Consider the following 67,592-nt stretch of genomic DNA (forward strand, 5'->3'; position numbering starts at 1 on the left):
CATACGTTTGACATGTGTGTCTGGATGGAGGTCTGAGTCTGGGCACTTTAAGGAAATTGTGTTGTTTGGACTTCTGAGTAACCAGTGAGGTAATACAGAAGCTGTTTTGTACTGCCTTGGTAAATCTAAATATTGGAATATCCACCAGCTTTTGGAGTTTGTCCGCCAGGTTCTGTGTGCAGTTCACCCTGATTCAGTGACCTCAGCTGTCTTCCATGGGCACCATTGTCACAGGGACCAATGGCTATAATGCTAGCCAAGACCTGGGTTTGTGTCCTTCTTCGACCACAGGCATTCTGGGTGGCTTTGGGCAAATCACTCAGGGCCATGTTTTTAAAGGGTTGCCCAGTGTGATTTTCAGATGCACTCAGGGCCCCTAACTCCCATTGATTTCAAAGGGTGTTTGGCACTGAGGCACTTCTGAAAAATCCCACTAGGTACCTAGAGCCCTTTAAAAATCTCCCCCTCTGTGCCTCAGATACCCAGCTGTAAAATGGGGGTAACAGCACTTTCTCACCTCTCACAGGTGTTGTGTGGACCAATAAAGTGAAGATTGTGAGGTGGGTAGACACTGTGGTAATATGGCCAGAGAAATACCTAATTCAGGAAATTTTAGGTTGGAATGGTCAAAGATTTTTGAGGGAGTTAGTAGCCCAGTTTCCCTTGAATTCCACTGGGAGAGGAGCAACTAATTCCTTTGGGCTCCTCTGAAAATATTTTAAAAGGTGCTTTTCTCTCCCCCCACCCCCATCCAAACCCTGCAGCATCTCAGCACCACACAGACATGAATGGATTTAGCCTGGGATTTTCAAAGGAACCAAAGGGAGTCAGGAACCCATGTCCTGTTGAATTTCAGTGAAGTTTGGCTACCTAGACCCTGTAGGTCTCTTTGGCAATCCCAACCTCAGCCTCAAAATGGCACGTTTCTTGAGGTTTTTATGAGGTGAAAGGATCTAGCAATGGTTATTCTGAGTCAGGGGAAATGGGGCAGATTTTCAAATATTTCTGACACTAAGGAGGCCACAAATGACCAGGTTGCGGCAGATAAATAAGTGTGTGAGTTGTATGCATGTGTGCGTGTGTGTGTGAGAGAGTTGTGTTTGAGACTTTGAGAGTGTGCATTTGTGTTTGATCTGCATGCGAGTGAGTTTGGTATGTGTGTGAATGAGTGTGTCATTTTGTGAGTGTGTGAATGAGAACATTTGAGACGTGTGTGAGTCATTGTGTCGGTGTTTGATGTATGTAGGAGGAACTTTGGTATATTTGTGATTCTGGGTGTGAGTGGCTTTGTGTGCATCAATTGTGAGTTCACATATATATGAATTTGATGTGTGTGAGTGCGAGAGGGAAAGAGAGAGATATTATGAGTTTGTGTGTGTGACAGAGAGATTTGTGTGTGTGTCTGTGAAACACATAAGTAGTTGTGTGTCCAAACAACATTCCAATGCCCAGGTTGAGATGAGGATGTGCCTTTATATTTGTTAGTAAAACTGTGGTGGAAAACTCCTGCACCATTTTCCATTAATTCCTGCAGCTGTCAAATTGAAACGAAATGGCCGCCAGGTGGCAGCACATGATCACAAGCTCGGTTGCTTTCAGTCCTGGGTTTGCCCCATTTTTATCACATTTTCTTCACAGATCAACCCAGCAGGCCATGAGGCAGCTCGGTTATTTCGCTCTCCGTTTCAGGTGATGAGGAACCTTCCTCTTTCAAAGCAGTTTATAGTTCCTTGTGACTTGAAAACACAGGCTAAGAGTTTGAAATCAGCCTAAGGGAATTAGATGCCCGATTCCCATTAAAATTATTGCAGAGTGAACATCCACACTGACAGGTTTCAGAGTAACAGCCGTGTTAGTCTGTATTCGCAAAAAGAAAAGGAGTACTTGCTCTGCGATACAAACGCATTTGCTCCAACCCCTCAGACAGAGACAAACACCTACAAGATCTCTGTCAAGCTTTCTTACAACTACAATACCCACCTGCAGAAGTAAAGAAACAGATTGATAGAGCCAGAAGAGTTCCCAGAAGTTACCTACTACAGGACAGGCCTAACAAAGAAAATAACAGAACGCCACTAGCGGTCACCTTCAGCCCCCAACTAAAACCCCTCCAACGCATTATTAAGGATCTATAACCTATCCTAAAGGATGACCCAACACTCTCACAAGTCTTGGGAGACAGGCCAGTCCTTCCCTACAGACAGCCCCGCAACCTGAAGCAAATACTCACCAACAACCACATACCACACAACAGAACCACTAACCCAGGAACTTATCCTTGCAACAAAGCCCGTTGCCAATTGTGCCCACATATCTATTCAGGGGACACCATCACAGGGCCTAATAACATCAGCCACACTATCAGAGGCTCGTTCACCTGCACATCCACCAATGTGATATATGCCATCATGTGCCAGCAATGCCCCTCTGCCATGTACATTGGTCAAACTGGACAGTCTCTACGTCAAAGAATAAATGGACACAAATCAGATGTCAAGAATTATAACATTCATAAACCAGTCGGAGAACACTTCAATCTCTCTGGTCACGCAATCACAGACATGAAGGTCGCTATCTTAAAACAAAAAAAACTTCAAATCCAGACTCCAGCGAGAAACTGCTGAATTGGAATTCATTTGCAAATTGGATACTATTAATTTAGGCTTAAATAGAGACTGGGAGTGGCTAAGTCATTATGCAAGGTAGCCTGTTTCCTCTTGTTTTTTTCTACCCCCCCCCCCCCCAGATGTTCTGGTTTAACTTGGATTTAAACTTGGAGAGTGGTCAGTTTAGATGAGCTATTACCAGCAGGAGAGTGAGTTTGTGTGTGTATAGGTGGGGGGGGGATGTGAGAAAACCTGGATTTGTGCAGGAAATAGCCCGACTTGATTATGTAAAGAGTTGTCACTTTGGATGGGCTATCACCAGCAGGAGAGTGAATTTGTGTGGGGGGGTGGAGGGTGAGAAAACCTGGATTTGTGCTGGAAATGGCCCACCTGATGATCACTTTAGATAAGCTATTACCAGCAGGACAGTGGGGTGGGAGGAGGTATTGTTTCATATTCTCTGTGTATATATAAAGTCTGCTGCAGTTTCCACGGTATGCATCTGATGAAGTGAGCTGTAGCTCACGAAAGCTCATGCTCAAATAAATTGGTTAGTCTCTAAGGTGCCACAAGTACTCCTTTTCTTTTTGCGAACATCCACACTGTGATTTCTGAAACAGCCTAAGGGATTTAGATGTCCAAGCTCTCTCTTGAATTTTAATGGAAGTTGATCATCTAAATCCTCTAGGCCCTTTTGAGAATGCCAGCCTCAGTATAAATCTGGGAGGTCTCTTTCCAGGATTGACTCAGTTCTTCTGCCCATGTCGTGATGTTTGCCCCTATGCAGAGGGACCAGTGCAAGCCCTAGGTCCCAATTAAGTCCATACATCGAAGGCTCAAGTGCGGATAAGTATCAACCCAGGATGGAATTTCAGCTGGGATTTCCAAAGGAGCCTAGGAGAGTTAGATGCCAAGCATACATTGATTTTGAACAGAATTGGTGTCCCTAACTCCCAAGGAATCCATCCCAGCCTCCCCCCCACCATGAGATATTAATAGATTCCTTGATTCATAGTTCCTAAGGTGTGAAGAGCCAGTGATCATCTAATCTGACTTCCTGCATTAACAAAGGCCAGAGAATGATACCTGGGATTCATGCACCGTCCCAGCCCATATATTGTGGCTGACATAGAGAAGAGACATCCAGTCTTGATTTAAAGATTTCAGAAGATGGAGAATCCACCATCTCTCTGGGTAAGTTGATTCAATGTTTAATTACCCTCACTGTTAAAAATGTGCACTTTATTTCTAGTCTTCTAATTTGTCTCACTCTGGCTTCCGGCCATGGAATCTTAGCCCTTGTCTACACTATGAGTTTAGGTCGAATTTAGCAGCATTAGATCAATTTAACCCTGCACCCGTCCACGCAACGAAACCATTTTTGTCTACTTAATGGGTTCTTAAAATCTATTTCTGTACTTCTCCCCGAGGAGGGGATTAGTGCGGAAATTGACATCGCCAGGTTGAATTTGGGTTAGTGTGGATGCAATTCGACAGTCTTGGCCTCCGGGAGCTATCCCACAGTGCTCCATTGTGACCGCTCTGGACAGCACTCTGAACTCAGACGCACTGGCCAGGTAGACAGGAAAAGCCCTGCAAACTTTTGAATTTCATTTCCTGTTTGGCCAGCATGGCAAGCTGATCAGCACAGGTGACCATGCAGATCTCATCAGAAGAGGTGACCATGGAGTACCAGAATTTCAAAAGAGCTCCAGCATGGACCGAGTGGGAGGTACTGGATCTGATTGCTGTATGGGGAGATGAATCCATACTGTCAGAACTCCGTTCCAAAAGACGAAATGACAAAATATTTGACAAAATCTGCAAAGGCATGAAGGACAGAGGCTATCACAGGGACCCGCAGCAGTACTGTGTGAAACTTAAGAAGCTCAGGCAAGCCTACCAAAAAACCAAAGAGGAAAGCGCCTGCTCTGGGTCAGAGCCCCAGACATGCTGCTTCTATGATGAGCTGCATACAATTCTAGGGGGTGCCCCTACAACTACCCCACACCTGTACGTGGACTCCTGCAAGGGAGTCTCACACAGCAAGGATGAGGATTTTGGGGACAAGGAAGATGATGATGATGAGGAGGAGGTTGAAGATAGCGCACACCAGACAAGCGGAGAAATCGTTCTCCCATACAGCCAGGATCTGTTTATCGCCATGGAGACAGTACCCTCCCAACCCAGGCTCCCGGACCTTGAAGGTGGAGAAGGCACATCTGGTGAGTGTACCTTTGTAAATATAATACACAGTTTAAAAGCAAGCATGTTTAATGATTAGTTTGCCCTGAAGATTTGGGATGCATTCGAGGCCAGTACAGCTACTGGAAAAGTCTGTTAACATGTCTGGGGATGGAGCAGAAATCCTCCGGGGACATCTCAATGAAGCTGTCCTGGAGGTACTCCCAAAGCCTTTGCAAAAGGTTTCTGGGAAGGGCAGCCTTATTGCATCCTCCATGGTAGGACACTTTACCACGCCAGGCCGATAGCACGTAGTCTGGAATCATTGCATAAGAAAGAATGGCAGTGTGTGTCCCGGTGTTTGCTGGCATTCAAGCAACATCCATTCTTTATCTCTCTGTGTTATCGTCAGGAGAGTGATATAATGCATGGTCACCTGGTTGAAATAGGGGAATTTTATTAAGGGGACATTCAGAGGTGTCCGTTTCTGCTAGGCTGTTTGCCTGTGGCTGAATAGAAATAATCCCCACTGTTAGCCACACAGTCGGAGGAGGGGTGAAGCGATCATCCCAGAGAATTGGGTGTGTGGGGTGGGTTAGTTGGGTTTGTGCTGCATGTTAACCCGAAAACATCAGCCCCTCCTTTTAAATGGCCAATGTGTCTTTTTCAATTTTACTCTCCCTTTTTTTCCTCCCCCAGCTGCAAATGTTTCAATGCTGCCACTAGCATCTCTGTCCCAGAGGCTAGTGCAGATAAGAAGGCAAAAAAAAAAATGCACTCACGATGAAATGTTCTCTGAGCTCATGCAGTCCACCCAAACTGAAAGAGCACAGCAGAATGCGTGGAGGCAGACAATGGCAGGGTCCAGGAAAGCACAAAATGAATGCCAGGACAGGTGGCTGGAGCAACAGGAGAGGTAGTGGGATCAAGAGGAAAGGTGGTGGCACCATGATGAAAGAAGGCAGGATACAATGCTGAGGCTACTAGACGATCACACTGATATGCTCCAGCATATGATTGAGGTGCAGGAAAGGCACAGCCCACCACTGCATCCCCTGTATAACCAACCACCCTCCTCCGCAAGTTCCATAGCCTCCTCACCCAGACACCCAAGAATGCGGGGGGCGGGGCTCCGGGCACCCCCAGAGGACTGCCCAAGCAACAGAAAGCTGGCATTCAATAAGTTTTGAAGTGCAGTCTGGCCTTATCCTTCCCTCCTCCCGCACCCCACCCGGTGCTTCCCTCCTCCCCCATCCCTCCCAGGCTACCTTGGCAGTTATCCCCCTATTTGTGTGACGAATTAATAAAGAATGCATGAATTTGAAACAACAATGACTTTATTGCCTCTGCAAGTGGTGATTGAAGGGGGGAAGGGAGGGCGGTTAGCTTACAGGGAAGTAGAGTGAACCAAGGGGGCGGGATTTCATCAAGGGGAAACACACAGAACTGTCACACCATAGCCTGGTCAGCCATTAAACTGGTTTTCAAAGCTTCTCTGACGCTCAGTGCACCCTGCTGTGCTCTTCTAACAGCCCTGGTGTCTGGCTTTGCATAATATATGGCCGGGCAATTTGCCTCAACTTCCCACTCTGCCATAAATGTCTCCCCCTTACTCTCACAGATATCGTGGAGCAGACAGCAAGCAATAATAACAATGGGAATATTGGTTTTGCTGAGGTCTAACCGAGTCAGTAAACTGCGCCAGGGCGCCTTTAAATGTCCAAATGCACATTCCACCACCATTCTGCACTTGCTCAGCCTATAGTTGAATAGCTCCTGACTACTGTCCAGGGTGCCTGTGTACGGCTTCATGAGCAATGGCATTAAGGGGTAGGCTGGGTCCCCAAGGATAAGTATAGGCATTTCAACATCCCCCAACGGTTATTTTCTGGTCTGGAAAGTAAGTCCCTTGCTGCAGCTGTTCATACAGACCAGAGTTCCTGAAGATGCGAGCATCATGTACCTTTTCTGGCCATCCCACATTGATGTTGGTGAAATATTCCTTGTGATCCACCCGTGCTTGCAGCACCATTGAAAAGTACCCCTTTCTGTTTATGTACTCGCTGCCTTGGCGCTCCGGTCCCAAGATAGGGATATGCGTTCCGTCTATCACCCCACCACACTTAGGGATTCCCATTGCAGCAATGCCATCCACTATGACCTGCACATTTCCCAGAGTCACTACCCTTGATAGCAGCAGCTCAGTGATTGCGTGGGCTACTTGGATCACAGTAGATTTGCCCACTCCAAATTGATTCCCGACTCATCGATAGCTGTCTGGGGTTGCAAGTTTCCAGAGGGCTATTGCTACTCACTTGTGAACTGTGCTCTCATCTTGGTATTCTTGCGCTTCAGGGCAGGGGAAAGCAAGTCACAAAGTTCCATGAAAGTGCCCTTATGTATGCGAAAGTTTCGCAGCCACTGGAAATCATTCCAGATCTGCAACACTATGCGGTCTAACCAGTCTGTGCTTGTTTCACAGGCCCAGAATCGGCGTTCTGTGGCATGAGCCTGCTCCATTGCCACCAGGATGGCCAAATTGCCGGGGCCCATGCTTTGATAGAAGTCTGTGTCCATGCCCTCATCACTCTCGTCACCGCGCTGCCATCACCTCCTCACCTCCTTTTGCAGGTTCTGGTTCTGCATATACTGCATGATAATGCACGAGGTGTTTACAATGCTCATAACTGCTGCAGTGATCTGAGCAGGCTCCATGCTTGCCGTGGCATGGCATTTGCAGGAGAGCAGAGTTGCACGGGAAGCGGTGATTGGATGACCAGTTTTGCAGACCTACTGCACCGTCTGCTGCGAGGACACAACAGCTGAGCGGGCCGCATGCTTGTCATGGTGTGGCGAGACAAGAGAAGCGGAGCAGAGTTGCAGTGGAAGCGGCTCTGCGACACCACCAGGATAGCAGGAGAGCAGAGTACCAGTGGAAGCGGTGGATGACGAGGGTCATATAGAGGATCTGCGAGGTGGATTCACAGCATCAGGAGAGCAGAGTTGCAGTGGAAGCAGTGTATGACAACAATGGTTTGCAGACCTACTCCACCGTCTGCTGAAAGCAGTATGGCGCCCTCACGGAAAAAAGGCGTGAAATGATTGTCTGCCGCTGCTTTCACAGAGGGAGGAGCGACTGTCGACATGTACCCAAAACCACCCGTGACAATGTTTTTGCCCCATCAGGCACTGGGAGCGTAACCCAGTATTTCAATGGGCAGCGGAGACTGCGGGAACTGTGGGATCGCTACCCACAGTGCAATGCTCCGAAAGTCGACGCGAGCCTCGGTACTGTGGACGCACTCCGCCGACTTAATGCGCTTAGTGCATTGCTGTGGGAACACACACAATCGACTGAATAAAATCGCTTTCTAAAAAATCGACTTCTATAAATTTGACCTAATTTCATAGTGTAGACATACCCTTATTCTGCCTTTGTCTCCTTCCATCTCCACATTGTGGTGCTGCCTTTTCCCAGACATCGGGTAGAGGTTTTCATTTCCAGGAAGCCAGCTGTGACACTTCTCACCCGACTTCATAGCCCTCCCCCCCCCCCCCCGACACACACTGCCACACACACCTTTCCCGCCTTTGGTCTCTTCCTAACTTCACCTGCAGGGGTAAGTTTCTTACAGTAGTGGAGAAGTGTCAGATTTTTGTTCAGGGCTCCTTATTAATTTAAACACTGCGTGTCTCTACTGAAAGTGCGGAAGTACATGGCCGTGTCCCCCAACTCCAAAGCTGTGATCCTCAAACTCCCCCAGAATGTTGCTAAGAAAGGAAAATAAGGGGGCTCTTTGTACCAATACAAATAATAACTGTTAGCAACGGTTTCATAAGGGCAGTCCAGGGAAACGGACTCATGCTCCACCCCTGACACTGAAGGCTGGGTCTGAGTTACAGCATCTTCTACGCTGGAGCCTGGCACAAGGAAAGGGGGGGGAAGAGGTTAGTCAGAGGATGCTGTCACTGAGGGGAGTTCTTGGTTCTGGGATTTTTAAAGGGTCTGAAGGGATTTCATGGAATCATGGAAATGTCAGGCTGACCTGAAGAGGTCGTGTAGTGCTTCCCCCCATGCTGAGGACATGAGACCATCCCCGACAGGTATTTGTCTAACCTGATCTTCAAACCCTCCAACGATGGGGATTCCACAGCCTCCCTACTTAATCTGTCTGGAGCTCCACTGTCCTTATAGTTAGAAAGGTTTTCCTAACATCTAATCTAACTCTCTCTTCCTGCAAACGAAGCAACTTGCTTCTTGTCCTGCCATCTGTGGACATGGGAAACAACAGATCACCCTTCTCTGTTTTCAGACACCCAGAGTCCATTGAAATTCAATTTCAGTGGGATTTGGGCACCTAAATCCCTGCCTGAGAACATCCCTTATTGCAGAGGAGGAGGAGGAGGAGGAAGGTCTGTTTAATCTCTCGGCACGAGTAATGAAGGGGGAAGCAGGTGGAGAATCTTTCAGAAATGGGATTTGGAATTTTATTCACTGAAAAGACAAATCAGCACAATGGCTGAGCCCGGGATCGTGACCATCCCCCCAGCGTCTCGGCTCTTCTGCAGGGCGCCGCCGCTTTTCTCTCCAGCCAGCCTGGGAGAGAGTCACCCAGGCGGCAGCTCTTCTCCTCCACCTGCAGCCCTGGGCCGAGGGAGGCGAGAGAGCCGGTGTCTGAATGGTGAAGGTCAGACATCAGGCAGTGATGTCACAGCTGGAGGTGGGGCCAAGCATGAGCCTCCCCTCCCCTCAATACCTGCCCTGCCGCTGAGCCCACAGGTGCTGGAACTAAGGGCACTGGGGGGCTAAGGGGGGGCTGCTGCACCCCCTGGCTTGAAGTGGTTTCCATCAGATCCAGGGTTTACAGTTTGGTTCAATGGTTCTCAGCACCCCACTGTACACATTGTTCCAGCGCCCCTGGCTGAGCCCCCACATGCCTCACCACGTCTGAGGGGCTGGCAGGAGAACTCGGCCACGGGACAGCAGAGGCTGGAATAAACTGGTGCGCTCTGTCTATGGAGAGCCACGCTGACTGTGCTGCGGTGCCTTCTGGAGGAGAACAGCCCGAACCGCAGCCGGACCCAGGGCCAGCCGGAAACTGACCCATCATCTCTGTCCCAAGGGAGCTGCACTTCCCAAAAGCTGGGGACGTTTTTCCCTTTGCTGCCGGTGGATTTTTCCATGGCTGCAAATGGTGGATGATGCCAGGTGGTCCAGAGAAGGGACTTTTCCCTGTAAAATTCCATTTCCTAAAGAAAAATTCCCCTCCAGGGTTTACCTGTTGTTTTTAATGTTTGTGGTCATATGTTTTAAGGAGTGTTAAGCAGGAAAGAACAGCACTAGAGACTCCTGGCCCTAAATCTGGTTACATCAGTGTAAACCCACAGCAGTGCCGATAAAGTCACTGTATTTGATAAGCAGTGTGGTCTGGTGGATAACCAGCTGGAATGGGGTTCAGGGCTGCTCGGTTCTATCCCCGGCTGTGTAACCTTGGGAAACCACCTCCTCTACTTTCAGCCTTTTTCTCTCTTTCCCAAAGAGCCTGTGAGCTCTTTCCGGGTAGGGACTTTCTCTGTGTTTATGTACAGCAGCTGGGGATCTGGCCCACTGACTCCAGATGAGCTATGATGCATTCACACCAGCTGGGGACCTCTGCACCTGCATCTCCTCCACCAAGCTGCTTTGCAGAGAATGATGGTTTTTACGTGGAGCCCATCTTGGGTCGTTGTGCCTCCGCCCCACACAAGTAGGGGCCTGAGTCCCCCATCTGGGACTCTGAGCTGTGCCGAGAGCTTCTTTTCAAGTCCTCCAGGTGCTCACCCATGACCTCCCATCAGTGACTGTCTCCCTAGCATTGACAGTCACTGGGGGACTAGCCCACTCCAGGGGAGCTCCTGGTATCACAAGAAGGTTTGGTAAGTGCTGGTGTAAGTCCAGGTAACTGTGGAGATGTCTCCTTCCTGAGCAACCCTTGACTCCGGTGACGGGTCTCTGAACCAACAGGTCTCACAGCAGGAGACTGCAGGGAAATAAAATGATAGCATTAGAACAATGTATATCAGAGTGTGTTACAGTGACCATTTAATCTAATGTCTGTTTGTCTGCAAGAAGCTGGGGGGGGGGGGGGGGAAGAACTAGATAAGTTCATGGAAGATAGGTCCATCAATGGCTATTAGCCAGGATGGGCGGGGAAAATGTCCGTAGTTGCTGTTTGCCAGAAATTGAATAGGGGCGACTGGGGATGGGTCACTTGATGATTCCCTGTTCTGTTCATTCCCTCTGGGGCCCCTGGCGCTGGCCACTCTCAGAAGACAGGATACTTGGTGAGATGGACCATTGTTCTGACCCAGTATGGCCATTCTTATGTTCTTATGCCTCTCTCCCTGTCTATCTATGTATTTATTTACCTTTCTTTATTCTTTTGCCTCTCTCTAATTTCTTAATTCTCCTATCTATCCACGTCTATCTGTCCTTGCCTCTGCATCATCTATCTATACATTAATCAATTGTAAAATGTAATTTCTCTCTCTCTCTCTCTCTTTCTGCTCTTCTGAAGTCTTGAAAAAAGGGGATAAGAAATGCTAATGAATACTAGTACTGAAATACAGCAGAGCCATGTCCAGTTGGCAGCCGTCTCTCTTTTTATGTGTGCAGTACCTCTTAAACGGAACTATACACTGGATCAAATGCTGCTTCAGCCATTTCTGGTTCAACGTCCCAGAAGCGAAGTAGCTGGGTTGGAAGAGGACAGAGTATTCTGAGCAGAAACTTACAGCAGAAGTGAAGAAAGACCCAAGGACATTTTCAGCCTCATGGCTCTGAGATGAGTGGTGTTAATTTACTGGTACCTGAGACATTCAAAGCACTGAGATACACTGGCTCCCTGTATCATCTCTGCCTGAGTTTTTGCACCTCAGGCTCATCACCTGACACATAAACCAGGTTGAGGTTCCATATCTGCCTCTGCTTGCTAGGCACCAAGCTGAACTGCCTTCTTGCAGCTCTGAAACCCCAGCCATAGGGACTATTCCAGTGGCCGCATCCAAAAGTGTGGGAGTAAATTTGATGTGTGTAAGTTTGACTGTATGAGTGAATTTTGTGTGGGTGAGTGGTGTGTGGTTGTGTCCAGAATATACTGGATTATATGTCTAATTTACAGGTCAAATGTCCAGGATGACATGAGGATGTGTGCTGATATTTGACATCTATCTAGTAGAACAGTGGTGGAAAACTTCAGGACAATTTTGTACCATATTTCGGTAGATGTGAACACTGGATGAAATGGCCATTAGGTGGCAGCACTTCATTATGAACCTGCTATTTCCTTCCAGACAAGGACAGGTCACACTTTTATTAATTTTTCTGTACAAATAAACACACTGGGTCCTCAAACAGTTCTATTATTTCATTTTTGTTTTGGAGTTATGGGGACCCTTCTACTTTCAATCCAGTTTATATTTCCCTGGGATTTGCAATTGGACACTGCAACTGTGAAGCCTGCCCAAGAGTAGGCAGGCTAAGGGGTTTGGGCAGTAAGGATGGGATTTCCAAAGCAGACTAAGAGAGTTAGGTGCCCAAATCCCTTTTAATTTCAATGGAATTTGATCATCCTTTGAAAATTCTAGTATCGATATAACTCTGGGAGTTATTTTCTCAGTTATGCCTAAACTCTTCCTACGATACTGTGGTGTTTGCCCTTATTCAGAGGGGCCAGCACAGATAAAATCCATGCACTGGGGGCTGAAGTAAGACTTAAGTTGTGCATAGGCCTTTTTGCTGGTCAAATGAACAATTTCAGCTGTGATTTTCAAATGATCCATGGGGAGTTAGGCACTTAAATACCTCTTGAGTTTCAATGGAATTTGGGTGCCTAACATCGTGAGGAGCCTGTGACAATTCCAGCCTTCATAACTAGGGATTTATTCAGCAGACTCATAGATTTGTAAGGCCAGAAAGGACCATTATGATCATATAGTCTGCTCTGCTGCATAACACAGGCCAGAGAATTTAAGCAAGTGCTCCCTGAACCAATCCCATAATATGTGGCTCAGCTATAGTATATTTTAGAAAGAGAAATCTAATCTGTGTTTGAACCATCCAAGTGATGAAGAATTGATCACCTCATTAGACAAATTGAAAAATTTCTCCTATGTGATAAATGGGGGAGGTAGCACCCTTGTGTAACTCCCCAGCCATTCAGTTAGCTATAGAATCCCCCTTAGCAGCTGTACCCGAATTGCCCTACCTGTAAAGGGTTAAGAGGTGATCTTAATATGAGCTGGCACCTGACCAGGGGCACCAGTAGGGAAGCTGAACCCTTTCAAATGGGGGGAAACTGCTGGGTGTAGGGGTCTTTTGTTCTCTCGGACAGAAGCAGCTCGGGCAGCAACATGCTGTAAGGTCTGAGCCCAGTATAAAAATCATCAGCATCATACCTAGAAACTCCTCATTTGGAACCCCAGATATGTAAGTAGACCAGGAATGTCTAGTTAGATGCGACTAGATTTAATTCTTCTTTTTGGGCTTGTGGATTCCTCTGTGCTATCCCCAGGTGCTTTTGTTTTGTTTTTATTTTCTTGTAACCTTTAAGCTGGACCCCAAGAAAGTCGGTTTTGGCGTTCAGTCCCTAACAGCCTGAGTTGTCAGAGGTGTTTTCTTTCTTTCTTTTTTTTTTTTTTTTTGGTAAAATTTACCTTTCTTAAGACCACGATTAGATTTCTGTGTCTCAGGAGGTAAAGAGGCTGTGCATATGTTAATCAGCTGATACAACAGCTGAGCTTCCCTTTTCTATTGTTTTCTTTCTCGGCTGTCCCTAGGGAGGGGTGGAAATGCTGAGGGGCCTCAGAAAAATCTTCCCAAGTGAGGTTTTTCTGGATTGGTAAAAGGCAATTTTCACTTGGGTGGTGGCAGCATTACCAGCCTGGAGTGACAAGTATTAATTTTTGGAGTCCTTGTGGGCCCGCACCTTCTGCACTGGAAGTGCCAGAGTGGGGAATCAGGCTTGACATCCTGAGCTTGTCCTGCTTCAGTTTCCAGCCACCGGATCTCTTTCTGACTTTCTCTGCTAGATTAAAGAACACACACGGGGGCAGGTCATAGAAATCATCGAATATCAGGGTCGGAAGGGACCTCAGGAGGTCATCTAGTCCAACCCCCTGCTCGAAGCAGGACCAAGCCCCAAATTTTGCCCCAGATCCCTAAAGGCCCCCTCAAGGATTGAACTCACAACCCTGGGTTTAGCAGGCTAATGCTCAACCTCTCTGCTACCAGAAACCTTCCCCCCGTAAAGGTCCTTCTGGCTCTTGGGTGTCATTCTGCCCTGTCTCCTTCCAGCTCTCCCCTTTGTGGTGAATTTCTGAACACAGTTGTGGGGCTGATTCCCAGAAATCAGTTAGAGGTTTTCATCTCCAGGAACCCAGCTGTAGCAGTTCCCCCTCCCCCAACCTTCTCCTACATACACACAAACACCCCTTTCCGGTCTGTGGTTTCCTTCTAACTTTCCCATGTAGGCATCAGTTTCTCAGGGAAGGAGAAAGCTGTAGGATTTTTGTGCAGGGCTTCCTGTTAATCATATCGCCGGGTGTCTCTGTTGAAAGCACAGAAGGACACTGCTGAGTCCCTCGGCTCCAAACCCATGATCCTCAAACTGTTGGAGCTTACGGATTTCTGGAAGTCCTCAGAGCATCTCTCCCAAGCCTCTTTCTTCTTTGACCCTGTGGAATATTCGAAAAGTAGGAAAACAAGCTTTTCCACCCGACGTTGTTTGTACCAATACACAGAATAGTAGCTAGCATCAGTTTCCTAAATGCAGTCCAAGGTCACGGACCCACCCTCCACGCCTGACGCCGCCGGCTGGTTCTGCGTTAGAGCATCTTCCATGCTGGAGCCTGTTACACAGAGCGGGTGAGGGAGAGGTTAGTCGGAAAATGTTGCCCCTGAATTTATTTATAGAGAGCATCCCTCATTGATTATCCTGATAACCACCTTCTTCTTCTTTGTTACCTTGGATCAGGCATGATCCCTCATTGTTCTTTACACAGCACCTACCTCTAGGGATGTTGCAGCTGATTATTGACAAATATCTATTATTAATTATTATTTTATTTATTCCAACCCCATCATCAGTTTTATTCAGAGTCCCAGTGATTTCCATTTGAACTTTTTACCCATAGAAAGAATGGCCCAAGGACTGTGCAGCATTGTTCGTGGCTGATAGGTCCATCAATGGCTATTAGCCAGGATGGGCAGGGATGGTGTCCCTCGCCTCTGTGTGCCAAAAGCTGGGAATAGGTGACAGGGGATGGATCACTAGATGATTACCGGTTCTGTTCATTCTTCCTGGGCACCTGGCACTGGCCACTGTCAGAAGACAGGCTACTGAGCTAGATGGATATTTGATCTGAACCAGTATGGCTGTTCTTATGGCTCTCAACCTTTCCAGACTACCTGTACCCTTTTACAAAAAGAAAAGAAGGACTTGTGGCACCTTAGAGACCAACACATTTATTTGAGCATAAGCTTTCGTGAGCTACAGCTCACTTCATCAGATGCATTCAGTGGAAAATACAGTGGGGAGATTTATATACATACAGAACATTAAACAATGGTATTTCCATGGTATGCATCCGATGAAGTGAGCTGTAGCTCACGAAAGCTCATGCTCAAATAAATTGGTTAGTCTCTAAGGTGCCACAAGTACTCCTTTTCTTTTTGCAAATACAGACTAACACGGCTGTTACTCTGAAACCTGTAATTAAACAATGGGTGTTACCATGCACACTGTAAGGAGAGTGATCACTTAAGGTGAGCTATTACCAGCAGGAGAGTGGGGAGGGGAAAAGCCTTTTGTAGTGATAATCAAGGTGGGCCATTTCCAGCAGTTGACAAGAATGTCTGAGGAACAATGGGGGGTGGGGGAGAATAAACATGGGGAAATAGTTTTACTTTGTGTAATGACCCATCCACTCCCAGTCTTTATTCAAGCCTAAATTAATTGTATCCAGTTTGCAAACTAATTCCAATTCAGCAGTCTCTCGTTGGAGTCTGTTTTTGAAGTTTTTTTTGTTCAAGAATTGCAACTTTTAGGTCTGTAACCGAGTGACCAAAGAGATTGAAGTGTTCTCCGACTGGTTTTTGAACGTTATAATTCTTGATGTCTGATTTGTGTCCATTTATTCTTTTATGTAGAGACTGTCCAGTTTGACCAATGTACATGGCAGAGGGGCATTGCTGGCACATGATGGCATCTATCACATTGGTAGATGTGTTTCAGAGTAACAGTCGTGTTAGTCTGTATTCGCAAAAAGAAAAGGAATACTTGTGGCACCTTAGAGACTAACCAATTTATTTGAGCATGAGCTTTCGTGAGCTACAGCTCACTTCATCGGATGCATACCGTGGAAACTGCAGCAGACTTTATATATACACAGAGAATATGAAACAATACCTCCTCCCACCCCACTGTCCTGCTGGTAATAGCTTATCTAAAGTGATCATCAGGTGGGCCATTTCCAGCACAAATCCAGGTTTTCTCACCCTCCACCCCCCCCACACAAATTCACTCTCCTGCTGGTGCTAGCCCATCCAAAGTGACAACTCTTTACATAATCAAGTTGGGCTATTTCCTGCACAAATCCAGGTTTTCTCACATCCCCCCCCACCCCCATACACACACAAACTCACTCTCCTGCTGGTAATAGCTCATCCAAACTGACCACTCTCCAAGTTTAAATCCAAGTTAAACCAGAACATCTGGGGGTGGGGGGGGGGTAGAAAAAAACAAGAGGAAACAGGCTACCTTGCATAATGACTTAGCCACTCCCAGTCTCTATTTAAGCCTAAATTAATAGTATCCAATTTGCAAATGAATTCCAATTCAGCAGTTTCTCGCTGGAGTCTGAATTTGAAGTTTTTTTGTTTTAAGATAGCGACCTTCATGTCTGTGATTGCGTGACCAGAGAGATTGAAGTGTTCTCCGACTGGTTTATGAATGTGATAATTCTTGACATCTGATTTGTGTCCATTTATTCTTTGACGTAGAGACTGTCCAGTTTGACCAATGTACATGGCAGAGGGGCATTGCTGGCACATGATGGCATATATCACATTGGTGGATGTGCAGGTGAACGAGCCTCTGATAGTGTGGCTGATGTGATTAGGCCCTGTGATGGTGTCCCGTGAATAGATATGTGGACACTGTTGGCAACGGGCTTTGTTGCAAGGATAGGTTCCTGGGTTAGTGGTTCTGTTGTGTGGTGTGTGGTTGCTGGTGAGTATTTGCTTCAGGTTGGGGGGCTGTCTGGAAGCAAGGACTGGCCTGTCTCCCAAGATCTGTGAGAGGGATGGGTCGTCCTTCAGGATAGGTACCCTTTCAGGAATCTGATTGGTCTTGCATACCACAAGTTACAACTCACCTATTTGCTTAGAAAATCAGAAATCAAAATACAAAAATTTCACAGCCACCTTATTACTGAAAAAAATCTTACTTTTTATTTTTACCACTAATGATAACATAAATCATTTGGAATATAAATAGCATATTTACATTTTGGTGTGTAGTATGTACAGCAGTAGAAACAAGTCATTGTCCCTATGAAATAGTTTGTGCAGACTTTGCTAGTGCTTTTATGTAGCCTGTTATAAAACTAGGCAAATATCTAGAGGAGTTGATGTACCCCCCTGGAAGACCTGTGGGACATAACTGCCCCTGATCCAGAACCAGAACAAATAATCCAATCTTTCCTTTATACATCTTGGGCCTTTAATCTTTCCCTCATATAATAGGGGGTAAAAATATAAGAGCAGCCATACTGGATCAGACCAAACGTCCAACTAGTTCCTTTTTGGACCCTGTTATAGTCTTGGCCTTCACAACACCCTCTGGCAAGGAGTTCCACAGGCTGACTGTGTGCTGTGTGAAGAAATACTTCCTTTTGTTTGTTTTAAACCTGCTGTGTATTCATTTAACTGGGTGACCCCTGGTTCTTGTGTTATGAGAAGGAATAAATAACACTTCCTTAATTACTTTCTCCACACCAGTCATGATTTTATAAACCTCTATCACATCCCCCCTGAGTCGACTCTTTTTCGAGCTGAAAAGTCCCAGTTTTATTCATCTCTCCTCATATGGAAACCACTATTTTAATACAGGCCGTTTGGAGAGATTAGGAAGGAGTAATCTGACAGCACCACGCTGGAGCCAGAATGTGTGTTTTTAACAGCAAAACTCCCGAGGGGCTCCGCTTCCAACCTCAATGTGCACATCCTTATCTGCATCAGGGAAGGGAGGGTTTTTGTACGGCTCTCCTGTGTGGCTCTGTCACTGTGCTCTCTGTAGGGCGCAGTAATACACCGCGCTGTCCGCCAGCTCCAGGGCTGCGATGTTCAGAATTGTGGCGCTGTCATTAGCCTGGGAAGAAAACCTCTGCTGGGCGAAACCTGCGGTATCACTGAACGTGCTCCCTTTTGCTCCTCTCTGGAGAATGTACTGCGGGGCTTGGTTCGGATACTGACGGTACCAAGAGAGGTAGACATACGTATCGCTGGTGGTGTAAGAACAGGTGAGTGTCACAGAACCTCCAACTGATCCAGACACTTCGAGTTGATTGGATTTGACCGAGTCGCCCAGCGCAGAGCCTGAAGAAAGAGAAACACTTTAAAGGACAACATTTCAGCTGTAGTTGAGCCTTGGAAAGGATTCCACCTGCATTTGGTGATTCAGGGAACTTCAAAGGCGTTTAAGGGATTTAGGCGCCTAACTCCATAGGAATCAATGCTGTGAGCAGGAGAAGGGTTGGGGGTTTAACGTTAGGATTAAGGCGAGGGTATGAACAAGGGTTCAGGGTTATGGTGAGGGTGAACTGTCAGGTTGTAGCATTCGCATTTTGGTTAGGGCGTAGGGTAAGGGTTACAGTTAGGGTTCGGGTTCGGTATAGGGTTAGGTTGATGATTATTGAATGTCTCGTTCCCTTAGACTTCTTTGAAATCCCAGTTACCTAGGAGATTGAATATCCAAATGCTGAGAAGAAAAGGCGCCTCCATAGTATCTTCTCTAGCGACCCAGTTTCAAACGCACAGCTACTGCCGCTGCCTGAGAGGAATATAGACGACCCGCCAGTGAGCGCAGCAAGAACAGTGGAAGATTCATTAGAAACCAACGTAGAGGAAGAGGGAGGAGTTTGGGAAATTCATCGGAGATCCAGAAAACGCAGAGGGTTCAGGTCGGCCAGCAGCTGACATATCAGTGTGCTTCGGGGTGGGTGTGGAGGTGGGGGGTTGTGGGGAAGGGTCTGCTCTGGGACTCAGAGATCTGCTGCGCCCTCCACAGACTCTGTGTGTGACCATGCCTCAGTTTCCCTAGTTGTAAAAAAAAAGGGGGGGGGGGTCCCCAGATCCTATAGGGACTGCTGAGATTTCTTGACGTACTCATGTATCATTAGTATTGGGCATGAATATGTTTATCCGCAGTCAATTTCGGGGGCTATCATAAGAAAAATGTAACGGGATGAGGAGCCCAACTCCGTTACCCTCCTTTGAAATGCCCAGTCAGAACTCCTGAAAGAATTATTTTAAATTATTTTCGTCTTTCCACTGCTGCCTTTTCCCTCAGCCTCAGTTTAAGTGGAGACCTATAGAGCACAGAAGGGTTTCAAAAGACAACCCGTGTTTATATTTTCCTCCAGCAAATGGCGACGCTTTGTCATGTTAAGAGTTCATGGTTCTCAGCATATAGTCTCGGGAATAGTGTCTTGCAACTAAATAGTTTCCAAGCAAATCTACCCCAAAAGGCAACTGTCTCTACAGTAGGAGCATTGATTTGACTCTGGAAGAGTTGGTAACTGCAGCTTTACACCACCACTCAAAAATGGGTATTTCCAACAATTCCCCCCTCATTTTGACTCGCCTATTTTACCCCCATTTCACCATAAATGAGCAATTTAACAGTATATTGTCCAAGTGTAAAGGAAATTTTTCATTCCAATTTTATCTCAATTTGTATTTTCAACAATAGTTCACTTTGCCTACATTTGTACTCACCTTGAACACTTATTTTACCACAAATGATTACCCCCCACACAAACAACACAGATATGGGTCATCCCTGACGCCAGGAAAAGAGGTGTTAATAGTTTCCTAATTAAAGATCAGGGCCATTATCTTATCCAAGGGCGAAGTTTAAATTAGCTCTTTAAATAAACATTTAGCTTTTAAGGGGAGTTGTATATTTAAGCAGAGCAAATACTCTCTTTCAAGGCGCTGCTGCCCGTTTTAATGCCTGTACGATCCCCTGCAGCAGGGCTGGGAGGGTTTTTGTACAGCTCTGTTATGAGGCTCTGTCACTGTGCCAGACGTAGGGCGCAGAGATACAGCGCCGTGTCTGCCGGCTCCAGGGCTGCGATGTTCAGAACTGTGGCGCTGTCATTAGCCTGAGAAGAAAACCTCTGCTGGGCGAAACCTGCGGTATCGCTGGCAGAGCTGACTTCCTTCGTTCCTCTCAGGAGAATGTACTGCGGGGCTCGGTTCGGATACTGACGGTACCAGTAGAGATAGACACCAGCAGTGTAGCTGGTTTCATAAGAACAGGTGAGGGTCACGGAGCCGCCTTCTGACCTGGACACCTCGGGTTCATTGGACTGGACCGAGTCACCCAGCACCGCACCTGCAACAAGACACTCACGTTCAAGGACATCCAGGTGCACTGGCAGGTCTAGACTGAGAATTTTTAAAGAGCCCAAGGGGTTTATCAGCCTAATTTCAAACAAATTAAGGTTAGCGCAAAAATTAAGGTTAAGGATAGCCGGGGCGTTCGGATCTGGGTCAGGGTTGGGATCAGGGTTCAGATTCTGGGTAGAACGGGAGTTGGGAGCCGAATTCCATGACGCGTCTTCCAAAAACCCAGAGCCCGGGTACCTAGCTGGCTAAAGACCGAAAGGCTGAGAATGAAACGCGTCTCCATGGTGCCTCAGACAGCGGCAGCCGGACAAGCTGAGAAGTCGCGGCGACAAGAATCTAAAAGGCAACTTCTCGGAACAAGGGCTGGGAGCGGTTACTGCGGGACCAGCCAAGCAGAAGAGGGCGGAGTTCGGGAAATGAGTAACAGACACAGGAAACGTGCTGGGTTCAGATTAGTCGGCAATTGAAGCGCAGGTGAGAACTGGTGGGACAAATTCCTTCCACTGCACTTCCTGGAAGATCGGTTTCTGACTTTCTGTCTTTTTTTTCTTATTCATTTTTATTGTCCTTCTTGTTGCTACTTGGTGAGAACTGAATTAAAGACATTGTGGGAAGACTTAAAAGCTCTGTGTTGTGTGTGCTGGTTTTGTGGGTGTCTTTCTTTCTGTCTCTATGTTTGTGTGTTTGCACGTGTGTGTGTCTGCGTGCTTCTGTGTGTGGAGCCTTTGTGTATCTATCCCACTGGCCCCATGCTGGTTTACTCCAGATAGGGGAATCCAGCCCCACTGGGAGTACAGCTGATTGATACCTGTGGTGGACCTGGCCCAGTTGACTCCATCTGGCCCACAGTGATTCACCTCAGTTGAGGAGCAGACCCACTGTGGGTAAACTGAGGTTACTCTGGGGCGATACAATGGTGAATGCGGCAAAGAGTCCTGTGGCAGCTTATAGACTAACAGACATATTGGACCATAAGCTTTCGTGGGTGAATACCCGCTTCCTCAGGTGCACACAGATCTAGACTAACACGGCTACCCCTCTGATCAATGGTCAATGAGGCTCAGAAGGCTTCATAGCTGTCAGGTCCTGTGATTCATACCAGCCCCTCCATCTGGTTTAACCTTCTGTCTGGGCCTAGGGATTCTACTCTGCAGTTGTGTTTCTCATGGTGAGAAAGCCAAGGGGGTGGGTTTTTGTACAGGGCTTCCTATTAAACGCCTCACGGTGCCTTCCCACAGAGCACAGAAATACATCGCCGAGTCCGTCGGCTCTAGCTCTTTAATGGTTAAACTGAAGAATTTTGAGGATTTCCTAAATTGTGCAGAAAACCGTCTCCCGGCTCCGTTCTTTTCAGTGTTACTCTGATCTATTCGGAAGAGGAAATCCATCCTCCCTGATCGTTGCTGTCTGTACCAAAATAAGTAGTAATTCTGGTATCCAGTGGAGAAAGTACATTCCAGGGTGACAGTCTGACCCCCCAACTTTTCCAGCTGCCTTTGTGTTTGCGTGACACTGCCTTGTCCCTGGCTGAAACCTGCAGGGAAGGAAAGAGATGCAGGAAAAGTTCACTTTGATTAAGCATGTAAACCTGTCGCACATCTACAGCCGTTCTAGTGTGAGGAGAACAAGAGTCCCTTTAGGATTCACGGCCTCCCAGAAATGGAAAGATTGTTTTTAGGTATTTTGTACAAAGAGAATGAGGCAGGCACAGAATGCGGGATGGGTTTGCCCGCCTTCTAGTAAGGCAGCAGTGAAGTTGGGAATAGAACCCAGGAGTCCTGAGTCCTAATCGTCCATGCTCTACCCACTACAGCATGATCCCCAGTCAGCGCTCGACATAGGACCTAGGAGTCCTGATTCTCAGTCTAACTGCTCTCAACCTCTAGACTCTCCTCCTCTCCCAGAAGTGAGAATAGAAATCAAGAGGCCAGACCCCCTCCTTTAAGCTGCTAGACCCCTGCTCCCCTCCGTGAGCTGTGAGCAGAACCCAGGAATTCTGGCTTCTAATTCCACCCCCTGCTCAAACCCACTGGGTAACGGAAGATCTAACACTCGTTTCCCCTTTTACCGGACACTTACTCCAAGAGAGGAACGCTGTTGCCGTCCAAATCAAGAGTTCTGGAGCATTCATGGTTAAATGTATTGTTCCCAGACCTTCGGGGCGAAAGCCACCACAATGATGGGTGCAATACAGGAACCCGGACAGAACAGAAACTTATTGTGAAGTTGCTCTCACAGAAGCAAATCAGAGACATTAAATCTGTGGCAAAACCTCCATTTAGTCCTCTCCTATAGACCCCAGTTGAAGGCTGTTTCCCTCACCATGTAACAGCTAATACCCTCCGGTAGCGTTTACCCCACCCGCTGTGGCTTTGGCTGGTTCCTGTCACGTGGTACTTTTCTAACCTCCAGATCTCTTTCGCAGCTCAGTAGGAGCAACTTAGCTCTGTCTCATCTTCGGAGACAAGAGCACAGCAAGAATCACAAGGTCGAGCGTCTTTTTACTTTTTTCAAAGGCTAAAACACACACACACACACACACACACACGGGACTGCACAAGGATCCCATTGCCACAGATCTGGGCAGGGCCCTCCCTGCTCACAGCCCAGAGAAAAATTTTGCCCAGGGTTCTTTCTCCAGCGTGAAGCAAAGTTAACCCGTTGACTCACGACCTGGGGATCTGGGCCATTGACCCTAGGGCGATTTAGGCTACCTGGGGTCTGGCCCACTGAATTCAATGGGGAACCCTGATTTACACCAGCTGAGACTTTGGCCCGTTTACGCTACTGGAGCGGGGTCTGATTCCCACCTGCTGGGGTCTGGCCCCAAAAGCAGACGGAGCTATTCATGGGAATTGTGGTGTGACAGGTACTGACATCTGGCTCATGAGGTTCTGGGTATTTTGGGGGAGGTGCGGGGACGGTTCCTGGAAGAGGGTGACATTTCCACACAGTTAGTGCCCGTGCGGTTTCCGTCACACCCTGCACCGTTTGATTCAAACCGCTGCTTTTGGCTTGTTGTGTCTCTTTCTGCTGATTTCTATCGGCGCCAGTTTTGTCTCCGAGTCAAGAGAAAACTAATCACTGGATTTTTGTAAAGGTCCCTCTATTAACCCTCCCGCAGTGGTAACTTAAGGCCCCCTCAGCTATAGCACAGAAATACATCGCCGAATCGCTTGGTTCTAACGCCGCAATTCTCAGACCCACGTATTTTTCGGCTCGCCTGAAGTCCAGTGAGAACCGGCTCCCAGCCCCGTTGTGCTCCCTTTGGGAAGACCTTCGGAAGAGGTACTTCGTCTGGCTGCTACTGTCCTGTTTGTACCAGTATGTGTCATAACCTGCATCTTCAGTCGAGAAAGTACAGTGCAGTGTGACAGATTCACTTTGTACCCCGCTCAGCTGTCCTTCTCTTTGGGTGACACTGTTCTTCTCGGTTCTTAGTCCTGCAAAAGGAGTAGATGCAAATTAACTATAAAAATTAGCACCGCTTTGTCTGCTGTCCACTGAGGATCTCAAAGGGTTTTCCAATAGATGTGATCTATGCCCATACACCCTATCTATCTATCTATCTATCTATCTATCTATCTATCTATCTATCTATCTATCTATCTATCTATCTATCTATCTATCTATCTATCCCCACACACATTCTCTAACTAGATAGCTAATTGTCCCCCACACTCCCTCTATCTACCTATCTCCATATACCCTCTCTATCTATTTGTCCTTCCCCTCTCTGCAAGATATATCTGTTTGTCTATATCTGTATTTTTTCTCATACTCATTTTTAGACAGGTTGCAGCTGAGATCTTCAAAGCCGCCTAAGAGAAGCAGATCAGACGTCCTAAAATTGATGGGAACTGGCTACCCGGATCCGATAGGCAGATCTGTGAATCCCAGCCCGAATACAGAATGGCGTCTTTTCTTTATAAAGGGAGAATAATTTTCTTCCCTAAATACCACGCGATATTCAATGTCACAGTTCAGGGATTTTTTTTTTCGCCCCGAACATGTTAAGAGCGGGAGCTCCCTGGCCCTTACAAACACATTTCGACTTTCACACTTTTACACATACACAATGAACATCACAAAACTTGATCACACCTGACAACAACAGTAGAATATGGAGCTGTACTAGTCAAGACCGCGTGCTCGCTGCAGCTTCTAATTAACCTCGGGGTCACGAGGTGTCTGCAGCGAGCAAGAGAAGATTTCTCCCGCTTGTGTTAATTTGTTTGTTGTTTCCTTTATCTATATTTAATGACTGCGAACGATGTAAACACGAGCCCTGCTTTTTCTGTAAGCCCCACTTCAATTTCCTTCCCGCCTTGTACTGCAGATACCAGCAAGCTACAAAGTCAAAGGTGGTTAATATGCAGGTCTGGAGCGCCCCCAAGTAGATATTCACAGCAACCAATAAAAACCAAAACTGTCAGAGACCACCCAGAAGGGGAAAATTCGCATGGAGTTTCAGGGTGATGTTTCTCCAGAGGAGAATTTTTGGAAACCCGTTATTTATTATTATTATTATTATTATTTTATTATTTTCTAAGCTGTGAGACTTTAAGGAAGGCGATACCTTAGCACATGTTAAAAAAACTTCTTCTCACTATGTCCAGTCATTATTCAAATTCCCCCTGGTGTACAAACTTCAGACTTGCAGGAAAACTCTGTGTTTGTTGTTGTTGTTGGCTGGAGATTAGGGCTGGGATATTCAAAAGGGCCTAAGGGAGTTGAATTTCATTGGAATTTGCAGAGGAAACTGGGTGCTTAACTCTTGAAAATCCTAACCACAATTACAAGTGGCTCATTAAAGGATTCAGTGTTAGGAGAATTACTGATATGAAGAGTAGGTATTTTTAACCTACAGCCAGGTATTGCTACTCTAACAGCAGCTGCTGCTGCCCTCCCCTCTGCCACCTCTCAGCTGTGCCGCCCAGGAGGGAGGAAATAAGTTGCTTCTCTGTTTGTAAGGAAGGTTTGAGAGCAAAGCTGGACCAGTAGTTAGGCCAGGAGCCTAGGATTTGGGAATCTAGTCCCTCCTCTACCAAACACTATCTCTGTGACCTTGGATGGGTAATTTGTTAATTCTCTGCGCTTGAAGACCTCATCCCTAAAATGGAGATAATACCCCTGCCCTATATCACAGAAGTGTTGTGAAAATTGAATAATTCAAGGCTGTGAGGAGCTCAGCTAATGGGGCCCATAAAAGTAACTTAGATAGACGTTATGGGCTTATGGTAAATTTTTCAAAAGTACCTAAGTGAGGTAGGACACTAAATCCCATTTTCAAAAGGCCCTTTTGAAAACGTTCTTCTTAATGCGGGGAATTATGGGATGACGTTCTATGTCATGGAGGAGTCAAAGAGATAATCATCCAGCTGCCTTCTGGTTTTTAAAATCTGTTAATCTATTATATCCGTCCCTGTTCATTTTTAATGGGAATCTGGTGTTCAAAACCCGAAATCAGATTAAAACGCTGAGACCAAGCATTTCCGAGCACACAGTTGGAAATTGACGGTCATGGTGATGGCACCTGGACAATAAAACTGAGATCTGGGCTGGCCCTGTCAGGCAGGGAGCTGCACAGACACCTAGTGAGAGACAGCCCCTGCTTCAAAGGTTTTTCAAACTCAACAGCCGAGACAGATGGGGAAGAATGCAAGTGAGGGATGTGGGAGGGTTTTGTGCAGCTGTCTCCGGGGACTCTCTCACTGTGTCTCATTCAAGGCACAATAATACACAGCTCCCTCCGCCAGCTCCAGGCCTGCGATGGTCAGAACTGTAGCAGTCGCGTTAGCGTCAGCAGTGAACCTCCTCCGGGCAAAATCTGCGTGGTCACTGATGGTGCTTCCCTTCGCGCCTCCCCGGAGAATGTCCTGCGGGGCTTGGCTGGGGCTCTGGCGGTACCAGTGGAGAGAGACACCGCTATAGCCGGTGCTGTAGGAGCAGCTGACTGCCACAGCGCCTCCTTCTGTGACAGACACGTCGGGTTCAATGGATTGGATGGAATTGCCCCACACAGCACCTGCAACAAAACGAAACACTCCCGATATAGACAGTCTAAGAGCGCACACTGCAGGAGAGAGCAGAGGAGCGGAGTGGAGCAGAGATAGAAAGAGAGTTAGAGAAAGGCGGAGTGAGGGAAAGAAAGGAACAGCTGGTAGAAAGATAATTAAGGATGCAACTTGGGTATGAGAGACACAGACTCACACGCAGTGACACAAGCTGCATGACCAGGAACTCCCCGGACACCGAGTACCTAGGAAAAGGCTCAGCAGCAAACACTTGCTCATTGTTTAAGACCCCCGGTAGTTCCACTCAGAGGCGTTCAAACCACACTGCAGAAAGAGTCTCGAAAACCTGACCCAGATTCTCCCTTACTCCTCTGTGGGGCGGATCTGAACAGACACAAAACCCCCGGTGCACAGGAAGCACAGGGAAGTGGGGGTTGCCGCCGAATTCACTGCAACATCAAGTTTATTTCCTTCTGGTCATTCATCTGGGGATCCCCCCCACCCCCCGTCTAGAAAAAGTCCTGATTTCTTTGTAATTGTCAGGGCATAGGCAAGATATCGCGAGTTCCGGTGACTTCGGGGTGCATTTAGTCAGTGCGCGGTTTCCTTGTTAATGGGTAACTAAAAAAGGAAGGAAGGAAGGCGGGCGGGAGGGAGGAAGGCAGGCAGGCAGGAAGGCAGGCAGGCAGGCAGGCAGGCAGGCAGCAGATAGCTAGACAGTGTCAGCAGCAGTTAATCAAATCACTTGCCAGGGCTGCTATACCGCCAGAGCCTCTTTGTTCCGCCCCGCTCCTGCCTTGACCTGGCCCTGCTCCTGCTTTGAGCTCCGCCCTGCCTCAAGTTGCAGGTAACCCTAACCTGGCTCTCAACTCCCATTCCTGATTTCGGCTTTGCCTCTTGGCTCTGTCTTCTGGAGGCTTCCTCCTGCTCTAACCACTGGGTCTGACTGCCATCATCCTGGTCAGAGATAGAGATTGGCTTTGCTGGAGTTACAATGGCTTTCATCTGAGATGCGGTTCTGCACCAGTCGAGTTCTCTCAGGCATATAGAAACTGACTCCGTGTTTTAAACAGAAGTTTCCAGACTCAGAAAATACGGTAACCCATTTCTCAATGAAGTTTTTTGTAAGACAACACACATCGTAATAAAATATTACAAACCTCTGCACATAACTACTCTCGTAGATATCAATGAGGTAAGAAGGAGTCAGGCTTGGTGAGAGGAGATTGGTGGTACAAAATGATACAGGGACGGAGACTGGAAGATAGCTAATGTAACACCAATATTTAAAAAGGAGTCTAGAGGTGATCCCGGCACTGACAGACCGGTAAGTCTAACGTCAGTACCGGGCAAATTAGTTGAAACAATGGTAAAGAATAAAATTTTCAGACACATAGAAGAACATAAATTGTTGGGCAAAAGTCAACATGGTTTCTGTGAAGGGAGATCCTGTCTTACTGATCTACTAGAGTTCTTTTTAGGGGTCAACAAACATGTGGACAAGGGGAGCAATTTCATGTGAAGGAAGGGAGGGTTTTTGCACAGCACTGGGATGAGGCTCTGTCACTGGGCCCTCTGCAGGGCGCAGAGATACACCGCTGAATCTGCCAGCTCCAGGGCTGTGATAGTCACAACTGTAGAGGTGTCATCAGCCTGGGGAGTAAATCTCTTCTTGGCAAACTCTGCAAAACCCCGGACAGAGCTGTATGCCTTGGCACCTGTTCGGAGAACGTACTGCGGGCCTTGGTCAGGAAACTGACGGTACCAGTAGAGATAGACATCAGAGTAGCTGGTATTGTAAGAACAGCTGAGTGTCACATTGTCGCCTACTCCTGCAGACACTTCGGGTTTGTTGGACTGGATCGATTCACCCAGCACAGCACCTGCAACAAGAAATATACCCGTTATATACCATCAGAGTGCCCAACCTAAACACACACACAGAGAGAGAGAGAGAGAGAGAGAGAGAGAGAGAGTATGGAAGGAAAGAAAGCTGAGAGACCGAGATAAAAAGACAGACATTAAACAGAGAAGAGGAGAGTACTGCAAACAAAAGTCAGGCGGGCAGCGGGGGACGGATAGTTAAAAGCAGTGGTTCCTGTTTTAGGGAGAGACTATTTAGCAATGGGAGGGGCTGCATGAACAAAACCAAAAATCACAATTACCTGGGCACAGAGTAACTATAAAAAAGCTTAGTATCAAACTCGTGCCCATGGTTTGAGCAAAGCGGATCTGGTTTGAGATTCACAAAGGGGCAGAGAAAACAGCGAAGCAACGGGGTCATTGGCTGAATGTGTTAAACTATTCCAGATTCCTCCCTGAAACGTCGAGGGGGGCGGATCCGACCCCAGTGCCCAACCCCAGAGGAAATGAGGAGTGGAGAGGGGTGTTTGCTTCTGATTTCTCTGTGAAACCGTCTGCTACCTGGCTCTTCTTCCCACCCCAGCTTTCAAAAAGTTTTGTTTGTAGCTGTGACTATCCAATGGAGAAAATGACTAGACATGAAATGGACTTCTTTGCCTGATCAGGGCATCAGGGAGACTTACTTGCATAAGAAGCTGGTTAAAAAGAAAGACTGAAGGACAAGAGAGCTGGGTGGATGGATGCTGATTTCAGTGGACCTGAAACGCGTCACAGCAGCTAAGAGCCCGGTCAGAGTTGCGGTGATGGGACAAAGATCAGAACCTCGCCCAATGTCTTCTACAGCATGTTTCCGGCTGCAGGAAATCCTGTTACGATTTTCCAAGATTTGTGGGGTGATTTCTTTTATTGACAACAAATATTTTGATTTAAAGGTTGTAAATTCATGCATTTATTAACTCGCATTTATATAACTGAGATAACGACGCATCGGGCTCCGTTTGCACAGCATGGTGGCTCTAACACGACACAGGGATAGAAACGGAAAGATCCTCCCGGACATGGGAAGAGCAGAAGGAACTGAAATCGACACAGACGGGTCACAAAGATAACAGCTAGGCACCTTATCCAATTATAAAAATCATTCTTCCTCCTGTTTTGTTTATGAAAAGAAAGTGAGTGCTGTAAAAGAGCCCACTCTGTGACTTCCCCCTCTTCCTTCTCCTCTTTATGACACGAGAGTCCCGAAAGAGATGCTATCCAGGCGAGTGTTGGATTTAAAATAAAACACAACATAAAATGTAATTCCCAGAACGTCAGGCGCGCCCCCTTGTGGACACAATAAATCATGCCAGTAATTTTGACAAAGCAGCTAGAAAACGTAAGAATGGTCTGGCCCAGTATGGCCAAAGGTCCATCTAGCCCAGTGTCCTCTTTTCCAACAGTGGCCAGTGCCAGATGCTTCAGAGGGAATGACCAGAACAGGACAATTATCGAGTGATCCGTCCCCTGTCGTCCAGTCCCAGATTCTGGAAGTCAGAGAGGCTTAGGGACATCAAGAGCATGGGGCTGCATCCCTGACCATCTTGGCTACTAGCTGTTGATGGACTTCTCTTCCATGAGCCATTCAGATATTTCTCTAGACGGGGGGAGGCTTATTTTCACATGGAATTTCTTATGTTTCTCTAGAGGAATCATCAGCTGTTGGTTTTGTGCAGGAGTCATTGAGAGAAATTATCCAGCCCCTGTTATGCAGGAGGTCAACCTGCATGTGCATAATGCTTCCTTTTGACCTTGAAAATCTGTGTATCGCTGTGTTACTTGTCCCCAGAAGAGATTATTTTAAAGATTGGATAGTTCCTACAAGCCATTCCTTAGTTACAGGAGTCTGGGGAAAGTGTTTCTTTGCTTCCTAAGGAAAAAAAAATCTTCTCACTAGAATTCACCATTTAAAACCAGCTTAGTGTAAATTACTGTGAGTATTAGTGGTTATAACTCTGTCATAGCCAGTCCCAAACCCAGCTGGAATAACAGGAGAGTTGTTATCAGGCTGGCAGCCGCCAGCCATAAAACTTTGCCAAATAAATCCATGAAATGAGTCCTCTGTAAGCCTTATATGTAGATTTGGAAGGATTAGTTTTTAGCAGTAAAAGTCAAAAAATGTGGATTTCACAGTATGCCACACAAACCTAGGTACAAGTACTTCCCTTGATAGTCCTTTGCCTCGCTGTAAAATTCAGTTAAGAAAAATACTGGTTTGAAACGTATTGGGCTTTTGTTAAGTCTGTTTACTTTGACATATGAATTATCAACATCATGTTTTAATGGTCACATGGCTTTAACTTTTTGGATCTTTGAGTCTTCTGTCATTAAGTAGTTGTGTAAATCTCCCAAGTTCTGTGATGAGTGAGGGGCACGAGGAGGACGCAGGGCCCTGCGGGTACGTTTAGCCTCAGCCGGCATCAGGGTCCTATTGTGCTGGGTGCTGCCCAGACACTGGTAGAGACAGACCCCACTGCGTTTAAACATTTGGGCTGGGATTTAAGAGCCCGAGGAAGGAAGGCCTCCATTCAATCACAGGTATTTATGGAGGCATGTATCCATTTGTTTTGATGAGTGGCATTTTCAAGAGAGGTGGTGTGTGTGTGTGTGTGTGTGTGTGTGTGTGTGTGTGTGTGTGTGTGTGTGTGTGTGTGTGCACATTCTGTAATCTGTCAGCGAGATGCTGACAGGGAGGACAGCACCTGTGTGTCTGAGCTGTGGCCCAGCCCTGCATCCCTCACAGGGGGCGAATGCTGGGTCATGGGGACGTTCTCTCTGGTCCCTCTTCCATGCAGAGCCCCTGAAGGTGAAGGGAAGGGGAGGGTTTTGTACAGCTCTGCTGTGAGGCTCTGTCACTGGGCCCGCTGCAGGGCGCAGAGATACACCGCCGTGTCTGCCAGCTCCAGGGCTGTGATGTTCAGAGCTGTGGAGTTGCCATCAGCCTGGGAAGAAAACCTCTCCTGGGCGAAGCCTGCTGTATCACTGACGTAGCTGACTTCCTTCGTCCCTCTCCGCAGGATGTACTGCGGGGCGCGGGTCGGATACTGACGGTACCAGTAGAGATAGACACCAGCAGGGTAGCTGGTTTCATACGAACAGCTGAGGGTCACGGAGCCGCCTTCAGCTCCAGACATCTGGGGTTCCCTGGGCTGGAGCGAGTCACGGTCACCAAGCACAGCACCTGCAACAAGACATAAAATGTACTAGTTGTATGCAGTCTGAGCGCTCACTACGATAACCTTGGACTGGTAGATTGAGAGAGAGGAGATGGGGGACAGAAAGAGAGACTGCAAGGAGAGGGATTTAGAGTAGCAGCCGTGTTAGTCTGTATTCGCAAAAAGAAAAGGAGGACTTGTGGCACCTTAGAGACTCACAAATTTATTTGAGCATAAGCTTTGAGAGGGAGAGAGAGGTGGAAATAGGGAAGCCGTGTGTGTCTGTGTGTACAGAAAGAGAGAGAGAGAGAGATTCGGGAGCAATGGGACGAACTCTATGACCAACTACCTGGATATAGAGTGAAAACAAAAAGGCCGAACATCACACTTTTGCTCATAGTTTTAAGCAAAGTGGCTCCGATTTCAATTCCGTACTGAACCCTTCAGCCCTGAAGAGACAGCGTCCTGCCTCAGTGTGATAGACTCACCCAATTTCTTCAGACACTGGCCTAATAAGGGGCGTATGCGGAACTCAGAGCCCTTCCTAGCCCACAGGAAATGAAGCGTGGTTGGTTTCCCTTCTGAACGGCGTCCTTGCCTTCCTCAGGTTTCAGAGGAACAGCCGTGTTAGTCTGTATTCGCAAAAAGAAAAGGAGTACTTGTGGCACCTTAGAGACTAACCAATTTATTTGAGCATGAGCTTTCGTGAGCTACAGCTCACTTCATCAGATGTATACCGTGGAAACTGCAGCAGACTTTATATACACATATATATAAATATATATAAAGTCTGCTGCAGTTTCCACGGTATACATCTGATGAAGTGAGCTGTAGCTCACGAAAGCTCATGCTCAAATAAATTGGTTAGTCTCTAAGGTGCCACAAGTACTCCTTTTCTTTTTGCCTTCCTCAGACCTTCTTTAGCGTGTCTTGGTTTGCTGGGAAGTGTGGCTCTCTTTGCAAGCGGTAACATGAAGTAGGAAGTACAGTGACTGGTTGTACATAGAGTAAATTACATGTCGGAGAAATCTAGACCCCCACTTCCCAAAGACCTATTTCTCAAGAATTCTTGTTTACTGGTGCACAGTGAGGAGGGAGTCCCACGGATTTTTTTCCCCAATAGGAATTGCGCCTCTAGCTTTGGTGCTTCCGAAAATCCCCTCTTCCACAAACATCACATTTAAATATCCAAGTTGAATCACTCGCAAAGACCCCCTCCCCTCCGAGGATAAATTACATCCGAGTGAGCACACGGAGCTCATTCAGGGAAAGTCTGGCTTAATGCACAAAGGCTTCAAAGTATTCCCTGAATATCCGAAGAACCAACGCGGAGTCCTGTGTCACCTTAAAGACTAACACAGAAGCTTATACCCAAATAATTTGTTAGTCTTTAAAGTGCCACAGGACACCTCTTTGTTTTTGCTGAAACAGACTAACACGGCGTGTCCCTTTGAAACCTGAATATCCCAGTATTTGAGCTTTTGCAGGAATTCCCGTTCTCAGAGTCCTCTAGCTTAGTGAGAACCTGCCACCAGCCCTCCAGATGTAAACTTTTAGGGTTGTTACAGACAGTGGGATCTGTATTCAACTGTGACTGGGAGAGAGGGGGACAGAGAGATGGGTGGTAGTGGGAAATGATAGAGTAACCTTTTGCCGTTCATTAAAATGGAAAGGACTTCAGTCTTGCTGAGAAAATGTTCCATTTTCATCAGTTTTGAGCTTTTGTTTCTCTGAATTGGGGTGTGCTGGATTCGACTGGGTTGGGTTTCTCTGGGTTTGTGTTATGGGGTGTATGTGTGTGTGTTGGTTGGAATGAACCGGGTTTCGTTGTTTTGTATTCGGTTGGTTCGGGCTGTAATCACGCGAGCTGGGTTTGGGGTTGAATTTCATTGAGTGAGGTTGCGCTGCTTTGGGTTGGGTTTGACTGGATCGTGTTGGGATCGGTTCAGCGGGATATGGGGTTCAGGCAGGTTGGATTGATTGAGGGTTGGCTTGGACTAAACTGGGCTCAGGCGGATTCGGTTTCATGGGGGCGGGGTGTGTGAATGCACGGCCACGCGGCTTGCAGCCCGTCGGTTACACGTGTATTGACAGAGTTCCCTTCTCTAGAAGGGCCAGGCTTGTTCTGAGAAACGTGTCCCCTGATTTTTGTCATAACGCGGGAGGGGAGCTCCTGAGTATATGAAATTATGGTAGTGACAAAATATTATTAAAAGTTAGACTAACTCGTACCCTTGTTCTAGCACTTGGCATTTATGGTTTTTCAGTCTTTTCAATAAGAAATGTATTTTAAGCCAGATAATCTTCATTAATAGTAAAAAATCAGGAATATACATTATGGCAAAGTGAAGGAACTAAAGTGTGTTAGAGAAGATTAACAGAATATCAGGAAAAAAACCAGTTGCTTTTAAAGAACAGATTAGACAAACACCTGTCCAGGATGATCCAAGTACATTTGGTCCTACATCATCACAGGGGACTGGACCAGATGCCTCTCGATGCCCCTTCCAGCCCTGTGTTTATGATTCTATCATGTTGCCATAAACAACCCCCCGCTGACTTCTTGTACGAGTGGAGATGCAGTTCTCCCCCACTGTGGGTCTCAGAGCACAGTAATACACAGCGCTCTCCTGGGGAGAAACAGCCTCAATCTTGAAGGGAACCGTCTTATTACCCATGTATAAAGATGCTGAGAATTTTCCTTGGACAAGCGTCTGATCCGGAGCATCAAACTTCGTTTTAGTCAGTATATGCTGGGGAGGCTGGTTCGGATACTGCCGGTACCAAAAGAGATACGGGTTTGAGTTACTGGTGGTGAAATTGCAGTGTAAAGTTACACTTTGTCCCTCTGAGCTTCTCACTTCGGGAGGAGACTGGTCCACGGAGTCACTTTGTGCAAGACCTGTGGCGGGAAAGAGAGACTTTAAATATATCTGTGTGTAGGGCTGGACCTTTTAAACTCAGTGGGACTTGGATCCCTCACTCTCTTATGCTCCTGTGAAAAGTTCAGGCGGTATCGTATAGGTCTGAATCACTCCTCAAAAACATCTCTCTCTATTCCCAGCACACTGATGAAGTGAGCTGTGGCTCACGAAAGCTCATGCTCAAATAAATTGGTTAGTCTCTAAGGTGCCACAAGTACTCCTTTTCTTTTTACTGATGACTTGGTTTGTGATGCTAACCTGGCTGTCTCTTTGCAAAAGAAAACAAAATTCCTCCTACGATTTCTTTGTTCAGAGACCTGTATTTTTGTCTTTGCAAATGCCTTTACTTCAAACGAAAGCTTTTACTCTCACCTGACTGTGGAAGCAGAAGCCAGAGCTGTACAGCCACGAACAAGAGCATTTTGCAGATTCCGGTGACCCTCCTGTTGTTACTACGATCTGCAGCTAGTCAGAGAATATCTCCTCCTCCTCTGCGTTTTTGAGAATGACCATTCATGTCCTAAAGATGAAACCTGCTTCCTCCCTGAACGTTCTGTCCTTCCTCTCAGCTTGTGACGCCACACAACGAGCAGACTCACTCAGCGTCTGGTTCCAAGTTTCTTTAATACACATACGCAACGCACTGTGAAACAGGGGTGATGTGACGGTGTAGAGCGCCCTCTGGTGGATGTAAAACAATAATGAAACAAGCAAGAAAAGCAAGCGCTCATCTCTTGTGAAAATCTGCTGCCTCCCCTCGGGTATTTCACCCGGGGTCTCTCCAGCGGAGTTCTGAGCATGAGGCCATTCTCTGGTGTCTGAATTAGGGGAGAGTTAGCGGGTTTTGAAAATTGCCCCCAAAAGATACAAATTAATCTGCCTTGGAGTCCATGCTCTGACACAGTTCCTGGGTGACTTTGGGCAAGTCATTGAGGGTCTGATTATTATAGGTCCTAAGGTGACTAATGAGGCAATATAGAGGCTTTCTGGTATTTTAAAATCTCCTAGATACCTAACGCTCATTGAATCCCTCGAGGCGCCTCTCTCCATCTGAATGCACCTAAGGGCAGACTCACAAAGGGACTTAGGCACCTAAAGTGACAAGTAGGTGCCTAAATCCCAGAATCAAGCCTTTTGGGGATTCACAAAACCCTCGTTCAGATGCCCCCAAGGCCTGTCGTGGCCTTAAATCTCTCAGTGCCTAAATTTATTCAGTAAAAGTTTGTACAGGGGGGGGCAGTTGTTTTGTGTTTTTTTCCTATCAGGATGCACACTGCCATACAGGACGCAGAGGCCTAAACCCCAGAGTGATTCTCAAGATGGAGGAAGATGGGGTGATCCTGCACCTAACTCACCTGCTGGGTCCTGCTCAGTAAGTGTGCCCAGACCTCACCTATCGGATCGGCCACCTTAGGCATTTTAAATATCAGCTGGGAGAGAGGAGCAGCCCCTCCTCTTTACTTTTATCCCAGTCTTTAGGTTACTCACCTGGGATGTAGGAGACTCCTGGTTCAAGTCCCCCCTTCCACCTGAGCACCAGAAGAGATTAGAACAGGGATCTGTAACCTTGTAGGTGAGTATCCCAACTGCTGGGCTTTGGGATATTTGGGGAGGGGGGAGATCCCTCAACTGGCCTGAAAGAGCTGTTCCTCAGTGAATAAACACTGAAAGATTCATGGCCATGGGGGCGGGGGAAAGAATAAGTCTGTAGCCTGGTGAGGGGAGGACTTACCTGGGGGGGACACCCGGTGCCTCTGCTCCAATAGACTTTTTCAAATAACTTATTCACAGTGGAACAGCTTCAGTAGAAGACACTGAGGTCCCTCCCCCAGCCCAGAATGTCCCATAGCCCAGTGAGTAGCTTAACCATTGAGTTAAAAGTTACAAGGGACCTCCTCCTTCCTCCCCCGCAGCTTAATGGCAAGAGAAGGTTTGCAAATAATAATCTCAGAGAGAGGCATGTCCCTACAGCCCAGATTTAGACACCTATATATCCCTGAGAGAGGCCGGGCTTAGCACACACACCACTCAGCTTGGTATCTCCCTGTTGGCTAGTTTAGGGGAGGAGCCGCCTAGCCTGCTGGCTTTTGTGGATCCCATATTTAGGTGTCTGTCTCTCCCAGCTCATTCTTTAGGAAGCCTGAGCCACCAACTTGAGTTTTGTGAATCCCAAAGATTTTTGTAGGCACCTGAAAGCATGTTCAGCTTCACCGCACCCAAGTTCCTTTGTGAACTCGTCATACATACCTTCTAGGAACCTCACACAGACAAATGGACTAGGCCTCACAGGTGTAACAGCGACCCCCCGTGTGCTAATCTGTTAACCAATGGGGAATATTTCTCAGGACAGCTGGAATACTTTCCCCCTCTCTGGACTCCACATTGGAAGTAGTAGAGAGGGGTTTTTATAGGGTCACTTAGTTTTTCCCACCATAAAAACTGAGGGGTCAATTAAAATACTGAGTGAGTAAAGGAAGTAAACTTCCTGCTCCTGGGTATAAAATAATGTTGTATGAGTGGGGTGGGGTGTAGAAAGAAATTTCCCCTAAGGGCAGGTTCCCGCATATCGATCCAGCGAAGGGTCCCTTGGACCTTCCTCTGAAGCATCTTGTACGGGCTACTTCTGGAGACAGAATACTGGTCTAGGTGGAGCCTGATCCACTATGATCCTGTGTTTCCTGGTTTCCTTTAAAATTGTGAGCAACCTTAGTGCTCAGCCCTAACCATAATCTTAAATCCTAACTCAAAATCCTAACGCTGAACCTAGCTCCCAACCCTGCTATTAATTCTGAACCGTTATCCCGAAACCTTGCCCTAATTCTCCCAGAGCCATAACCTAATGCCAAAATCCTAATCCTAAACATAACACCAACTTTAACCTTAAACCTAACCTAATAATTGCCACAACCCTCACCTTAACCCTAGCCTTAGCTGTAACATTACCCTTGCTTAACCCTAATACCAACTCCTAACCCTAATCAAAAACTCTAACCCTAATTTCCCCTAATCCTATCCCTATCCCTAATCAAAAATTTAATTCTGACCCTAATGCTTAATGGAACCCTAATCCTAATTCTAATCCTACCTCTAGCCCTAACCCTAAATTCTATCCTGCCACAACAATTTATCTAACCACAATCCTAAGAAAAAAGGGTAACTACAAACATAATCCTACCCCAATCTAGCACTAACTGCTTAGCACTATCCTAAACCCGAATTTAAAACATTAACCCTAAAAGAGGCCTAACCCCATCTTCCACTCTCCAGCTTCTAACCATGCTCTAGTCCTAAAGCTTTAACCCTAATCTTAACTGTAACCTTAAAATACCCATAACCCTAATCCCTAACCCTTAATGATAACAATACATTTAACCCTAAATTCTAACTCATTGCCACACACATAATACCCCTATCCCGTAACCCTAACCTTTTACCGTACCCCTAACCTGGATGAGAGTAATGAATGGGGATTAGACTATGGCAGAATTATTCAACATTTTTAAGAACAGGGATCTGCATTCTCTGTGTCCCGTTATGAAAATTGTTACACTTTGAGTTCCTGAGACGCCCAAAGACTCAGATATTTCAGTCCTTTGTGTTTCTTAGGCCTTGTCTACACTGAACATAAGAACATAAGAATGGTCATACTGGGTCAGACCAAAGGTCCATCCAGACCAGTATCCTGTCTACCAACAGTGGCCAATGCCAGGTGCCCCAGAGGGAGTGAACGTAACAGGTAATGATCTAGTGATCTCTCTCCTGCCATCCATCTCCACCCTCTGACAAGCAGAGACTAGGGACACCATTCCTTACCCATCCTGGCTAATAGCCATTAATGGATTTAACCTCCATGAATTTATCCAGTTCTCTTTTAAACCCTGTTATAGTCCTAGCCTTCACAACCTCCTCAGGCAAGGAGTTCCACAGGTTGACAGTGCGCTGAGTGAAGAAGAACTTCCTTTTATTTGTTTTAAACCTGCTACCCATTAATTTCATTTGGTGGCCCCTAGTTCTTCTATTATGGGAAGAAGTAAATAACTTTTTCCTGTTCACTTTTTCCACACCACTCATGATTTTATAGACTTCTATCATATCCCCCCTTAGTCTCCTCTTTTCCAAGCTGAAAAGTCCTAACCTCTTTAATCTCTCCTCATATAGGACCAGTTCCACACCCCTAATCATTTTGGTTGCCCTTTTCTGAACCTTTACTAATGCCAGTCTATCTTTTTTGAGATAAGGGGACCACATCTATATGCAGTATTCAAGATGTGAGCGTACCCTGGATTTATATAAAGGCAATAAAATATTCTCAGTCTTATTCTCTACCCCTTTTTTAATGATTCCTAACATCCCATTTGCTTTTTTGACTGCCTCTGAGCACTGCTTGGATGCCTTCAGAGAACTATCCAGGATGACTCCAAGATCTTTCTCCTGATTAGTTGTAGCTAAATTAGCCCCCATCACATTGTATGTATAATTGGGGTTATTTTTTCCAATGTGCATTACTTCACACTTATCCACATTAAATTTCATTTGCCATTTTGTTGCCCAATCACTGAGTTTTCTGAGATCTTTTTGAAGTTCTTCACAATCTGCTTTGGTCTTAACTATCTTGAGCAGTTTAGTATCACCTGCAAACTTTGCCACCTTACTGTTTACCCCTTTCTCCAGATCAATTATGAATAGGTTGAATAGGATTGGTCCTAGGACTGACCCTTGGGGAACACCACTAGTTGCCCCTCTGCATTCTGAAAATTTACCATTTATTCCTACCCTTTGTTCCCTGTCTTTTAACCAGTTCTCAGTCCATGAAAGGATCTTCCCTCTTATCCCATGACAACTTAATTTACATAAGAACCTTTGGTGAGGGACCTTGCCAAAGGCTTTCTGGAAATCTAAGTACACTATATCCACTGAATCCCCCTTCTCCACATGTTTGTTGACCCCCTCAAAGAACTCTAATAGAGTAGTAGGACATGATATCCCTTTACAGAAACCATGTTGACTTTTGCACAACAATTTATGTTCTTCAATGTGTCTGACAATTTTATTCTTTACTGTTGTTTCAACTAATTTGCCCAGTACTGACGTTAGACTTACCGGTCTGTAATTGCCAGGATCACCTCTAGAGCCCTTCTTAAATATTGGCATTACATTAGCTATCTTCCAGTCACTGGGTACAGTAGCTGATTTAAAGGACAGGTTACAAACCATAGTTAATTGTTCCCCAATTTCACATTGGAGTTCTTTCAGAACTCTTGGGTGAATGCCTGTGATTGCGTGACCAGAGAGATTGAAGTGTTCTCCGACTGGTTTATGAATGTGATAATTCTTGACATCTGATTTGTGTCCATTTATTCTTTGACGTAGAGACTGTCCAGTTTGATCAATGTACATGGCAGAGGGGCATTGCTGGCACATGATGGCATATATCACATTGGTGGATGTGCAGGTGAACGAGCCTCTGATAGTGTGGCTGATGTTATTAGGCCCTGTGATGGTGTCCCCTGAATAGATATGTGGGCACAGTTGGCAACGGGGTTAGTTGCAAGGATAGGTTCCTGGGTTAGTGGTTCTGTTGTGTGGTATGTGGTTGTTGGTGAGTATTTGCTTCAGGTTGGGGGGCTGTCTGTAGGCAAGGACTGGCCTGTCTCCCAAGACTTGTGAGAGTGTTGGGTCATCCTTAAGGATAGGTTGTAGATCCTTAATAATGCGTTGGAGGGGTTTTAGTTGGGGGCTGAAAGTGACGGCTAGTGGTGTTCTGTTATTTTCTTTGTTAGGCCTGTCCTGTAGTAGGTGACTTCTGGGAACTCTTCTGGCTCTATCAATCTGTTTCTTCACTTCCGCAGGTGGGTATTGTAGTTGTAAGAATGCTTGATAGAGATCTTGTAGGTGTTTGTCTCTGTCTGAGGGGTTGGAGCAAATGTGGTTGTATTGCAGAGCTTGGCTGTAGACGATGGATCGTGTGGTGTGGTCAGGGTGAAAGCTGGAGGCATGTAGGTAGGAATAGCGGTCAGTAGGTTTCCGGTATAGGGTGGTGTTTATGTGACCATTTTTTATTAGCACCGTAGTGTCCAGGAAGTGGATCTCTTGTGTGGACTGGACCAAGCTGAGGTTGATGGTGGGATGGAAATTGTTGAAATCATGGTGGAATTCCTCAAGGGCTTCTTTTCCATGGGTCCAGATGATGAAGATGTCATCAATATAGCGCAAGTAGAGTAGGGGCGTTAGGGGACGAGAGCTGAGGAAGCGTTGTTCTAAGTCAGCCATAAAAATGTTGGCATACTGTGGGGCCATGCAGGTACCCATAGCAGTGCTGCTGATCTGAAGGTATATATTGTCCCCAAATGTGAAATAGTTATGGGTAAGGACAAAGTCACAAAGTTCAGCCACCAGGTTAGCCGTGACATTATCGGGGATAGTGTTAAATACATTTTGTTATTATCTTTTCAGTTTTTGGCTAGCTGTTCTTCAAACTCCTTATTGGCTTTTCTTGTTACATTTTTACATTTAATTTGGCAGTGTTTATGTTCCTTTCTATTTACCTCACTAGGATTTGACTTCCACTTTTTCAAAGATGTTTTTTTTATCTCTCACTGCTTCTTGTTAAGCCATGGTGGCTCTTTTTTAGTTCTTTTTCTGTGGTTTTTAATTTGGGGTATATATTTAAGTTGGGCCTCTATTATTGTGCCTTTGAAAAGTGTTCATGCAGCTTGCAGGGATTTCCCTCTAGTCACTGTACCTTTTAATTTCTGTTTAACTAACCGCCTCATTTTTGCATAGTTCCTCATTCTGAAATTAAATGCCACAGTGTTGGGCTGTTGAAGTGTTCTTCCCACCACAGGAATGTTAAATGTTATTGTATTATGGCCACTATTTCCAAGCGGTCCTGTTATAGTTACCCCTTGGACCAGATCCTGCGCTCCGGTCAGGACTAGATCGAGAATTGCCTCTGCCGTTGTGGGTTCCTGTACCAGCTGATCCAAGAAGCAGTCATTTAAAGTACCAAGAAATTTTGTCTCACACTTCGTCCTGAGGTGACTTGGTACCCAGCCAATATGGGGATAATTGAAATCCCCCATGATTATTGAGTTTTTAATTTTGACAGCCTCTCTAATCTCCCTTAGCATTTCATCGTCCTATCACTGTCCTGGTGAGGTGGTTGATAGTAGATCCCTACAGTTATATTTTTATTAGAGCCTGGAATTACTATCCACAGAGAAAAGGAGTACTTGTGGCACCTTAGAGACTAACCAATTTATTTGAGCATGAGCTTTCGTGAGCTACAGCTCACTTCATCGGATACATACTGTGGAAACTGCAGAAGACATTATATACACAGAGACCATGAAACAATACCTCCTCCCACCCCACTCTCCTGCTGGTAATAGCTTATCTAAAGTGATCATCAAGTTGGGCCATTTCCAGCACAAATCCAGGTTTTCTCACCCTCCGCCCCCCCTCAACACAAACTCACTCTGCTGCTGGGAATAGCCCATCCAAAGTGACCACTCTCTTTAAAATGTGTATGATAATCAAGGTGGGCCATTTCCAGCACAAATCCAGGTTTTCTCACCCCCCCACCCCCCTCCAAAAACCACACACACAAACTCACTCTGCTGCTGGTAATAGCCCATCCAAAGTGACCACTCTCTTTAAAATGTGTATGAAAATCAAGGTGGGCCATTTCCAGCACAAATACAGGTTTTCTCACTCCCCCCACCCCCTTTTATTTCAAAAAAACACACACACAACAACTCACTCTCCTGCTGGTAATAGCTTACCCAAGGCGACCACTCTCCCTACAATGTTCATGATAATCAAGGTGGGCCATTTCCAGCACAAATCCAGGTTTTCTAACCCTCCCCCCCACACACACACACAAACTCACTCTCCTGCTGGCAATAGCTCATCCAAACTGACCACTCTCCTTACAATGTGCATGATAATCAAGGTGGGCCATTTCTAGCATAAATGCAAGTTTAATCAGAACATCGGGGGGGGGGGGGGGGGTAGAAAAAAACAAGGGGAAATAGGCTACCTTGCATAATGACTTAGCCACTCCCAGTCTCTATTTAAGCCTAAATTAATAGTATCCAATTTGCAAATGAATTCCAATTCAGCAGTTTCTCGCTGGAGTCTGGATTTGAAGTTTTTTTGTTGTAAGATAGCGACCTTCATGTCTGTGATTGTGTGACCAGAGAGATTGAAGTGTTCTCCGACTGGTTTATGAATGTTATAATTCTTGACATCTGATTTGTGTCCATTTATTCTTTTACGTAGAGACTGTCCAGTTTGACCAATGTACATGGCAGAGGGGCATTGCTGGCCCATGATGGCATATATCACATTGGTGGAGGAGGAAATCAAGGACGAGGGTGCTGAGTGGGAGGGGGGACCCATCATCCTCAGATGCATGCAGCCAGGAGCTCTTTTCTGCCCCGGAGGAGCCTAGCCAGTCGTAGCAGTCGGTGACTGGGGAAGCTCAAACAGCAGAGGCGGAGCCTGTTAAGCAGCTTTGATTTTGGAAAGCGAGGTGTTGGGGGCCGATTGTTGGGGGCAAGTTGCTGGGGCCAGGAGGGTTGCAGGCAGCAGGCCTGGCACTGGGCAGTGCTTGTACAGACACATGCCTACAGGGGGAACAGGGTGTTCATGGACTCTCCCACTTCACGGTAATCGGCCTCAGAGATCTCCTCGAAAGTCTCATGGAGATACTGGGCAATCCGCTTCCACAAGTAATCTGCAGAGGTGCTTTGTTCCTTGTCCCATTAAGGGTAACATTCCCATGCCAATGTGCCATCGGTGGGGAGGGACCATTGCTGCACACAGGCGAGCCACGTAAGGGCCAGGGCAGAAGCCGCAGTCTTGCAAAAGAGCCTCCCTTGGTTCCCAGCTCACCCTCAGCAACAAGATATCTTCCAGGATGAACACAGCCTGTGGAAAATGTGTGGACAGTGTTGAGTACAGGGCCTCCCTGCAGTGTTGGCTCTCCCCAAGACACATGGTCCCTGAGTACAGTACGACCCTGGAACAATGAGTTCCCCTGCCCCTGTGGTTATTCATCATTTTGGGGGTCTTGTGGCTTATGTGCTCTCGCCTTGGGACAGCCGGTTAGTGGTAGGTTTGTGAGTAGTGCTTGTGGTTTAAAACAGTTGTCTCAGTGCTCCGTCTATTGCTAAAGATGGCGCTCTGTAAAATGTTGCATTTTTACTTCATAGATCTGACTTTGGAATCCCAGCCTGCCTTGTTATCGCCAGCTGAACAGCCGCACAGACTCAGGAAGTGGCCTCAAAAAACTAAAGAGGACATTTTGCATGAAGTTATGCAGCACATCACTGCTGAAAATAAAAAAAACCCTGCAGGAGTGGCAGGACAGCGAGATGAGGGAGCAGAAGGAGAATGTGGAGCACCAGAAAGAAGCCATGGAGCGGCTCCTAAATATCATGGATCACCAAGCGGAATTGATCCAGGCGCTCACTGCCTACGGAGCAGCTCCATGTCCGCCCTCCCCTGCAGCCGGTGCCCCAAAACTCTTTCCTTTGTGCCCCCATGTCACTGCCAACACAGTTTGACTACCATCCTGTCCCCAGTCGGCATCCTCTGCATTCCACACCTGCCCCTTCACCATCCAGCCCTGCAGACTCCCACCAGTACGCACTGCACTCAACCCCTGTTCCCACACAGTTTAGCCCTGCTGAAGTGCAGCGTCCATTGCACAGCACCCCAGACAGCAAGGCTGCATGTGATAGCTGGACATACGCAAATCTGTAAATGTTCTGGAGCCCTCACAGCACCTTTCCCCCTCCAACTCAGTGCAGATGTGTCATACCATGTGTGTCTCTCCAACTGTTCTGGGTTTTTTAATAAATGATTTTTTTTGTTTTGTTTTGAAGCATTCTTCACTCCATTAAATGAAAGCACACATAGCCCGGGAAAGCAACAGGCACTGCTAGTCAGTACATCGTATGGAGCAATCACAATCGCCTACTTGCATTACCATCACTGCACTCCCGTGCAGGGCACCAAACATTACTGGCTGTCAGCATCCACTTGCTGCCTCAAGGAATCCCTAATCCTTACGGCCCGGCCCTGTGCCCTTCTAATAGCCCTGGTCTCTGGCTGTTCAGAGTTAGCCTCCAGGTGCTGAGCCTCAGCTGTCCAGGCCTGAGTGAAGGTTTCACCCTTCCCTTCACAAATATTATGCAGGGTACAAGCATGCGGCTATAAGCATAGGGATGTTGTCATCGGCCAGGTCCAGCTTCCCATACAGACATCACCAGCTGGCCTTTATATGGCCAGAAGCACACTCAACAGTCACTCTGCACTTGCCCAATCTGCTGTTGAACCACTCCTTGCTGCTATCAAGGCTCCCTGTGTCTGGCTTCATAAACTACTGCATCTAGGGGTAGGTGGGGTCTCCCAGAATCACAATGGGCATTTCAACTTCCCCTATGGTAATCTTCTGGTCCGGGAAGAAAGTCCCAGCTTGCAGCTTCCTGAACAGGCCAGTGTTCTGAAAGATGTGTGCGTCATGCACCTTTCCGGGCCAGCCTGCATTAATGTCAATGAAATGCCCCCGGTGATCCACAAGCACCTGGGGAACCATAGAGAAATACCCCTTCCAATTAACATACTCTGAGGCTAGGTGGGCTGGTGCCAGAACTGGAGTATGCATCCCATCTATTGCCCCTCCACAGCTAGGGAAACCCATTTGTGCAAAGCCAGCCACAATCTCATGCACGTTACCCAGAGTCATGGTTCTTCTGAGCAGGATGCAATTAATGGCCCTGCAAACTTGCATCAACATGATTCCAACAGTTGACTTCCTCACTCCAAACTGGTTAGCAACCGATTGGTAGCTGTCTGGAGTAGCCCGCTTCCACAGTGCGAACACCACCTGCGTCTCCGCCTGCAGGGAAGCTCTCATTCTCATGTCCTGGTGCCGCAGGGTGGGGGCGAGCTCAGCACACGGTCGCATGAAAGTGGCTTTCCTCATCGCAAGTTCTGCAGCCACTGCTCATCATCCCAGACGTGCATCACGATGTGATTCCCACCATTTAGTGCTTGTTTCCCGAGCCCCAGAGTGGTGTTCCATGGGGGTCAGCACATCTGTGAATGCCACAAGCAATCTTTTGTCGTATCTGCCATGCATGGTGACATCAGTGTCAGACTCCTCAGTGCCGCTTTCTAGTGTAAGGAGTAATCACAGTTTTTCCTTCCTGAATGGTAACAGTGCGTTGGGGTTGTGTTGTTGGGTTTGCATAGGTGCTTTCTGCAAAAGAAAACAAATTTTGCTAATTGGTTACGGCTGGAATTTTCATATGTTAAGGCAGGTGGGGTCCCAAATTTCCCTGTAGAAGGGCTCCTCACTGCTTTAAAATCTTTTCAAAATCTCAGCCACACAGTACATTATCATAATAAAATATCCTTTCTAGTGTACCCCATTTGCAAAGATCTCCCTCAATTTACTGCCACAATTACCTACCTTCCCCTCAAAAGTACATGGTGCCCAGCTTCTGTCTATGGTTGAAAATTATTTACATCAGAAATAAAAAACCATTTACACAAAAGGAAGGAATCCCATCTCTCTTTTTCATTTTAGTTGATGACTAATTTTATGTCAACACCTTATCCATCCCCCATTTAGGATCCTTCCCAGCGATCAGAGTTCCCAATGTGGCCATTGGCAGGTTGAGAAGTGTAAGGAATAGACTAGAATAGGTTAAATGAAATGAGGATAGCATAGAACTACCAATTATAAAATGGAAATAAAATAGTTAATGCCCTGGAACTAAACCATACTCACTTAAAACAAAAACTAGTACAATCAGCAAAGAGAAAATAAAAGGCATTTTCATTGTCATGATTGGTGGTTTAATAATCCTCGTCCCCGATCCTATGCACAAAAAGGAAGCTGTGTCTTTTTCCTTTCCCAGATAAAAAGAACGGCAAAGTGAGACTATTGTCTTTGCGGTGATGCCTTTAACATCTATATTGCATCCCTGGAGCGTCTCATTCTGCAAACCTTGTGCAAGTGTCTCTTTCTTCTTGTGAGCACTTTCCCTTGAATTCTTTCTCACGGTCTCTAAGCTGCAGAAGGAGGTGTGTACTGTAGAGGGCAGAGTTCAGAAATAAATAGGGGCTGAGATACTGTGTGTGTCATTGATAGAGGGGACGTATTTTGCGGGTACAACACTGCCACCTAATGAGCAAATGAGTGAATGGGTGGGGGCTGTCTTGCCCCCTGACTCCCCTGGTGCGGCTCTGAATGACCTGAGAGTTTGAAGTCTGAACCCTTGAGACTGACGCCATGTACCCAAAACCACCCACAACAACGTTTTTTTCCGCATCAGGCATTGGGAGCATAACCCAGAATACCAATGGGCAGCGGAGACTGTGGGATAGCTACCCACAGTGCACCACTCCGTCAGTCGATGCTACCCCCGGTATTGAGGACGCACTCTGCCGACCTAATACACTTATGGGGACTTGCACGATCGACTGTATAAAATCGATTGTTAAAGATCGACTTCTATAAAATTGACCTAATATCGTAGTTAGACATGCCCATATAAGTTAGCTTGCCAGGATAAATAAAGCCTTGGGACGTTATTAGAGATTTTAAACATAAAGTTTCAGAATGTACTGAAAAAGGACTCTAAAAATTGGAAGGTGAAGGAAATCCTTCTTCAAGGCATAAGTCTATATACAATTGCACAAGGAGAGGGGAAAACCTCCTATAAGGGAAGTTACCTCATAACTACCTACTCCAGAGTGCCTCTCACCTTTCTCTGAAGGTGTTGGTGGTAACTACAGTCAGAGAGCAAAAACTGCTTTAGATAGCTGTCTGGTCTACTCCACACCAGTAATTCCAGTATCTCTATCTTTCCTGACTTCACTTCAATTTCTGGATCACTGCATTTCTGAAACCAGCAAAAGCTTCACACAGCAGACACAAGGGCACTTCTGGCAGGCAGAAATTGTTGAAAAATTAAACGAGATTTATATTCTGTTTCCTCTAGGAATGTGGAACATTTCAATTTTGTTGAGATCCCAATGTCCTATTTTAATGGCTCAGATCCTCAGCTGATAGGAACCAGTGCAGCTCAGCTGACTCCTATGCAATTCCTCACTGATTCTAAAACATTTTGAGGAACTGGATCATTTGCTTCCACTGAGCTCCACCCAGTCCCAAGAGTTTGGGATCTGGCCCATTGACTCCAGGGAAGCTATGCACATTCACACCCTGGGGAAGGGTTTCAGAGCGGTAGCTGTGTTAGTCTGTATCAGCAAAAACAACAAGGAGTCCTTGTGGCACCTTAGAGACTAACAAGTTTATTTGGGCATAAATTTTCCTGGGTGACAACCCACTTCATCATAAGCATGGAGGGGAAATAGAGGAACAGGTATAAATACATGAAAGGATGGGGGTTGCTTTACCAAGTGTGAGGTCAGTCTAAGGAGATACACCAATAAACAGCAGGATACCAAGGGATGGGATTCACTGACTCCAATGGCGCTGTCCTTCTGCGGCTGGAACCCACACATCTTCAGTGCCGCCTCCTCTTCCCCCAGCGGGTTTTTGTGCAGCGACCCTGCTGGGTGCGATCACTGTGTCGCTCATGGCGCAGTAGTAGACGGCGGAGTCGCGAAGTTCACTGGAGTTTTTCTTCAAGTGGAAAGTCTTCCCCTGTTTGTCGGGTGTGGCGGAGAACCCTCGCCTGCTCCTGCTCTCCTCCTCATCCGATGCTTCATATTGTGTCAGCAGGAGGCGAGGGGCTTCATCTGGGTACTGCTCGTACCACCAGAGAGTGGGAATATAAGAAGTGTCATAGCTGCATTTCAGCAGCACTGGTTCCCCTTGGGATACTGTCAGTCTGTCCTCAGGCTGTGTCACTGACTCTCCATTAGCCCCTTCTGGAAAACAATAAAGTGCTTATGTAGAGCTATACACGACTCTTGGCTTGAACCTGCAGTGTTTATCTACCTCCCAAGCATCCAGAGGCTGGAGGGAGGAGAAGGTTTATAAACAAATGGTTACAAAAAGAAATTAGGGCTAATTCCGCATCGCCTGGAACGGGATGCAGCTGCATTTCAGTTGTGGACATTTCCACCCGATGACCGTCTGGCCCCATACAGAGCTGAAATGGTGCAGATACGCTACTCACCCAGAATCCGAAGCAGTGTAAGAACAGACACCCAGGGCAGGAACATATTTCAGGGATGAAGTGGGATGGAACCTCCTCCCCAGTCCCCACAGCCCAAGAAGGAAGCTTCTTCCTCGCCTTCCCCAGCTGTGAAGAGGAGCTGGGAGAGAGAGGTTTTACTCAGGGAGGTGATGCCTTAAACCCATTGGCAGCTCCTTTCCTACCGCCGCCGGTCTCCTCCGCTGAGTCACTGTGGTGCTAACCACGCAGGCAGCCCGGCGCTGCCCCTGCACTCGGCTTTCTGGCTGTTGCACGGAGCTGGAGACTCGAGGAAGGGGGAGGAGAAATTGCGGCGGGATCCGAGAACAGGTTAAACAGCGGAACTCTGAACGGCCAGCCCGAGACAGCTCTGCCGGAGAGGCGAGTCGGTGGGAAAACAGCGGCCCCTTGTGGGGAGCGTGGAGGACTTTTCCCCTAAACCGCTCAGTGTTTTTCTTACATTTACTCCAGTCGGACTATCCCGTGTTCAACAGCTGCACAATCTGCCTGATGTCAAGGGAAAGGAATTAGGGTCAATCCCACAGCTGGAGGAAATCAGTGTAGTTCCCCGGGGATCATTTGAGCTACACCAAAGCTCTGTAAAGCTCGCTAAAAGATACTGAAGAATTGGGAAGAAAAGATTACAGTCTGAAAGTGCAGGAAGGATTCACAATCAAATGTCACACAGGGCACAGACGTGGCTGCGCTATTCCTGTCTGTTCTAGGCCAGTTTTAACACCTTTTGTAGGCTGCTAAATCCCACACATTTGCTCTATCATCTAACCCCGTTTAGAACTGCCCAAAGGTATGTGTCCATTGATGGATGTTTTGGCTTCATCCTTCATACCTGTCCCAGCTATTTCCACCTTATTCCCAAATTTATCGAGAAAATAAGGAGTTGTTCAGCTGTCTGGTAAATCTCACCATTTGTTGTAAATCCATACCTAATAATTTCCTGCTTTATTGCCTTTGAAAGAATTTCATGTCCGTTTGTAACTGTGTGGATTTCAAGTTTTCACACTGACAGGTTTAAGTGGAAATAACATTTGAGTTGAAGGTTGGTAGCTTGGTCTATAAGTGATAGATGTTTGCTGAACAAATCTTATCTCAGGGCTGGTCTACACTATGATGTTAGGTCGAATTTAGCCACATTAGGTGGATTTTATAAGCAAAGCGGCTACACAACCAATCCCATCCCGTCGACTTAAAGGGCTCTTAAAATCGACTGCTGCACTCCTCCCCGAGGAGGGGAGTGGCGCTAAAATTGACCTTCTTGGGTGGAAGGTGGGGTGGTGCAGACGCAGCATTGTGCAATTCGATGGTATTGGCCTCTGGGAGGTGTCCCCGAGTGCTCCAATGTGGCCGCTCTGGACAGCACTTTCAACTTGGCTGCACTAGCCAGGCACACAGGAAAAGCCCCAGGAACTTTTGAATTTCATTTCCTGTTTGGTCAGCGTAGCGAGCTCAGCAGCACAGGTGACCATGCAGACCCAGGGTCCCAAACGAGCTCCAGCATGGAGAGAACGGGGGACGGTGGATCTGATTGCTGTGTGGGGAGAAGAATCTGTGCAGGCAGAACGCCAAACGAGCAGAAGAAATGCCGATAACTATACGAAAATCAGACAGGGCGTGGTGGAGAGAGGCTACACCAGGGACACACAGCAGTGCCACGTGAAAATTAAGGAGCTCAGGCAAGCCTACCAAAAGACAAAGGGGGCAAATGGTCACTCTGGGTCACAGCCACAGACATGCTGCTTCTTTGAGCAGCTGCATGCCATTCGGGGAGTGGGGAGACCCTACCACTACTCCACCACTGTCCGTGGACACCTGCAAGGCGTGAGTCTCACGCAACACAGAGGAGGAATTTGTGGATGAGGAAGAGGAGGAAGATGAGGGCAATGTTCAGCAGGCAAGCATAGAATCCGTTCTTGCAGGCAGTCAGGACCTTTTCCTCACCCTGGAGCCAATTCCCACCCAGGACCTACTGTTCCCAGACCCTGAAGGTGGAGAAGGCCCCTCTGGTGAGTGCACATTTGTAATGACACTACAGGGGTTAAATGCAATTGTGTTTAATATTTGATATGCCCTTAACTATTGGGTTGTGGCCAGTCCAGCTATTTGAAAAGCCTGTTTACATGACCAGGGATGGAGCGGGAATACTCCAGGGATATCTCCATGAAGATCTCCTGGAGGTACTCTCAAAGCCTTTGCAGAAGGTTTCTGGGAAGGGCTGCCTTATTCCATCCTCCACGGTAGGACACTTTACCACGCCAAGCCAACAGCAAGTGGTCTGGAATCATTGCAGCACAAATGGTCCTGGATTCTGGGCACATTCCTGCAGCATGCTCTCCTTATCTTGCTCTCTCAATCTCATGAGGGTAATATCGTTCATGGACACCTGGTTGAAATAGGGAAAGTTTAGTAATGGAGCAGTGATCCACTCTGTTTGCTGATCCCCAACACATTCTGACCCCAGTCACGATGGGCTGTTTGTGCATGGCTAGAAGGAATCGTCCCGGAAAATAGCCATGCTGTGGGGAAGGGGTGTGTGTGTGGAATCCACACCGACAGTGCACGTGGTGCACATCCACCCCCAAACCGCAGCCCCTCCTTTTAAACGGCAAACACAACCAGCATTGGTTGCTATGCGAAAGGAGGACGCTGCAGTTTGAAACCATTCCCACATGTTATGAAGGTGGAAGAAGCCAACCCCATGTACCCTTTGGCTTACCATGGCTGCCTGGAAACTGAATTCTGTTGCCCAACCGTGTGTGATGTGTCACCATACTGGCAGGTGCTCAATTTAAAAGGAAAATGCAACCTTGTACCTAAAATACATGTGCTGTCTGCTGCGAATTGCTTGATTCACTATGAAAGAGTCTCCCTTTTGTTCTCAGAAATGTATCTTCTGTAAAATCTACTCTCCCTTTTTATTCCCCCTGCAGCTGCAAATGTTTCTATGCTCATCACATCAACTCCAGCCCTGAGATTATCGCACTTGTGATGACATGTTTTCCGAGCTCATGTGGTCCTCCCGCACTGATAGGGTACAGCTGAATGCATGGAGGCATTCGGTGGAAGAGGCCAGGAAGGCGTACACTGAGCATGATCATAACAAGCAGGAGGAGATGCTGAGGCTAATGGGGGAGCAAACGGACATGATGAGCTATCTGGTGGAGCTGCAGGAAAGGCAACTAGATTATAGACCATTGCTTCAGCCATTGTGTAACCGCCTGTCCTCCTTGCCAAGTTCCATATCCTCTTCACCCAGATGCCCAGGACTACAGGGATGGGGAGGCTCAGGGCACCCTGCCACTCAACTCCAGGGGATGGCCTAAGCAATAGAAGGCTGTCATTCAAACAGTTTTGATTTGTAGTGTGACCACAATAAGTAATGTGACCTTGTCCTCTCTCCCCCCCCCCCCGCAACACCCAGTCCCTGGCCCCTATCAAACCATTTGTACACCTGGGCTTCCTTTTACTAGTCAGCATTGCCAGTGATCTCAAGGTTTTTTAAATAAATAAAGAATGAATGGATTCAGAACAATAGGGACTCTATTTCCTGTTACAGCTGTGGTCAAAAGTGGGAGGTGGGGATTGACTTACACGGAAGTACATTCACCAAAGGGGGAAGCTTTGCATCAAGGACAAACACACACAACTGTCACACTGTGGACAGGTCAGTCATGAAACTGTTTTTCAAAGCCTCTCTGATGCACAGTGCACCTCGGTGTGCTCTTCTAATTGCCCTGGTGTCTGCCTGCTCAAAATTGGTCACCAGGCAATTTGCCTCAACCTCACCCCACCATAAATGTCTCCCCCTTACTCTCACAGATATTATGGAGCACACAGCAAGCAGCAGTAACAACGGGAATATTGCTTTCATTGAGGTCTCACCTACTCAGCAAACTGCACCAGCGCCCTTGTAAACTCCCAAGGGAACATTCTATCAACATCCTGCACTTGCTCAGCCGATAGTTGAACTGCTCCTTACTGCTGTCCAGGCTGCCTGTGTACGGCTTCATGAGCCATGGGAGCACGGGGCAGGTTGGGTCCCCAAGGATAACTATTGGCATTTCAATGTCCCCAATGGTAATTTTCTGGTCTGGGAAGAAAGTCCCTTCTTGCAGCTTTCTGAACAGCCCAGAGTTCCGAAAGACATGAGCATCATGCACCTTTCCCTACCATCCCACACTGATGTCAGTGAAATGGCCCTTGTGATCCACCAGTGCTTGCAACACCATTGAGAAGTACCCCTTGTGGTTTATGTACTCTTTGGCAAGGTGGTCTGGTGCCAAGATAGGGATGTGCTTTCCGTCTATCGCCCCACCACAGTTAGGGAAACCCATTGCGGTAAAGCCATCCACTATGACCTCCACATTTCCCAGAGTCACTACCCTTGTTAGCAGAAGGTCACTGATTGCCTTGGCTACTTGGATCACAGCAGCCCCCACAGTAGATTTGCCCACTCTGAATTGATTCCCAACTGACCGATAGCAGTTAGGCATTGTAAGCTTCCACAGGGCTATCGCCACTCACTTCTCAACTGTCAGGGCAGGTCTCATCTTGGTATTCCTGTGCAGGGGAAAGCAACTCACAAAGTTCCAGGAAAATGGCCTTATACATGCAAAAGTTCTGCAGCCACTGGGCATCATCCCATACCTGCAACACTATGGGGACCCACCAGCCTCTGCTTGTTTGCCAGGCCCAGAATGGGAGTTCCACTGTATCAACATGGCCCAATGATGCCATGATGTCCCAACTGCCACATCACTTGCTTTCAGGAATGCCTGTGTCCATGTCCTCCTCACAATCTTCCTCACACTGGCGGCACCTAGCTAGGCTCTGCACGTACTGCAGAATAATGCGTGAGGTGTTTGCAATGCTCACAAAAGCAGTATACAGCTGAGTGGGCTTCATGCTTGCCATGCTATGGCGTCTTCTCAGATAACCCAGGAAAAAAGGTGCAAAACAATTGTTTGCCTTTGCTTTCAAGGAGGGAGGGGAGACTGACGACATGTACCCAAAACCACAACATTTTTCCCCCATCAGCCATTTGCCCAGAATTCCAATGGGAAGTGGGGACTGTGGGATAACTACCCACAGTGCACCACTCCGTCAGTCGATGCTACCCATGGTATTAAGGACACACTCTGCCGACCTAATGCACTTAGTGGGGTCATGCACGATCGACTGTATAAAATAGGTTGCTAAAGATCAACTTCTATAAAATTGACCTAATTTCATAGTGTAGACATGCCCATATAACTGAGAGTGCCAGGATAAATAAGCCTGGGGACGTTATTAGAGATTTTAAACATAAATTTTCAGAATTTACTTAAAAAGGACTCTAAAAATTGGAAGGTGAAGGAAATCCTTCCTCAAGACATAAATTTATATACAATTGCACAAGGCTAGGGGAAAACCTCCTATAAGGGAAGTTACCTCATAACTACCCACTCCAGAGTGCCTCTCACCTTCCTCTGAAGTAGATGGCAGTAACTACAGTCAGAGAGCAAATTCTGTGCTAGATGGCTGTCTGGTCTACTCCACACCAGAAATTTCAATGTTTCTATCTTTCCTGACTTGACTTTAATTTCTGTATCACTTCATTTCTGAAACCAGCAAAACCTTCACACAATACACAGAAGGGCAGTTCTGGGATGCAGAAATTGTTGGAAAAATTAAACGAGATTTATATTCTGTTTCCTCTAGGAATGTGGAACTTTTCAATTTTTTAGAGACCCCAATGTCCTATTTTAATGGCTCGGATCCACAGCTGATAGGAACCAGTGCAGCTCAGCTGACTCCTATGCAATTCCTCATTGATTTTAAAACATTTTGAAGAACTGGATCATTTGCTTCCACTGATCTCCAACTAGTCCCAACAGTCTGGGATCTGGCCCGTTGACTACAGTGAAGCGAGGCACATTTACACCCTGGGGATGGGATTCACTGACTCTAATGGCGCTGTGATAAGTCTGTTCTTCTGGGGCTCGAACCCACACATCTTCAGTGCCGCCTCCTCTTCCCCCAGCGGGTTTTTGTGCGGCGACCCTGCTGGGTGCGATCACTGTGTCGCTCATGGCGCAGTAGTAGACGGCGGAGTCGCGAAGTTCACTGGAGTTTTTCTTCAAGTGGAAAGTCTTCCCCTGTTTGTCGGGTGTGGCGAAGAACCCTCGCCGGCTCCTGCTCTCCTCCTCATCCGATGCTTCATATTGTGTCAGCAAGAGGCGAGGGGCTTCATTTGGGTGCTGCTCGTACCACCAAAGCGTGGGACTATAGGAAGTGTCATAGCTGCATTTCAGCAGCACTGGTTCCCCTTGGGATACTGTCAGTCTGTCCTCAGGCTGTGTCACTGACTCTCCATTAGCCCCTTCTGGAAAACAATAAAGTGCTTATGTAGAGCTATACACGACTCTTGGCTTGAACCTGCAGTGTTTATCTACCTCCCAAGCATCCAGAGGCTGGAGGGAGGGAAAAGTTTATAAACAAATGGTTACAAAAAGAAATTAGGGCTAATTCCGCATCGCCTGGAACTGGATGCAGCTGCATTTCAGTTGCGGCCATTTCCACCCGATGATCGTCTGGCCCCATACAGAGCTGAAATGGTGCAGATACGCTACTCACCCAGAATCCGAAGCAGTGTAAGAACAGACACCCAGGGCAGGAACATATTTCAGGGATGAAGTGGGATGGAACCTCCTCCCCAGTCCCCACAGCCCAAGAAGGAAGCTTCTTCCTCGCCTTCCCCAGCTGTGGAGAAGAGCTGGGAGGGAGAGGTTTTACTCAGGGGGGTGATGACTTAAATACATCGGCAGCTCCTTTCCTACTGGCGCTGGTCTCCTCCGCTGAGTCACTGTGGTGCTAACCACGCAGGCAGCCCGGCGCTGCCCCTGCACTCGGCTCTCTGGCTGTTGCACGGAGCTGGAGACTCGAGGAAGGGGGAGGAGAAATTGCGGCGGGATCCGAGAACAGGTTAAACAGCGGGACTCTGAACGGCCAGCCCGAGACAGCTCTGCCGGAGAGGCGAGTCGGTGAGAAAACAGCGGCCCCTTGTGGGGAGCGTGGAGGACTTTTCCCCTAAACCGCTCAGTGTTTTTCTTACATTTACTCCAGTCGGACTATCCCGTGTTCAACAGCTGCACAATCTGCCTGATGTCAAGGGAAAGGAATTAGGGTCAATCCCACAGCTGGAGGAAATCAGTGTAGTTCCCCGGGGATCATTTGAGCTACACCAAACCTCTGTATAGCTCGCTCAAAGGTACTGAAGAATTGGGAAGAAAAGATTATAGTCTGAAAGTGCAGGAAGGATTCACAATTAAATGTCACACAGGGCACAGACGTGGCTGCGCTATTCCTGTCTGTTCTAGGCCAGTTTTAACACCTTTTGTAGGCTGCTAAATCCCACACATTTGCTCTATCATCTAACCCCGTTTAGAACTGCCCAAAGGTATGTGTCCATTGGCGGATGCTTTGGCTTCATTCTTCATACCTGTCCCAGCTATTTCCATCTTATTCCCAAATTTATCCAGAAAATAAGGAGTTGTTCCGCTCTCTGGTAAATCTCACCATTTGTTGTAAATCCATACCTAATAATTTCCTGCTTTATTGCCTTTGAAAGAATTTCATGTCCGTTTGTAACTGTGTGGATTTCCGGCTTTCATATTGATTGGTTTAAGTGGAAATAACATTTGAGTTGAAGGTTGGTAGCTTGGTCTACAAGCTGGTAAATGTTGCATGGAGATTCATTATCAAGTAAACCGATGGACCTTTCGAACTCATTGCCACCAGATATACAAGTGAGGAGAGCAGCGTGCTCGGATAAATAAACCTTGGGACATTATTAGAGATTTCTAAAAAAACGTTCAGAATTTACTTTAAAAGGACTTTAAAATTTGGAAGGTGAAGGAAATCCTTCAAGACATAAATCTACATATAATTTCAAAAAGCTAGGGGGGAACCTTCTATAAGGGAAGTTACCTCATAACTACCCACTCTACAGTGTCTTTCACCTTCCTCTGAAGCAGCAGGTAGTAACTACAGAGAGCAAATACTGCGTTCGATAGCTGTCTGGTCTACTCCACACCTGTAATTCCAGTATTTCTGTCTTTCCTGACTTCACTTCAGTTTCTGGATCACTGCATTTCTGACACCAGCAAAACCTTCACACAGTAGACACAAGGGCAGATCTGGGAGGCAGAAATTGTTGGAAAAATTAAACGTGATTTATATTCTGTTTCCTCTAGAAATGTGGAATATTTCAACTTTGTAGAGACCTCAGTGTCCTATTGTATTAGCTTAGATCCTCAGCTGATATGAACCAGTGTAGCTCAGCTGACTCCTATGCAGTTCCTCACCGATTGAAAACATTTGAGGATCTGGATCTTTTACTTCCATGAAGTTCCAAGAGTTTGGGATCTGGCCCATGAACTCCAATGGAGCTGTGCATATTCCCACACCTGGGGATGGGATTCATAGAATCATAGAATCATAGAATATCAGGGTTGGAAGGGACCCCAGAAGGTCATCTAGTCCAACCCCCTGCTCGAAGCAGGACCAATTCCCAGTTAAATCATCCCAGCCAGGGCTTTGTCAAGCCTGACCTTAAAAACCTCTAAGGAAGGAGATTCTACCACCTCCCTAGGTAACGCATTCCAGTGTTTCACCACCCTCTTAGTGAAAAAGTTTTTCCTAATATCCAATCTAAACCTCCCCCACTGCAACTTGAGACCATTACTCCTCGTTCTGTCATCTGCTACCATTGAGAACAGTCTAGAGCCATCCTCTTTGGAACCCCCTTTCAGGTAGTTGAAAGCAGCTATCAAATCCCCCCTCATTCTTCTCTTCTGCAGGCTAAACAATCCCAGCTCCCTCAGCCTCTCCTCATAACTCATGTGTTCTAGACCCCTAATCATTTTTGTTGCCCTTCGCTGGACTCTCTCCAATTTATCCACATCCTTCTTGTAGTGTGGGGCCCAAAACTGGACACAGTACTCCAGATGAGGCCTCACCAATGTTGAATAGAGGGGAACGATCACGTCCCTCGATCTGCTCGCTATGCCCCTACTTATACATCCCAAAATGCCATTGGCCTTCTTGGCAACAAGGGCACACTGCTGACTCATATCCAGCTTCTCGTCCACTGTCACCCCTAGGTCCTTTTCCGCAGAACTGCTGCCTAGCCATTCGGTCCCTAGTCTGTAGCTGTGCATTGGGTTCTTCCGTCCTAAGTGCAGGACCCTGCACTTATCCTTATTGAACCTCATCAGATTTCTTTTGGCCCAATCCTCCAATTTGTCTAGGTCCTTCTGTATCCTATCCCTCCCCTCCAGCGTATCTACCACTCCTCCCAGTTTAGTATCATCCGCAAATTTGCTGAGAGTGCAATCCACACCATCCTCCAGATCATTTATGAAGATATTGAACAAAACCGGCCCCAGGACCGACCCTTGGGGCACTCCGCTTGACACCGGCTGCCAACTAGACATGGAGCCATTGATCACTACCCGTTGAGCCCGACAATCTAGCCAGCTCACTGACTCCAATGGCGCTGTGCAGTCTATTCTTCTGGGGATCTAACCCACACATGTTTAGGGCTGCCCCCTCTTCCCCCCGCGGGTTTATGTGCAAAACAACCCTGCTGGGTGCAAAGTGGCCATGTCTATAATGGCAAATTAAAGTGCTCAAACTTGCTGGCTCAGGGGTGTGAAAAAATACACCCTGAGTGCAGCAAGTTTGACCTGCTTTCAAGCGCTAGGCTGGAGGTGGAACTTCCTAGTGTAGACTTAGGCTACGTGTGCATTTGCAGATGTAGAGCACTGGGGGTTAAACCAGCCCTCAGAGACAGCAGCAGGGAAAGCACTGCTGTGTGTTCACACTGTCAGCTGCCCGTGCAATAGCATGAACACACTTGAGCCACTTGCAGAGCCGTTGGGAGCGGTGCACTCTGGGCAGCTATTCCACAGAGCGCCTCTTCCCCTTCTGCTCCTGAGGCTTGTGGGAAGGCGGAGGGGGTCACAGAGCACCCTGGGTCCTGTGCCAATGCCCTGGCATGCATCGTTTTGCATCCCAGCAGCCCCTTTGCTTCTGTCCACGATTGGTGCCCTCTTTCAATGTTTTTTGTACACTGCCTGCCTCTTTGGTCTGCGGGAATGGATCCCAAACTCATGAGGAATGTGCTGATGGGTCTTGCCAGCACGTCACAAATGGCAGCCCAGTTATATCTTAAACTACAAAGTGATGAAGAGGAGTCCAGTGATGATCTCACCACACGTACTAGCTGTGACGAGAGATTGCTTGAGGCATTCACAGACCTGCTGACCACCGTGGAACGCCACTTTTGGGCTCAGGAAACAAGCACTGAGTGGTGGGATCACATCATCATGCACGTCTGGGATGCCCATCAGTGGCTGCAGAACTTTCAAATGAGGAAAGCCACTTTCACGGGACTGTGTGCTGAGCTCCCCACTACCCTGCAGCACAAGGACACTAGAATGAGAGCTGCCCTGCTGCTGGAGAAGCACGTGCTGATTGCTCTGTGGAAGCGGGATACTCCAGACAGCTACCGATCGGTCGCTAACCAGTTCGGAGTGAGTAAGTCAACCACTGGACTCGTGTTGATGGAAGTGTGCAGGGCCATTAATCACATCCTGCTCAGAAAAACCATGGCTCTTGGCAACATGCATGAGATTGTGGCTGGCTTTGCACAAATGGGCTTCCCTAACTGCGGAGGGGTGATAGATGGCACACATATACCAATTCTGGCACCAGACCACCTAGCCTCCAAGTACATTTATCGGATGGTGTATTTCTCGATGGTTCTCCAGGTTCTTGTGGATCACCATGGATGTTTCACAGACATTAACGAAGGCTGGTCTGGAAAGGTGCATGACACATGCATCTTTACGAACACAGGCCTGTTCAGGAAGCTGCAAGCTGGGGCTTTCTTCCCAGACCAGAAGATCACCATAGGGGAAGTCAAAATGCCCATTGTGATTCTGGGAGATCCCTCCTACCCCTTGATGCCATGGCTCATGAAGCCAGACATGGGGAGCCTTCACAGCAGCAAAGAGCGGTTTAACAACAGGTTGAGGAGGTGCAGAATGACTGTGGAGTGTGCCTTTGGCCGATTAAAGGCCCACTGGCAATGTCTCTGTGGGAAGCTGGACCTGGCCAGCGACAACATCTCCAAGGTTATATCCGCGCACTGTACCCTGCATAATATTTGTGAATGGAAGGGAGAAAGTTTCACTCAGGCCTGGAGTGCTGAGTCTCAGCAGCTGGAGGCTGAATTTGAGCAGCCAGAGACCAGGGCATTAGAGGGGCCCAGTGCGGGGCCATAAGGATTAGGGATGTCTTGAGGCAGTAATTCGATGCTGAAGGCCAGTAATGTTTGGTGCCATGCACAGGAGTGCAGTGGTTGTAATGCTAGTAGGTGACTGTGATTGCTACGTATGATGCACTGACTAACAGTGCCCGTTGCTTTCCTGGGCTATGCTTGCTTTCACTTAATGCAACAGAGAATGTTTCCAAAACAAAATAATTCATTTATTTAAAAACACACACATGCCATGACAGATCTGTACTCTGTGGGAGGAGGGAAGGACAGTGGGATGGCTGTGGGGAATGGAGCATTCACAGATGTCCGTATGTCCAGGTACCATATTCAGCCTTGCTGACTGGAGTGCTGTGCAATGGGTGCTTCACGTCAGGCTGGCTAAAGCACATGGAGAGTGTGATTGAGTGTAGTGGGTAATGGTGGGAGTCTGCAGGGTTGGACCATGAAGTGGCAGGTGTGGGAGGCAGCGGGTGGCGAGAGAGGAAAGGCTGGTGGCCAAATTGTGCTGGTGGTGACATGTGGACACAAGGGAAAGAGTTTTGGGACACTGGCTGCAGGGGAGGGTGGGCACAGAGCTGCTCAGTATGCAGTTCTAGGAGCGCCTGGATCAATTATGCTTGACGCTCCATGATGTTTAGGAACTGCTCCGTATTCTCCTTCCATTCCCTCACCTTGCTGTACCACCAGTCCTGCATTTTTCTATTCTCAGCAACGGTTTGCTGCAGAACTTCATGCAGCAGGTCTCTTTATGGTTTCAAGGCCACTTCCTGAGTCTCTGCAGCTGTTCAGCTGGCAATAACAAGGATAACTGGGATGCCAAGGTTGCCTCTGTGAAGGCAAAATGCAACATTTTACAGAGGCACCATTGTTAACACTAGACAGAGCAATGTTATAGCTGGTCTTAAACACAAGCACAATTCACATACTTATCACAACTGGCAGTCCCAAGGCGAGTGCACATAAGCCACAAGACCCGCAAAATGGTGAGTAACCTCAGGGGCCAGGGCAGGGTGGATTTGATTTAAATCAAATTCATTTAAATCATGATTTAAATCACTAGTCAGGAAGACTAGATTTAGTCATGGTTTTCTACATAAAAGTGCATTCTTCTTGGTTGTTATAACCTTAATACATATTCTTCACAACTCAGAGATAGAAGTTTGTTTCATTTTTAGAAGGTACACACTATACATTTTTAAACAGGGATTTATTTTGAGAACTCTTCAGATTAGTTTTACAGCTATATCAGAAAATGAATGATTGTTTGGTTATTTCATTTACCAAAGGTAATTGAAGCAGATATTTAAGAAGTTACTGGGAGGTGAACTATCTCCAATTCAACAGGTTAATCATTAATAGTTGGAGGATTTTCTTGCCAGACTGTATTAGGAGGAGAACATCACCAGACAGACATTTCAATTGTTTTATTTAACTAAAACAACAACGTTATGTATTCTGGATTTTTTTCTTCAACAGCAAACATATAATATTTTAACAAAATAAACATATGAATTTTTGAATTTAGTTAAACATTCAGGTTTTTTAAAATCAGGTTTGTTTTCGTTAACATTGTTTTGAACTAAAATAGTTAAATGAAATATTTAAAACCAAAACCAAAAATTAAATTGACTATGTCAGCCAGGTCAACATGAGAAACTTAAAATATTGGCTTCTGTAGCTAGCTCAGTTATCTTCACCTTCATTTTCCTGTTTGTTCATAATCTGGAAAAGAAAAACAAGCTTTCCTGCTTTTTCAGGTCCCAAACGATTTCTCAGTTTGGAATGAACTGGTCCAAAGGAAGAAAATATTCTTTCTACACCGTCAGAAGAAGCTACTGCTGTTAAAAGTGAGATTATCACTTCAACAGTCTCTGAATCCAAGTGCTTCAGTGACTTCCACCAGTTCACTGATGTGACTTTCTTTAAAACGTCATCAGCAAACATATATTTCTTGAATATATTGAGCAGGGGGTTGGACTAGATGACCTCCTGAGGTCCCTTCCAACCCTCATATTCTATGATTCTATGAATGGTTCACCCTTAGCTCTGAAGTTTATTATAGTTGGCATTATGGAGGGATGATTGCTGGATGTCCATGTCATAGCCAACTCCTCTTCTTCAGCAGTTAAGGTTTGACCCTGGTACTGAGGATTGAGAATATTTGCAAGAAAATGAGCTGGAGATAGTGCTTGCCCCATTCATCTTTTTAATGCTTGTAATTTAACTCTGTCATTGCAGATTTCTCTGTTTAAGATCTCACTCGATTCCTTCCAAATTTCAACAGTGTCAGCAATAAAACAGTGATTTTCCTGCGTTTTGTTCAAGGCTACAGAAATAGGCTTCAGAGTACTCAGCCTGTGTCCAACATTTCTCTGAAGCCCAATGTTGAGAATTTTGGCTGTGACAGTGCCATCCATTTTTTTATGATTTTGTTCACAAACTGTCATCAGATTAGGCCAGTTCTTGATCAAGTGCTTAAAACAGTCTGCTACTGAGTTCCATCGCAGGTCTTGTGGGAGAGTTAGCTTGGTTCCTCCCACTTTTTTCAGAGCAGCTGCTGCAAAGTGGTTGGTACGGAAGTATTTTGCAATTTCAACAACATTAGCCTTTATTTCTGGAACACTAAAGTCTTTGGCTAGGAGGTGCATCAAATGAGCACTGCGACCGTATGTTATTAGCTTGGGACTTTCTTCACTCTCTTCTAAATTTCTTCTCATCTTATATACATTTGCAGCATTGTCTGTGACTGAGCTGCATACTAGACATTTGAATTTTTTTTCAGTTTATTATAGCTTTTACTGCTACTTCTTGTAAGTATTCTGCTGTGTGTGCATTTCCTGATGTATCAATTGTTTCTGTAAGGGAGACATTCCCTTCTTCTGTCATCACACAAGCACATACAACAGGATCATTGTGGACTTTGCTCCACACATCAAGACTCAGGTTAACAATTTTACCCTCTAGACATTTTGCACACTGCTCAATTTCTCTTTCATACACTTTATCCAGCAATTTGCCTGCGACATCTGCTCTGTTGGGTGGTCTTAATGACTGAACCATGTTAATGAAGTGTGGGTTCTCAACCATACGGAAAGGAGAGTTTGTTGCATAAACAAACTGGGCAATTTTTTCATCAGTTACCTCTGGTTATAATCTGCTGGTTCTTATCACAAACTTATTTATGGTTGTTTCTGGATTATGGAGGTTTTTTTTCTTTTTGCTACAGATGATATACTGTGGCTATGTAACATACATGATGTGACTGATTCACTATAATTGGCAGATAACTCTGAAACTGATGAAGTGGGTTGTAGCCTGTGAAAGGTTACGCCCAGATAAATTTGTTAGTCTCTAAGGTGCCACAAGGACTCCTCGTTGTTGTTGCTGATACAGACTAACATGGCTACCACTCTGAAATCTGAAACTATAGAAAATGATGGTGATCTTGAAGGTGGATAGTCTTAAGAATCCTGTATGTTGAGGATGGATTCTCCTAAACAAAATAAGTCAATGCAGTTATTTAATTATTATTACCATACTCCTCATTTAGTATGACTCATTGCTCATTCACTGACACTCAGAACTACTTTAAAGGTGAAATTGTAAAAGGAAGATCTGCCTATTTCAGTTATTTATTTTTTATCACAACTAACAACTATATTTTTTGCTCAAACATGAGAATTCAAGACTAGTCCAGAAGGAAGACGGGCAGTCCGTAAGAAAGAAGTATGAAATAAAAAAGTTTACCAACCTGAAGATCCTGCAAGTTCAGACACGTTCCTTTCATAATCTTCAACGCAGCTTCCTTCTGAGAAGAAACACTTCTCATGATGTTCGCAAAAAGAAAAGGAGTACTTGTGGCACCTTAGAGACTAACCAATTTATTTGAGCATGAGCTTTCGTGAGCTACAGCTCACTTCAGAAGTGAGCTGTAGCTCACGAAAGCTCATGCTCAAATAAATTGGTTAGTCTCTAAGGTGCCACAAGTACTCCTTTTCTTTTTGCGAATACAGACTAACACGGCTGTTCCTCTGAAACTTCTCATGATGTTGTTTCATTTGGGCAACCAGCCTTGCATTTCTTTGTTGCACTGTTTGCATTTTGCACACATGCCTGTCTTACCCAAAGGTGGAGGAACTTTATTAAAATATTCCAAAACTGGGTCTCTTTTACAGCCTGCTGCCATTATTGGTTTTCCCTTCTAGTGAGAGAACGGTATGGTGGATTTCAAATCAATGAAGGCTACACTCAGAAAGACCTCAAGACTTCGGAATATGCTGCTCAAACAGTTTAACTTTTGTTTCTACTGCCTGTCCCTCCCTTCTCACATTTATCTCCAGACTTCTTCTTCTTGTCCAGATCTATTCTGACCCCAAAAATCTTGTATTCATTGAACTTTTTGAAACTTTGCACTTTTAGAGAGAGGTAAGCGATTGACTCTGTGTACACAAATTTGAAGAAGGACAACAGGGTTGAGGTCTGTTATTTCTCACCTCTCTATATTGTTTATTTATTTAAAAACATTTTTGCTGTTAAAAAGCATGTTATCTCTGGACACACAAATCCACAGTTTGAGACCTGCAAGACTAAGCATCTCTGATGGTATCTTCTAGACTGACCACTGAGTCCCTTTGGGTAGATAGAAAGATTAACCTAAATAATCTATTGTGACTCTGGTGTTATCTGGACCGGTGATCTGCTAGGCCACTCCAATCCTTGACTCTGGGAGCCAGACTTACCCTGCTCTGCTGTGAGAACCCCCACTCCTGGGCTGTTCACACACAGCCTATGGCATGTAAGCTGCTCCCAGCTACTTGCAAGCGAATGACACTAGCCAATGTCTCCGGTCCCAGACACAACCCTAGGAACCTCCGTCTTGCAGTGTCCAGTTATGCCCACTGGACGCTGCAAGCTTATATGAGTTTGTCAATTTAACAAAGAAATTGATAAGTACCAGCCTTGTTATCCCAAGGGGAGCCTCTGACTCACTTCAGACCAAACACACTGCTGCAGGTAGAATAAACAAACAGATTTATTAACTATAAAGATAGATTTTAAGTGATTATAAGTCAAAGCATAACAAGTCAGAGTGGTTACCAAAAGAAAAGAAAATATAAGCACGCAGTCTAAACTCTCAACCCTATTAGACTGGGTAGCAACTAGATTAAGCAGTTTTCCTCACCCTACTGGATATCGCAGTCCTTAATATACAGGTTTGTTCCTTAAACCTGGGCCAATGTCCTTGTGTTGGAGTCTTGTCTTCTTCTCAGTGTCTTGTTTGCTTGCAGAATAGGTGAGAACAGGAGAAGGGCCCAGTATGTGTCCACTCAGGCTGTTCTATAGCCTCAGTCCATGTGCTTGGGGAGCACAAGTCCAGGCATGTCTGTGGGGCATTGCTGAGTCTCTCCAAGCAAGGTTGAGCAATTCCCTTGGTGTGGCCTCATGCAGGTGAGTCATTGCATTGTAGCTCCCTTGCTGGACAATGACTGTTGATGGGTTGTTTGACATCCCACCTGGGCATTGGTTACTTTCTTCCTGTTGGCTCTGGGGAGCTAATATCTGGCTCATTCCCCAACTTACATCATGTTTTACTGACAACCATACTACACAATTCCCATAACTTCATATGCATTAATGATATACATATATGGATAGAGAAATGATTTCAGCAGATCATAACCTTTCCCCTGATACCTTACAAGGCCTACTTTATATGTAGGAGCATGATTATATGAAAATGAGGAATATGGGGGTTACAGCATGCTCCCCCAAGGTATAGAATGTCACATCTATACAGAAGCCTCTGGAACCCCATCAGATTGGGTCCCTAATCCATGAACTATTGGAACTCATTTACAAAACTTTTCTTAAACATTACATGAATATATTGTCTCATACTATAGAATTAGAATTTATAATCCCTATTTCATGATGGGATATCTTTGAGATATAATGTATCTTAATTAAAACTATCTTTAGATAGGTTTATTTAATCAAAAAGCATTTTATCAAAAAAATCTAATTTAAATAAAAAATTCTGATTTTTTTATTTTTTTTTAAATCATTGTTTTTTATCCACCATGGGCCAGGGGAACTCATTGCTCAGGGACCCTCTTTTAACACTGGAGGGGGGCCTTATACTCAACATTATCCACACATTTTCCACAGGCTGTTTCATCATTCAAGGTATCTCGCTGCTGAGGGTGAGCAGGGAAGCAAGTCAGGGTCTTCTGCAAGCCTGCGGCTTTTGCCCTGGCCCTTATGCCACTTCCCTTTGTGCAGCAATGGTCCCCCTGCCCCTGATGGCAGAATGGCATGGGAATGTTACCCTTAATGGGACAATGAACACAGCAGCTTTGCCAAGTTACCTACAGAATCAGAATGCCCGGTATCTGCATGAGACCTTTGATGAGACCTGTGAGGCCGATTGCCAAGATGTGAGAGAATGCATCAATGCCTTGTTCTTCCTCTAGGCACTGCACAGACCCAAGCCTGCTTTCTTCAGCTCTCCTCACCCCACCAGCCCACCCCCAACAACTCGCTTCCCAAAATCAAAGGCACTTCTCAGGTGCCTACTCTGATCTTTACGATTCCCCAAGTTCCAGCTGCTGCGACTGGCTATCCTCCTCTGGGGAACAAAAGAGCTCCTGGCTCCATGCCTCTATGGATGGCGAGTCATCGTCTGGCTCTGCACCCTTCTCTTCCGCACCCTCGCCCCTGATTTCCTCCTGCTCCTGGCTCGGTGCTCTCTGTGCTGGCACAGCCCCTGAAGTGTCCACGGGGCTGTTTGAAGCAGAGGTGGTCTTGCCCCCAAGTATTGCATCCAACTCTTTGTAGAACTGGCAGGTCGTGGGTGAAGCAACGGAGGGGCAGTTTGCCTTCTGCACCTTGTGGTAGGCAGTCTGCAGCCCCTTCACTTTTACCCTGCATTGCACTGCATCCTGGTCATGGCCCTTTTTGGTCACGGCCCTTGATATCTGTCCATAGGTATCATAATTCCTATGGCTGGAGCACAGCTGGGATTGGACAGCCTCCTCTTCCCAAATGCTGAATAGGTCGAGCACCTCGGCATTGCTCCATGCTGGGGATTGCCTAGCACAGGGAGACACGATCAACTGGAAAGATGCGCTGAGAGCACTCCACGCCTTGCTGAGCAAACAGGAAGGGGATTTTCAAAATTCACAGAGAATTTAAAGGTCGTGTCTGAAGGTTGGTCACCTGAGGGCAGAGCAGTAGAGTTCAAAATGATGACCAGAGTGGCTAGAACAGGAATTGTGGGACATGTTCCAGAGGCTAATCAGAGCACATTAGCAGACCAGGGCGTCCACACTGACACTGCGGCACTTCCCCCAGCGTGCTTCATAGAGTTTAAGTCTACAAGAGTCCTTTAGTCTGGCCTCCTGTATAGCTATATCACAGGCCATTAAATTTCAGTTACCCATGTATTGAGCCAAAAACTTATGTTTGCCTAAAGTATCTTCAAAGGATCACAGAATCATAGAGGGGCTGGAATGGAGCTCAATAAGTCATCTAGCTCTTCCCCCTGTGCTGAGGCAGGAGAGAGTAAACCTAGACCATTCCTGACAGGTGTTCATCCAATCTGT

The 67,592-nt window shown here is 46.6% G+C and overlaps 1 long non-coding RNA gene and 3 gene segments (V, D, J or C); all 4 read right to left on the reverse strand.

The window, feature by feature from the left end:
• Positions 1–18,109: 18,109 nt before the first annotated feature.
• On the reverse strand, positions 18,110–19,219 carry LOC142068717 (immunoglobulin lambda variable 2-23-like). The segment is given in 2 exon segments: positions 18,110–18,426; positions 19,216–19,219. Coding segments are annotated over 2 exon segments (321 nt in total).
• LOC125629057 (T cell receptor alpha variable 18-like) lies at positions 19,157–21,620 on the reverse strand. The segment is given in 2 exon segments: positions 19,157–20,449; positions 20,701–21,620. Coding segments are annotated over 2 exon segments (369 nt in total).
• A 6,423-nt stretch (positions 21,621–28,043) lies between these two features.
• On the reverse strand, positions 28,044–28,694 carry LOC125629021 (T-cell receptor alpha chain V region RL-5-like). The segment is given in 2 exon segments: positions 28,044–28,363; positions 28,685–28,694. Coding segments are annotated over 2 exon segments (330 nt in total).
• A 22,006-nt stretch (positions 28,695–50,700) lies between these two features.
• Positions 50,701–55,874, reverse strand: LOC125629020 (uncharacterized). The gene is made up of 2 exons (XR_012664646.1): positions 55,278–55,874; positions 50,701–51,045 (listed from the first exon to the last, which is right to left on the reverse strand). It is a non-coding gene; the product is annotated as an uncharacterized LOC125629020 (long non-coding RNA).
• Between the last annotated feature and the right edge of the window lie 11,718 nt (positions 55,875–67,592).

This window comes from Caretta caretta, chromosome 13 (assembly GCF_965140235.1).
Source record: "Caretta caretta isolate rCarCar2 chromosome 13, rCarCar1.hap1, whole genome shotgun sequence".
In the NCBI taxonomy this organism is placed as follows: Eukaryota; Metazoa; Chordata; order Testudines; family Cheloniidae; genus Caretta; species Caretta caretta.